The sequence below is a fragment of the Sinohyriopsis cumingii genome, chromosome 7 (genome assembly GCF_028554795.1).
Source record: "Sinohyriopsis cumingii isolate HCF-2022 chromosome 7, ASM2855479v2, whole genome shotgun sequence".
Classification (NCBI taxonomy): Eukaryota; Metazoa; Mollusca; class Bivalvia; order Unionida; family Unionidae; genus Sinohyriopsis; species Sinohyriopsis cumingii.
The window spans coordinates 106,772,202-106,833,149 of NC_142967.1; the positions used below are offsets into that span (position 1 = coordinate 106,772,202).

A 60,948-nucleotide genomic window follows, 5' to 3' on the forward strand; every position below is an offset into this window, starting at 1 on the left:
TTATGGAGAGGTAAAAAGAAAGATCAAAGAGGGAAAATGGTTGAAAAATGGATAACTGAGAACAATCTGGTCATCTTAAATGACGGGTCGAACACTAGATTAAACCCTGAGGATGGCACTCTCTCAGCCATAGACCTAACCATCACTACCCCAAAATTGGCTCAAATCACAAATTGGTGGGTGGATCAGGAAGATACGTTAGGAAGTGACCATTTTCCCATCACAATCAATATTCAAACAAAAACTCAACACACTCCAAACGAAACCCCACCTAGATGGAGGTACCAACATGCAGACTGGGACCAATTCCAATTATTACTAGCTAGAGTAAATCCAGATAACTTAGAAAGCCCAGGTATTGACATGCATTACGATAACATAACATACACAATTATAGAAGCAGCTAACCGACGCATACCAAAGACAACTAATATCCAAAATAAAAACCCTGTACCATGGTGGACTAAACAGTGCACTATAGCACATAAAGACAAAAAAAGGGCCTTAAATAAATATAAACGCACCAAAAATTCTATCTACTTCCAGCAATATAAAGATAAAGAAAAAGCACTAAAACAAACTATAAAAACTGCTAAAATTAATCTATGGCAAACCTTTTGTTCTAAACTGAGTCTAAAATCAAACTCAAAACAAATATGGGACAAGATAAAAGCCATCAAAGGGAAAGCAACTACCTCAGCCCCAAAAATTAAAAATGCCATAACAAATAAAGATAAGGCAGACCTCCTAGCGAAGCATTTTTCGAACATGAGTAGTTACATTATCTACAAAAAACTACCTATCAATATAACAATAGCCATAATCAAACTCTTTAATAGGATATGGGATAAAGGCCAACTACCCACCAATTGGAAACAGGCCATAGTAATACCAATCCCCAAGCTAGGTAAAGATCCCAACAACATAAATTCGTACCGACCCATCTCCCTTACAAACAGTATTTGCAAAATAATGGAGACAATAATAGCAAATAGGTATAAACACCACCTAGAAACCAATAACCTACTCTCCATAAATCAATGTGGCTTTCAGAACAAACGGTCCACCACTGACCAACTTCTCAGATTGGAAACAGACATCAAACTCGCTTTTAACGCACATAGGAAAACCGATCGCAACCTCATAGCGGTTTTTTTAGACCTAGAAAAAGCGTTCGACCGAGTATGGACCAATGGACTAATGGCCAAATTAAACTAATTTGGAATAACTGGACGCTTGTTCAACTGGATTGGCGATTTCCTCACAGGCCGGAAAATTACCACAAGAATAGGCAACACTCATTCGGAAGAATTTTCACTTGAAAATGGAACACCGCAAGGCAGTGTAATAAGTCCCTTACTATTTAATCTAATGGTAAACGACCTTGACCTCAATGCAGCCTCCGCAAAAATAAACTTGTCACAATTTGCAGATGATAGTGGCATGTGGAGGAATGGAAATCCTGCCAATAACACAGTAGTTAAAGAAATCCAGCAGAGCCTAGACAACATAGGGAGATGGGCGGACAAATGGGGTTTCAAAATATCTCATGAAAAAGTTGTGGCAATCATATTCACCCCCAAACGAAATAACAACCTAGTCTATCCAAACTTCTATATACAAAATCAATTAATCAAATACGTAACAGTAGTAAAATTCCTAGGAATGTTCTTTGACAACCACCTCACATGGAAACAGCACATTGAACAACTCACCCAGAATTGTAACAAAGATCTCAATTTACTCAGGAACATCACAGGGACTGACTGGGGATCCAACCAGGAAACCCTCCTCACGATATATGAAAGCCTAATTAGGTCAAAACTGGATTACGGTTGCCAAGCATATAACTAGGCTAAGCAACCTGAACGACAAAAACTTGACACTATCCAGAGAAAAGCCTTACTATTATGCACAGGAACACTCCCCTCAACATCATTAGAAGAACTACAAACACTAACAGTAGAACTACCCTTAAAATTAAGTAGGCAAGAACTGCTTCTCCGATACTCCATTCGATTAGATACCCACCCAGACAACCATCCCACCAAAATAGCTATAAATAAGTGTAAAGTTGTCTTCAAACCCAAAATCATACCCATCACACCAAGTGGCAAAGTAATCCTTGAACTAAGAGAAAAGATACTACTACTAAAAAAACAGGTAACAAACAATACAGACCAGAACAAATCACCATGGTTACAAAAACCACCAAGGATTAACATTGAAGCTACCAAATTTAGGCAATAAAGAAGGACAAGAAAACTTACTAAAACCTGTACTGGTAAACGAAATCAACCAAAAATACACGGACTATGTTAAAATATATACCGATGGATCAAAAGCAAACAACCCACCAAGAACAGCAGCAGCAATAGTCATCCCTGAATTCAATATACAAACGGGATCCAGATTACCTGACTATTGCTCCATTTACACCACTGAATTCTGGGCTATACTTGAATCACTACAATGGATCAAAGACAACCAAATACCCAAAGCAGTCATTATAAGCGATTCCCTAAGCGTTATCAAATCGATCCAAAATCGCAATACACACTCTAGGGAACAATTCCTCGACAGAGCATGCCAATTAATCGACGATATCACCACAGCACATCAATTAGTCGAGCTCATGTGGATACCGTCGCACATTGGAATCTCTGGCAACGAAACAGCAGACAAAGTTGCAAAAACCAAACTAGGAGATCAAAACTCTATCAATCTTAACTATAGCTCTACAGAAGCAATAAGCTTCGCACAAACATATATAGACCAAACATGGCAAGATTTTTGGAACTCCTCCACAAAAGGTAAAAAGCACCATGAAACCCCAAAAAACGTAGATAGGAACATACAGCTACCTAAGGGTACCTATTTAGAACAGAAAACCATAAACAGGATAATAACTGGAAAAACTAAACTAGCAAGCAGTTTTGGAAGGTTTATAGGACCCAAACCAGCAACCATTAACTACTTTAACTGCCACACCACCGAAGATCTACACCACGTATTCAATATATGCCCAAAATATCAACCCGCTCGGAAAATATTTATCAAAAACCAAATAGAGATTGGATCACAACACACATACCCAGAGTTACTTATGGACTCTAAAAAAAATAAACAATCAGAATATAAAAATATAAATCAATTCATAGACTCAGCAGGACTTAGGAACAAAATATAATTACTATCCCCACAAAACCAAAAGACCCATTAACTAGCTAAATAATTTAGAAGCCACCACATAAAAACTAATAACATATCTTTCAATTTTACAAAAGTATTAATAAATAATTCACTTACAAAGCACCTATAAAAAACTAAGGAAACCGCAAAATCGGATGTCCTAGATGTCCTTAACGAACCGTGTAATCGGCTAGGACTCCGGTCTCTTGCTAAATAAAGTATAAATAACATTCAATCTCTAAATACATTAATCAATAAATAACTTAAAGAGGTAATATCTAAAAACTTATAAATAACATAACGTAGGAAACACACCCTAAACACCTCGACTAGTAATACCATAATAACCTTGAAAATCTCTCTTCATACATGATTTCTACTAAGAACCTCTATAAACAGCATAAAACACCCCCCTCCTTTTAGAACATTTGAAGAAGAAAAGAAAAAAAAAAAGAAAACAAATTTCAATCGTGACCACAACCCTTCGCTCGATTCGACTTTTTTTCATGCTTCTTTTATCGCTTCAGAATCGCAAGAAGACTGAAAAACTACACATATACATTCAAAAGACAGTAACGCACCAACGCATATCTCTTAAATGACCATGTCCTGAATCCAATCCGGCGAATTAACCTTTATTTTCACCACTACGGTCAAATCCCTTTCTAGCAAAATCGGCTAGACGGAAGTAGCACATTCTACCAGTTTCTACCCTGCAGTAAATATGCTGAATAACATGATGAAAGTAATTTCACAAGACAAAATGTTTATCTTGCTTTGTATTTCAGATTGTATCATTTTATAATTGTATTTAAATTTTCAGAACAGAAATATGTAGTCAAAGTTATGATAGTAGAAATAACGGTTGATGACGTCTTCAACCGTCATAAATTTCCCTGATATTCAAAGATAACACAGATTCTGCGCCGTGTTCGGTACAATTATTAGACCCTAAAGCATATTTACTGCAGGATAGAAACTGGTAGAATGTGCTACTTCCGTCTAGCCGATTTTGTTAGGGTTGCGGTCACGCTTGCACTCCTTGTGTTTATTTATATTACCAATAAGGGTATTTCATATTGTCAGAGATTTTGCCGTACTTTATTGATAAAACGTCAGACTACTCTGATATATGATTGATGGTTACTTCATGCCAATGACAACCTCTCAACAAGCAATTAAGTGTATATATAGTGTTGATGTGCTAATACTCTTGGTGTATCACAGTGATATAATCTAAAATGTTTCTAAATGAACTGAAAATAATCACAAAACAGTAACTTAATACGAAACATATTAATGAGTACATTCTAATTCCAACGGAAAACTTAAATAAATTCTCTCGAATTAAAACAGAAGATAGGATTGTTATAGTTCTAATGCAAACAACGTCGATTAGGATCAAATGTTCATATCTAGAACATTCTAATTTGTCAACAAGATCAGGTCTATTACTATAAGTTTTGTAAATAGCATGGCAAATATCAGGTACACCAGGAATTCCCGAGGGGAAAACCAACGTTCTGAACTCAAATCCAAATAAACATGTTTACATACAGGTAAATATTATCTTAATATATTGTAAAAAAAATTATATATATATATATATATATATATATATATATATATATATATATATATATATATATATATATATATATATGAAATCACAGGCAAAAAATGGATATGTAATATATTATTTACAAGTACAAAAGAAGTCATTAGCCAAGTAGGCCCAGTTCCGTTTCAACAACCGTTCATTAAACACAGGCAAGCCCACGGTATAATTGTCTACAAAATGAATGTGAGTATTGCATGCATTCTGAATGTTTCACCTTTGACCCTGATCTCGAAGACGCCTCCCTTTTAAGAAAAGACAGCATTATGAAGCTTTCTGATAAATGACACTACGAGCCTGAAATATCACTTGGAATAAATTATATAAAAATGTAACTTTGGTGTTGGTAAAATTGGAATTTATGGTCATATTAATAATGTAATCTTCACCAATGGCATCCTGTGAGTGAACAGCGCCACCATAAAGAGTAGCCATAAGAAATAGCCTTTTCAAATCCATCATGATGTTGTCATCAACAACATTTTGTTAAACATCTGGCCAATCCTACTGGCATTTGCTGTTCTCCATTAGTTATTTTGAAGATTTCGAGTGGTTTCTCCTTATACTTTGGACTCCAAGTCTCATATGTGGAAATATTCTATTATTGAATTTTTTTACGTGGCCGCTTGCATCCTGGTATATTCTACAAAGATATAGACTGCTTTTTAAGGTATAACCGTACCAATTGAGCAAGTCCAGGTGGGCGGAGCTTAAGGTGTAGGAACATTGTATTTCGAAATAAACAACAAAACTAGCTGTGATTGGTGCATTATGTAAGAGTTGTACTTTCTGTTAGGCTTAAAAAAGTTGTGCCTCCTGGCAACATGTGAGATTATGTTAATTCCTATCTAGATGATATTTTGTTTTTGTTTTTTGATGATTTTTTAAAATGTGGTACGCATGTCTGAAACTTTGTCTGTTGTGACTAGATAACTCTAACCCCTGTCTAGTTCCAGCAGAGTTATCTCTCTTAAATGCAATCGAGTACCTGGTTTTGTCCTTGTCAAATTGACAATCTAACACAGCTCTCTAGAAAAGTGTGTGACATGCACGCTAAAGTAGTAAGGTAGAAAATATATTTATTTCCCCAAACATTAACATTAAGGTCTATGGAAAAACAACTGGTACCGTGATACCTTAACCCTCTGTCTATTGACAGTAGAAAGAACAATATATGGCAATTAGGCAACATGTTACTGACACCGCTTTTGTAGATCAAAACCTGGATATGCCCGTTGCTGTAAACACGCTGCTCTACTGGCGGTATTACTGAACTACACTGTCTGTGTTCAAAGTATTACAGACGTTCAGCTCGGCGTCGAGAATGATCTCAGCGTTGTAGCTTAGTGAACTTTTACATGAGCGCCTTGAAATGTACATAAATTTCCCTAATTCATTTCATGATCGAATGATTTCAACAATATTTGTATCGAAATACAAAGCAACAACACTTACTCGATAAATGCTGAAAAAGGGTGGTGTCTATACATGTAATCCACCATGTTGGTTCCGGAGTTTAGATGCATGTCTCCGAATTCATAGTGACACTGGATGACGCAATAATGCCCAGAAATAAAACAAAGATGTCATTCATTGATATTGGAATATATCAGTGAGGGACTCAGTTGTACCACGTTTTCGTACTGGATTGATACTTAAATATCCATGATCAGTATAACTTTGAAACGTAGATACAGAAAAATGTTACGATATAGTTAAACATTATTTGAATTAAGTTAACACATTTCGTTTCTTGCCCGTGACATTTTTCCGTTTAAGGTCTTTTACCTAAACATCTCTCTCTCTCTCTCTCTCTCTCTCTATATATATATATATATATATATATATATATATATATATATATATATATATATATATATATATATATATATTAAGTACTTCATAATTCAGAGGATAGTACTTAAACGTTTACGACTATGAATTGTACGAAACTTTTTCCACCTAAGAAGGTAATTTTAATCGCACATCAGGTTCTGCTCAATCAACTGGCTCATCCTCCCTATCCTAACCAAACAGTTAAGCTACCAACTCAGATTCAATTTCCTTCAAGTGTAGTTCTGGCCAAAGTACATATAAACCTTTGTAAAATCGTACCATGTTTTCTGCGTTGATATCACCTTCGCTAACCAAGGTTCCGATGAGTTAACCCTATCTACACCTTGGTGGATCGTACAGATATTTCAGAGCTTTGTCTGAGTGACTTCTATTGGTTTTCATGAGTTGTCCCCCTTAGTATGTAACGTCAGTAGTGAATGGGGCCACCCTAGGGACAATGGGAATTAGCATTAAAAACACCCCTGGGCCACTCTAGGGACAATGGAAATTTAACATGGAGAAAATTGCTGGGCCACTCTAGGGACAAGGGGAATTAGCATTACATGGGAATAGAGTTTGGGCTTGTCTAGGGACAAGGGAAATTTAACAGGGGAATAGATCGTGGGACTGTCTAGGGACAAGGGGAAATTGAACATGGGAATAAATCGTTGGACTGTCTAGCGTCAAGGGGAATTTAACATATAGAAATTGAACATGGTGGGTCTATATAGCGTCAAGGGGAATTGAACATGGTGGGATTGTCTAGGGAAAATGATGGTAGAGGGTCAAACACAACAGAGACAGAGACATACATACACTAGTACAAGCGTGAGATTTATATATAAAGCATTACCAAGACCTGAAATCTTGCTGGGGTGTTCAAAAATTTGCATAATTGTAATGATGCTATAAATAGCTATAATCAAGGAAATGCTCAACGACAATATGGATGTGACTAAAAGTAACGCTAAAATGACGAAATTGTCCCAGAATTTAAAGGAAAATAAACATATCCCCGAAAATTAAGTTACAATGGTTTAGACTAAAATGGATAAAATTAGTAACTACTTACAATATCAACTTCTGTGACGATCGTGGATAAATACCTATGTATATATAATCAGCTGAAATTCCTATGAAATCCCACTATCTATTTATAGCTCCAACTTGTGGGTTATTCCTTTGGAAAATCCCACTATCTTTTTATAGCCTCAGCTTGAGTGACGTTCCTGTTTATGAATTCTAGTATATATGTATAGCTACAAAATGTGGAAATCCCCAAGTCGATATTTATAGTCTCAAAATTTCCAGCGTCAGTGACGTCACTGTACTGAACACTAGGGGATAAATGGCAACAGTGTTGCAAGTGGCTGACCTGAATACGCGCTACTGTAGGTAGGTAGGTAGAGTGTATCTGATAGGGATAAAGTGAGTTTTATAGGGACAAACAGAGACCAATACACACACACACACACACACACACACACACATACACACACACACACACACAACATACGCGCGCAGACACACGCACACACACACACAGAGAGGGAAGAGGAAAAAACAAACCCCAAATATACTAACAACACAGAGGGGAGATAATAAAAACCCCAAATAAACTATCCACACAAACGTACGCGAACGCATACAAACCCCAAATATACTATCCACACAAGGTCGCTAACGCATACAAACCCCAAATATACAATCCACACTCGGGAGGAAGAAAAAAAAAAAACAACCAAATATACGATCTACACAACTTACGCTAACACACACACACACACACACACACACACACACGCACACCACAGAGGGAAGAAGAAAACCATTATACACTATCCACACGGAGTGAAGAAATAACCCTTTATATATATATATATATACATATATATATATATATATATATATATATATATATATATATATATATATATATATATATATATATATATATATATATATATATATATATATATATGCTATCAACAGAGAGTGAAGAAAATAACCCATTATATTCCATCAACACAGAGTGAAGAAGAAAAAGTTTTTTAAAAGCACCTAAGCCCTCACCTGCAATGACCAACTCTGCCAAACACCTACACCCCACCCCACCCCCACTCCCAACACTACAAAACCCATTTAACCCGTTATTTTATGGCATCAGTGTGTGCTTTAGGAAACATCAAGACACAAAATGATGGATGAATAGACTGACTATTGTTTACGGACTTGCATGCCTAAAGAGCGTGCGTTAAGGAAAACATCCTTCCATTTCAATTCTAACTAAAACATGATCCAGAGGGATAGAGAGAGGTGAAAGAGCACAATTTCATAAAGTGTGAGTAAAAACAAAACACGCCATCCTTATTATACAATGTCAAGACCAAGAGACACTTACGTTTTCTTTCTGGTCTATTCTCTTTTAGAAGGTAGCATGAAATTTCACATCAGGGCCAACGCATCGGCTCACATTGTCAATTTTTCCATTTCCATGTCTTTACTGGCACAAGTTCTTCATCATCTTCAATTTCTTCTTCTTCTTCTTCTTCTTCTGAATCCCTCTTCTCTGTTTCGTCTTGTTTCTGTTTCTTCTCTTTTCTCGTAGGGCACTCTGAATTCCAGTGTCCTTTCTCCTGACAACGATATTAGGTATCTTGACTTTTGTCTCTCTTTCTTAGACGAAGCAGGTATTTTGGAGACAAATACCCATTTACCTTTGCAGATATAGCAAACTTCATTAGCACACACTTTCGTATGACTCTCATCAAATCAACGACCAAAAGAGTAAGTTTTGTTGCCACTTTCGCCTGTGAATTATGCTTTCGTATGACTTTTAGCAAATATTTGACCAGCAGGTCGATCTGTGCTGACTCTTCCATCTTCTTGATCGTTTGAGAGTGGGATGAATACTCTGACGCTAAGACACTCTCCTTATATACAGGGACCTGCTGCGTATGAAACCTAGTCAAATGTAATTTTGCAATAAGATGAAACGATTTCATTGAGGAAGTAAAAGGCAATGATGTACCGTATCGCCTCACACAAAACCTGAAGTGTTAGCTCAGATCCGTGTCAGCGATTTCGAAGACGACATAACTGAGCTTTCATCAATGCTCTCCATTTATGCAACAAAACCACGAGTCCTGATTCACGCCAAAAGAAATTTCGTTCGGTCCATAAAAAACAGTATCACGTCTGAGAAACGCAAAAACGAACTTCCAGAAAACTGAGAACGACGGCTTACACCTACAATGTGAAATGTATGAGTTCAAGTAGTGCGTAAAACTTAGTCAAATTAAATTTTTATAGTCAAGACGAAACGATCTCTTTTCGAAGAAGAAAGCAGACACCAAGCGACAATGGCGATCTGTGTCACACAACACTTTTCAAAATGTATATGATCAGAGGTTTGTTCTAGCGATCTGCACGGTTAAATTAAATGTTGATGTATTTTGTAATTATGCTATAGTCTTGACAGAAAAAAATTAAGGAATTGATCAAGAAAGATTGCTATGGATGTCATAACGATCATCCCAGTGAAATTCAACACGATAAATGCCTGATGCTGAGTCAAGAAGAAAAATTGGACGAATATCTGGACGAAGCTTGGAGTCTCATCTCGGAAGAAGACGTGTTACAACAGTGGTATAAAGGCTTGCATGAACATTATTGTCCTCCATTAACAACTCAAGAGATCCATCGCATCGAAGCTCTGTTGGATCAGAGTTGGGAGACAAGGCGAAGAAACGGTTACTTGTCAGACATTTTCAAGCAAAAAAGTCAGGATCGAATTGATCACTTATCATTACCTGTGAAGAAGAAAAAAAAAAATGGATACCTGAGAACTTTATTACCTTTTGAACCACAGTTTGTACACTGCTTCTTGGAATCCTGTCGTCTGTGCTAAAGATGAACTCCCTCATTGCACACCTCAAAACCATCAAGCTTATGTGATCAACACGGACGACAGTCATCTCCCAGGAACTCACTGGGTAGCCGTCTACTTTCCTCAAGAAGGATGTGTGGAATATGTTGATTCCTATGGACTGCCCCCTTTGGAAGACGATATCATTGACTTTATAAGAAGAAATGCTCAGACCACACGATTCAATAATGTGAAATAACAAGGCACATATTCCTTGGTGTGTGGACAGTACTGTGTGTATTTTCTGCATCATTGCAGCCTGGGCTATTCTTTAGAACATTTAGTGACTCATTTTGATCCTCGTCATTCTTCTAGAAACGATGTGAAAGTACATCGATGGTTTTGTGACCATTATGCTTATCTTTTGTCTCAAGCTAGGAAACGTAGTGTCCATCAATGGCCTAATGATTTCCAACAGTGGAAATCACAATTTCATTCACAACGTTGTCAGCCCTGTTTAAAGTAGACTGTAAATTGAGAAAAAATGTTTGATGTTATAATGTTGGATTATTGTTTAAAATATGTTAGAGTTGTTGTTTAGTGTTAAGTGATTATTGAATAAAAAATGTTGTGTTTTGAAAAAAATGCCTTTGTCTTTTGTTTAGCCATAAGAATGTTGGATTCATGCTCTTTAATTTCTTACTATCCCTCTCATGACACTCATTGAACGTTGCGACTCGAAAACCGTGTGGGGAAGTTTTCCTTCACGTCCGCGCTTTGACTTTAAGAACCGGGGTTGTTTCCAGTCTAACCATCCATTGTCGACTCATCCTCCTACGAAGATGTGCTCCAAACTAGCTAAGCTAAACGAAGCCTACGTGAATTTGCATAGGGTCAGACACAGTCTGATACCGAAGCCAAAAGAAATAGAGAATGTGAGAATGCTAAAAGTCACTGAAGACCTGATAGAAGAGCTCTTCAGAGAAGAAGTGAACAGGGAGAAAGAAGAATGGACAGAGAAGTACAGACTTCAGAGACAGCAGCAACAGCAACAGCAGCAACAACAACAGCAGCAGCAACCTGAACCTGACAGAGGCTTTGTCGATTGCCGTATCGACACCAAAGAGTTCTTCTTCTCTTTCCGAAGAAGCAGACCTATCGCCAGAAAGTCTATCCTCAGAGGACATCGCATTCTTAGAAACTAAAAGATTGCCATAGCAAACAAAAAAACCCCAAAAAAAGCCCTTTTCAGGGCTACCCCAATACTCAAGAAAAGAAATAGCGATCAATTTGCCAATGTGTGTAGGCAGAGTAGTGTGAATATAAACACTAACTCTTTTTTAATAGTACGAGTGTATGTGTTTGTGTATAAAATTGTGTGTTTGTAAGTGCTCACGTACGTTGGTATGGATAGTAGATTAATATGATGTTTGGTTTTTTTGGCTGTTTGAGGTGTAGATTTGAGGTTGGATTGGATTGCTTTGCGTATGTGGATAGTGTATTGAAGTGAGTAATGAAAATTTTTTAAGAATAGGAATGGGTAGCATAAAAAAGTGAGTGAGTGTTTCTCTTAGGTCCGCGCGTTGTTTTTTTGGTCATGATCTAGGTAAGATCAATTTTATGTTTTTTAGGGGGATGTTTTCCTTCACGTCCGCGCTTTCACTATAAATTGAAACTCGCTGGACAGTCTAGCTACCCTGTTCATTCGTTGACAAAACAATGAATACCAGAATTGTGAAACTGCTAGAACTCCAGATGCACCTGGAATATGCCAGGCGCATACTAAATGAACTGGCCGCGGAGGCCATTGTCGAAGAAGCAAGAATGAAAGAGGAGGAGGAGGAAAGAAGAAGAAAAGAAGAGGAGGAGAGAAGAAACAAAGAAGAGGAGAGAGGAAATTTCAGAATCCCAGAGACAGAAAATTGGGATTCTGAAGCCACATATCCCGCCTCTGCACTCCCAAGAAGAAAGGTGAAAGGAGACTGGGGAAGAAGATGCGTGTGTGCGCCAGGCCAGGAAGGTGCCATCATTAGATAGGTGCATTTGGAGTTCAAAAAAAAACCAACAGCCCTTTTCAGGGCTACCCAATACTCTAGAAAAGAAATAACTATACATTTGCCAATGTGTGTGTAGGTAGAGTAGTGTGAATATAAACACTAACTCTTTTTTTCATAGTGAGAGTGTATGTGTTTGTGTGTTTGTGTTTGTGTTTGTAACTGCTCACGTAAGTTTGTGTGAATAGTAGATTATGGGTTTCTTTATTGTTTCTTAGCGTATGTGGAGAGTATAGTTTGGGTTTTATTATATGAAATGAGAAAAGTGGGGGATGTTTTCCTTCACGTCCGCGCGTTGTTTGGTCATGATCTAGGTAAGATCAATTTTATGTTTTAGGGGATGTTTTCCTTCACGTCCGCGCTTTTCGTATAAGGACCCACAGTATTCATCGTTCAAACCATTCTACAAAGAAGATGGCTTCGAACCACCTTGACAAAATGCAAAAATTACAAGACGTTTTAGACAATTTAGGAATGATGGAGCAGATGTTAGTGAGACTCAATGAAGACCATTATTCCTATAGTCCCCATTGTGTAAAGATGGAGATAAACAATTTAAGGAAAGTAAAGGACGTAATAAGTGGTGTCATGAAAGAGATAAAGGAGGAAAAGGAGGATGAAGAGGAAAGGATAAGGATGCGAAAATAGAATGAAAAAATTGAAAAAGAAGAAGAAAATGAGAAGAGGAAGAAAGAAGAGGAGGAAGAGAAGAAGAAAGAAGAGGAGGAGAAACAAAGAAAAGAAGAGAAAGAATGTAGGAGAGAAAATAAGAAGTTGGTGGAGAAAAAGAAGAAATTAGAAGCAGAAGAAGAAGAAGAAAAACCAAAGGCCCTTTTCAGGGCCACCCACATTTCTCGAAAAGAGAATGACTTTTCAATTGCCAACCCCTTTTTTTAAAAAACAATTTAAAAAAAAAAAAAAAAAAGGATAACATGCCCCTCAGTACTGTAACACGTCTGTTCTAACTCTACCGATGTGAGTGTGAGTGTTTATGTTAAAATGTTTCAGTGAGATATAAAACAATGGTCAGCTTGAAAACGCGAACCAATACTGTGACGCTCAGTATTTTGATGTGGTAAGAAGAAATGGTACAACACACACAAAGAGGGCTTGTAAGTTCACATTTCAGTCTGTCTGCACTGTAATGGTAACAACGCAAGAACATAGGGATTATTATGCCACAGTCCTAGAACAAAACAATGCATCACCCGTTGTAAGCCATTTCATTGGCTATACTTATTTTCTTACCGCGTTCACTTCGAATTGACTTGAGTAGCTATTCACACAGTGACGAGAATGGCCATGCTTTACTGGGTCTATCCTATAGGCGATTTATATAAAAAAAATATTTTAAAAAATTAAACTAATGCACGAACAATGGTTCCATGGGCGATCCCATGGAAATTGTGTCCGTCTTATTACAAAATACATCAACATTTAATTTAACCGTGCAGATCGCTAGAACAAACCTCTGATCATATACATTTTGAAAAGTGTTGTGTGACACAGATCGCCATTGTCGCTTGGTGTCTGCTTTCTTCTTCGAAAAGAGATCGTTTCGTCTTGACTATAAAAATTTAATTTGACTAAGTTTTACGCACTACTTGAACTCATACATTTCACATTGTAGGTGTAAGCCGTCGTTCTCAGTTTTCTGGAAGTTCGTTTTTGCGTTTCTCAGACGTGATACTGTTTTTTATGGACCGAACGAAATTTCTTTTGGCGTGAATCAGGACTCGTGGTTTTGTTGCATAAATGGAGAGCATTGATGAAAGCTCAGTTATGTCGTCTTCGAAATCGCTGACACGGATCTGAGCTAACACTTCAGGTTTTGTATGAGGCGATACGGTACATCATTGCCTTTTACTTCCTCAATGAAATCGTTTCATCTTATTGCAAAATTACATTTGACTAGGTTTCATACGCAGCAGGTCCCTGTATATAAGGAGAGTGTCTTAGCGTCAGAGTATTCATCCCACTCTCAAACGATCAAGAAGATGGAAGAGTCAGCACAGATCGACCTGCTGGTCAAATATTTGCTAAAAGTCATACGAAAGCATAATTCACAGGCGAAAGTGGCAACAAAACTTACTCTTTTGGTCGTTGATTTGATGAGAGTCATACGAAAGTGTGTGCTAATGAAGTTTGCTATATCTGCAAAGGTAAATGGGTATTTGTCTCCAAAATACCTGCTTCGTCTAAGAAAGAGAGACAAAAGTCAAGATACCTAATATCGTTGTCAGGAGAAAGGACACTGGAATTCAGAGTGCCCTACGAGAAAAGAGAAGAAACAGAAACAAGACGAAACAGAGAAGAGGGATTCAGAAGAAGAAGAAGAAGAAGAAGAAATTGAAGATGATGAAGAACTTGTGCCAGTAAAGACATGGAAATGGAAAAATTGACAATGTGAGCCGATGCGTTGGCCCTGATGTGAAATTTCATGCTACCTTCTAAAAGAGAATAGACCAGAAAGAAAACGTAAGTGTCTCTTGGTCTTGACATTGTATAATAAGGATGGCGTGTTTTGTTTTTACTCACACTTTATGAAATTGTGCTCTTTCACCTCTCTCTATCCCTCTGGATCATGTTTTAGTTAGAATTGAAATGGAAGGATGTTTTCCTTAACGCACGCTCTTTAGGCATGCAAGTCCGTAAACAATAGTCAGTCTATTCATCCATCATTTTGTGTCTTGATGTTTCCTAAAGCACACACTGATGCCATAAAATAACGGGTTAAATGGGTTTTGTAGTGTTGGGAGTGGGGGTGGGGTGGGGTGTAGGTGTTTGGCAGAGTTGGTCATTGCAGGTGAGGGCTTAGGTGCTTTTAAAAAACTTTTTCTTCTTCACTCTGTGTTGATGGAATATAATGGGTTATTTTCTTCACTCTCTGTTGATAGCATATATATATATATATATATATATATATATATATATATATATATATATATATATATATATATATATATATATATATATATATATATATATGTATATATATATATATATAAAGGGTTATTTCTTCACTCCGTGTGGATAGTGTATAATGGTTTTCTTCTTCCCTCTGTGGTGTGCGTGTGTGTGTGTGTGTGTGTGTGTGTGTGTGTTAGCGTAAGTTGTGTAGATCGTATATTTGGTTGTTTTTTTTTTTTCTTCCTCCCGAGTGTGGATAGTATATTTGGGGTTTGTATGCGTTCGCGTACGTTTGTGTGGATAGTTTATTTGGGGTTTTTATTATCTCCCCTCTGTGTTGTTAGTATATTTGGGGTTTGTTTTTTCCTCTTCCCTCTGTGTGTGTGTGTGTGCGTGTGTCTGCGCGCGTATGTTGTGTGTGTGTATGTGTGTGTGTGTGTGTGTGTGTGTGTGTGTGTGTGTGTATTGGTCTCTGTTTGTCCCTATAAAACTCACTTTATCCCTATCAGATACACTCTACCTACCTACCTACAGTAGCGCGTATTCAGGTCAGCCACTTGCAACACTGTTGCCATTTATCCCCTAGTGTTCAGTACAGTGACGTCACTGACGCTGGAAATTTTGAGACTATAAATATCGACTTGGGGATTTCCACATTTTGTAGCTATACATATATACTAGAATTCATAAACAGGAACGTCACTCAAGCTGAGGCTATAAAAAGATAGTGGGATTTTCCAAAGGAATAACCCACAAGTTGGAGCTATAAATAGATAGTGGGATTTCATAGGAATTTCAGCTGATTATATATACATAGGTATTTATCCACGATCGTCACAGAAGTTGATATTGTAAGTAGTTACTAATTTTATCCATTTTAGTCTAAACCATTGTAACTTAATTTTCGGGGATATGTTTATTTTCCTTTAAATTCTGGGACAATTTCGTCATTTTAGCGTTACTTTTAGTCACATCCATATTGTCGTTGAGCATTTCCTTGATTATAGCTATTTATAGCATCATTACAATTATGCAAATTTTTGAACACCCCAGCAAGATTTCAGGTCTTGGTAATGCTTTATATATAAATCTCACGCTTGTACTAGTGTATGTATGTCTCTGTCTCTGTTGTGTTTGACCCTCTACCATCATTTTCCCTAGACAATCCCACCATGTTCAATTCCCCTTGACGCTATATAGACCCACCATGTTCAATTTCTATATGTTAAATTCCCCTTGACGCTAGACAGTCCAACGATTTATTCCCATGTTCAATTTCCCCTTGTCCCTAGACAGTCCCACGATCTATTCCCCTGTTAAATTTCCCTTGTCCCTAGACAAGCCCAAACTCTATTCCCATGTAATGCTAATTCCCCTTGTCCCTAGAGTGGCCCAGCAATTTTCTCCATGTTAAATTTCCATTGTTCCTAGAGTGGCCCAGGGGTGTTTTTAATGCTAATTCCCATTGTCCCTAGGGTGGCCCCATTCACTACTAACGTCAACTATATCCAGTAGCGTGTAACAGCGGCGCGTTGTACATCGGCCGAAAATGGTGGAGACAATTTATTTCAAAAGGATACTTTGTAAGTTTAACATCGAAAGTATGTCTATAAACCAGAGGGAAATAATTGCAGGTGTATTTGAGTGAAAGGTATTTCTGCAAACACGCACCGGCAGTGAAAAATTCCTTATATATCAGTCCATTCAAGTTGTGTGCTCTTCTTATCTCGATCATGCAGGAACAGTGTTCAAATTTGAACAACTTGATTTTGTTTGGATGCGGTGGTTTGCCGTCGCATCGAATGAAATTCACAGACCTAAAATACCGAAATATCTGAACGATCTGTCGAGATGTAGATAGGGTTAACATATCAGAACTTTTGCTAGCGAAGACGCGTTGACATTATATAATCTGAAACATTTTGTACTAAATATACACATAGTATACGATGCTGATTCTTTTGATTATAAGTATAACATTTGTGTGACAGTGGCAGAGATTTTGTGGGGATATTCTATTAGGCAATCACTGGGGTATTGTATGTAATATACTCGGTGATTGTTTAATATAATATATTCCCACACAATCTCTGCCACTGCCACACAAATTTAATCAGTATAAAATTGTATACATAATATTGTGATAAAGAACTGTTTAATTACGAGTCAAAGTTCAAACGCATGTGTTTCATGAAATACCGTTTTCCACGTTTTCACGATCATCTCAGTTCAGACTTTACATAAAGTCTGGAACGGAAACGAAATTAACGCACAGACAATATTTATTATTTATCTGAATATGAGTCACGTCATAGGTGTTCTGTGCATTCTTTCTTGTGAGTATTACCTATAAGACTGAAGTAATACGTATCATATGACTAACTGAATATGGTCTAACTGTTACACATGTGATCAGACTACACATATGTTCGGAAGCATAGAGTGCAATGAAAAACTACATATTCTGAAAACATGCTAATCTGTGTGATTTCAGTTCAAGATTTTAAACTGTGAAGATCTCGTGCGATTTTCAGACTTTTATACCCAAGGTATTACCAGACCAACGAGATAGGCAAATATTTACGAAAGATGACCAACAATCAGTGTTTTTAAAAAGTGGCCTAATTTTTCCAACTTTTTCTACATGTTGCTACATATTTGTCATAATCCCAGCTTTTCCCTACTTGGCCCTACCATCAAAACGTTTTGCAATTTAATTTCAAATTCGATTACACACTGTTGGAAAGGCTGTTGGGAAGCGAATTCAGTTAGGGTCTCTGTGATAAAGGCAACCTGGCCAAAGAGACAACTAGTATGTATGTGCATGTTTTTGCTCAAGAATATGAATGCAAGTCAAATAAGGGTTTTATTTTTTCAGTAATTTTTATAAACTTCATACTATATTTCTGCATTAAATATCCCTATTTTCCCGAACTTTTTCTCTAATTTTTTTTATATTGGCTCTCCCTGGTCCTGTTTAATATAGGGTAAATCAGCAAGTGAATATATACCTTTTTAAGTTCAACCGCAGCCAATTACTTACCCTGGTGCAGTGATCGAAAAAGCGTAATACCTTTTCGAGGGTTTCCTCCCCTTATATTTTCTCGCTGTTACGAATAGGGATTAAACTCAAGTAACAAGACAAAATAAAACCAACAAGCATTCAATTTTCCAAAATACAAATTTATTTAAGCAAAATGTATAATCAAATAAAGTGAAATAATTCCAAATAACTTATTGTGTATAAATTTCTAGAATATTATCCTAAATTGTACTGTTAATTTCTCACTAATCCAGAAACTGTCCAAAGGTATTCCGAATGAAGGTTCTAATGTGTTTGTGTGCTACCGTGCTAGCACCACTGAAGAATCACAGTTCTAAATCTAAATGATTTTGCTTCAATATAATCCCATGTACGTTGAGCATTAGTGAAGTTCTTGAATGTTTCACATAATCCGATAGAATTATTTAAATATTTAAGTCCTTGAATAAATTCACATAATTCAAAAGGTATTGACTGTTTAAATTAAAGATTTTCCACTCTGCTAAATCCAACAAATAAACAAATTACTATTTCTTCTCAACAACTTATATCAAATTGGCATAGATTGAAGAATAGCCTACGTGGAGCACATAGTCTCATTATATAGTCTTAATATACGCACCAGATCAACATAATGTGATCCACTAAAACAATTCTGGAACAACTGAATCGTATGATTTTAAAAAAAAAAACTCAGTCATATTCTGACCTCATACTATTGAACCAATTAATAGCCAAGGCGTGCATGATAGCTGTACAGATCGAACGCGTTCCTAGTTTCATGTGATATTTTATGTGGCCGCCATTCGAATTAAATTGTTGTGTATTTGACCTAAATAGTTGTTGACTTGACCTTATTACGCCTCTGTTGTCTTAAATAAGTAATACAAAAGAGTGAGAAACATCAAGCTTTGTAAAATTCAACAATAAATTTATTTCCTTAATTTCTATAGAACATAAATTGAAAAAGTTAAAAAAAGAACTTACGGTATTGCGAGTTAAATCCAAATTAATCCTATAATTACAGACACAAGTCCTAAAATTATTGATCAACTTTAGTGGAAATCCAAATTAAATCCAACGCTGGAAGTGTTGATGTGCCTGTGGTGGCCAGTATAATGCTGATGTGCCACAGACTTTTGATGTATCGGAATAATACAATCCAAGAATATATCATTATTTGAAGTTTCAGTATAAATTCAAACACTGTTTCAATGAATGTTATTTTGAAGAGGACTTTATATTTCCAGATAAGAATCACTTGAATTAAATAATTTGAATAAATGAAATTCCAGCTCATATGAATTTCCGGACACAATAATATTACACTATAATTCCAGCGAATGATACTAAATTAAATAAATGAATAAATCCTCTCAAAAACTCTTACAAGAGCAGTAATCCTTTTACATAGAAAGATAATATGCTGTAAAGAAAATGCAATACTGTGGTTTTGAATGAATACCTGGTATTTCTAACTACTCATTGCAGTAAACAAATCAAACGTATGAACGAAACAGCAGACGCGCTTGATACATGACACATCGTAGAGTACAAAAACATTCATGTGATTTTAACACTAAAAATGAAATGAACTATTTGACCCTTACAAAAACTGTTATTATAAAAATAATGCACATAATTTAGATATAAATAACATCTCTCTTCATAAAGAAAAAGAAAAATGTATGCCATCAAGAATTTTTAGCATATTAGTCAAACAGGCATATAATTAATATTTCATAGGAATATGAATGATATAATATGTATACAGAATAATGAAATATAGTACTTTTATATACACAAAATTACGTCTCCCAATCAAGTTTTCCTTTCCCTTGTGCCTAACATCAATATTATATGAATTGTCTCATCAAACTCCAGCTTAACAATGATGATTCTTGTTTTTCATTGTGCTAATGAAGGTAAGGGGGTTTTGTTTACTGAAGATTAACATGACCCAATTATTAATATTTTACCATTCAGGAGCATTAATGATGTAATTAAGTCACTTATTTCTTTTCTAACTTTACAAGGACCATAATGTTTAATCTGAGTCGGATATTGAACTTATTCGCTAACAGAAAATAACAACAAAGGGACAGTCCCAAACCTTTCCTGTAATCCCGCAAACGCAAAGGGTGAACACCCATACTAAAGCTATTACTATAATCCTGCTTTTTACATTCCTCAAAGGAATAGCTTCTGGAAATCTTGTTGAAGCACACATAACAAAAAGTATTCGTTGCCTAACTTGGTCTTAGGTAAAGGGCCGACACAATCTACCATTATTCTACTAAATGGTTGGTCAAACAGAGGGGTAGGTTGCAGATGAGCCTTAAGTGTCATCTGACTTGGTTTTTCTACCATTTGACAAACATGACAAGATCTACAATATTTACAATCATTACCTTTAATTGTCAGCAAATACAAATGTCTTAGATCTTGTGATAAGTTTTACTGACTCCTGAATGACCCGACAACGGAGTTTCGTGGTTTACACTAAGGATTGTCTGTCGATATAACATATGAACAATATAGTTTACTGACAACTCATTTCCAGCGGGTACCTGAGATAACCTCCATTTACTCATAAAGACCACATTGTTCACAAATATCAAGTTTATTATCATGTGGCTTCAGTTTCGCTCATAGCCAACTGACATAAACAGGATATCTCAGGATCATGTTCCTGTCAGACAATTAGTGATTGTCTTAATTCACCCTGATTAGAATTAAGACAATAAGTAGCCATAAGAATGTCGCTGTGATCAATAACTCTTGATTGATCCAAGATAGGATCAAAAGTAACCTCAATAGAAAGAATGATCATAAGACAGCTACAAGAATGATATCCTGATCAATATCACTCTCAAAAGCTTTCTTTGCCATAGCTCTAGTAACTGCACAAACTGGATATAAACCAGGGATTTCAATTTCAATAGTATCAGCTTTATGTTCCCTTAAAGGCTTGTCAGTTACAAGTGGATTAACCACTACCTTATCTCCAGCTAGGTCATTTCCTAGTAACAAAATGAACACCCTCAATGAGTCATGACCGTGACCTTGTGCTTATAGGAAGTAGAGCATTTGGAACAGCTCTGTCTTTATTATGTTGCCTAAATTTCAACCCAAAGCAAATTAGAAATAACTTGCCGGTTCTTCTTACAATAATTCAAGTTTGATTATTTACAACTGTACTAGTGTGAGACTTGGAAGTACTCGTATGAGAATGAAAAGGTAAAAACCTGTGAAAGGAAGATTTATTTACAAAAAATGAAACCTTGTGAGTCAAATAATAGTCATCAGCTGTACCAGCTGCCTTCTCTAAAGCTTCAATCAATACGAGTTTCTTAAGGTTATCATGTTTGCCAACCTTCTTGGCTGTACACTATCTATTCAACAATCGTTCTTTTCCCCATGCAAATGCAAATTCAAGAGGAATCTGAGTAGTTTCTTTTCTACAATGTATAAAAGCATTGATGACTGGCCTCAGGCACCAACTCATATGCCTTCAAAATATTTCCTTTTACCACATCATAATCACCACTTTATTCTGATGATAGCGATGTGTAGACTTTATAAGCTTTGACAATAAACACACTTTGCAGAAATACATTTCAATGTTCTCTCGGCCATTTCGAATTTTCAGCTACCTTTACCCTAAAAGTGGGTACCAATAGAATATGTTTGGCAGCATCAAAACCTGAACATGTGTGTATATGAGAAGAGTGTGCTTTATTTGTTCTATTTATTTTAATTTAAATTACATTTCCCTCTCTTCCTTCGGCATTGGCATAGTTTATTTCTGCATTTGTATCTCTCTCTCTCTCTCTCTCTCTCTCTCTCTCTTTTACATTTGGGTTACCGCTTGCTGAAGCTGAAGCTTTCTTAACTCATCTTCAAGCTTGTTTTGTAACAGCAAATCCCTTAATTTCCTGTACAAACCAGACGGAAACGTCTTAATCAAACCTGAAAACACTTTTGTCAAGAATGTTCTTTTTCACCAAGAATCTATCAAAATATCATGATATCTGCATTCGCTTCAGAAATATAATTATGATTGGGAAGCTTAATTAACTCTTCCTTTTTTAAGATTCTGACCCCTACCGGGTAGAATCTGCAATAAGGTTCCCAGTTTTAGATGTCATGGTGAAAGCTTGCTGGTTTCGCTATAAATTTCCCGAATATGTGAAATTAAAACACTAGAGAATAACAAAATTTTAATCTAAAAAACAACTGTAATCCTCTGGAATATTAATATCTCGGTATATTAAATCTCTGCAATATTAAAATCTCAAAAAATATTTAAAAGCAATTCAAATCTCTGAAGAATTATCATGAAATTAAATCGAAAACGAGCACCCCAATTTCTTTGTGATGACTCAAGGGTATTCAACTATGTAACAAGAAAGGGCAAAACAAACAGGTGGAAAATATAACTTTATTTCCCTAAAACACAAAGTGAAAGAAATTAGAAATAACTTACAGTATGATGAATGAATTCCTGTAATCCTAAATGTTTTATCTATTCCATTAGTTCAAAGTAATCCAAATAATTCCCAAAGGCATTAATAATGATGTCAATACTGTACAGATGTGCCATCAATACAAACGAATAACTATGTTATAAATCCAAATGTCTTTCAATGAATTAATGGTAATCCCAATATAGTTATAAATCCAAATGTCCTTGGATGTTTTTTGATTATTTCGATACAGCTATTATAAATCCAAATAGTCTTTAAATGAATGTCACAGCATTATAATTCCAGCGAATTATATTAAATTGAAATGAATGAATCAATCAATCCTCTCAGTAACTCTTGCAAGACCAGTAAAACTATTTACAATAAATTATTTATCGTACTAATTAAAGATCGTTGTATATAGAAAGGGAATATGCTGTAGAGAAAATGCAATACTGGTGCTTTGAACGAATCAACTGGTATTTCGAAATACCCATTCCTGTAACAAATCACCTCTTTCAGTTCTAAGCCAGTCAGGAAATCGGTCCGTATGACCTTTTCTCAAAATTAACGTCCTCATTTGATCACGTGATGCTTCCTTGGACTGTTACAGTACATTTCAACCTTGAAATATATGAATTAAACATCGTTCTCACTTGACTTATCTTACTGTACCAACACATACATACATACATACATACATACATACATACATACATACATACATACATGCATACATGTATACCACTAATGAAACTAACACATTACAACTCGTCGCTCATACATAACGGCAAAAGAGTGCTTACTAGTGCAGGTGATACAGAGACCGTTCATTTAATACTTGTCGTCACCATAGCCTTCTCCCCAGCAGTTGTGAATGCTTTAGGTGAAAAGGAGTCTTTTGCGGAGAGTGGACTTTATGACTGGCATTTGCTTGAAAGTTACGCCATCAATTACAACTTCCAATTTACTCACTTCATCGTTTACTTTTGTCAGTATTTTCAAGAGGCTCATCCTGCAAATGGAAGAGCATAGTATCGGTTTAGTTATAAACTTCGTATTCTCTGAAAGTACAAAAACTAAGTTATACTAGTCAACTAGATAATGCCGAGAATTTAATTTCCTAACTTGCTGAAGTCGTTATAGAGGAAGACACGTTTTGCAAAACTGGTTCAGTTTTTGGAAAACAGGTGACCTATACATTGAGCACAAAAATGTACAGAAGCGAGCATGGAAGTCTTGAGTATATTCTAGAAGTAGAGTTATGGCAGACTTCCTTCGAATAAATGCACTGCAGTCCGTATTAATATCGTAATCTCCAGTTTGACAGAGAGCAGAATACATACAAAAACCAATGATGTGAATTACTTCTGAGTGCGAATTATAGAACGGTACTCTGTCCACACCATGCTCCTAATTTCATGTCAAAAACTGGCACAGGAACGTGAAGCATATTGTCACTATTTAGCTGATAACAAACTACAAGATCACCTGAGCAAAATATGGTATATTGCAATGGTATCGTCTATAAGTCAAGTTAAGTATAAATATTTACTGTCTTACATTGGATCAATATTTATCTGGAGACACATCAGCAAACGGTATTGTGTGTGGTGGGTGGTGGTGGGTGTTTAGATTTTTAATTTAGCTTTAAAAAAATTTCAGTCATATCACAATGATGTCTGCAGTGCGACAATTTACATTGACGTCTAGCACTGGGGCATCATGCCGCAGACATGTAGCATCATGTCCTTACCAGTCACATTATCCTGACACCAGGCCAACTAGTCCTAACACTAACCTCTTAATGCTGAGCGCCTAGCAAGGCAGTTCCTACTACCATTTTTATAAGTCTTTGGTAACTCTGCCAGGGTTTAAACCCGCGACCTCCCGCATCCGAGGCGGCCGCTCTAACCACTAGGCCACCGGACTGGTCTCAATGCCATTTGAATTATACTTGTTCCACGTGGGTTTTTTCGTAAGCCAGGACATATATGACTTATGAATGAACGTGGCCTTCAAGACATCTCAAGCTTCCAACAATCCAACATGTTGGCGAAACATGTGTCCGTTGAAAAAAAAACGAAGAATCACAAAAGCCATATCGAAAGCAATGACAACGCGAAACTCGCCAACAATTTCAACGCAGTCTGACACTGTGTTTCCATTACAAGTGCGAAATATTTCCTATATATACTAACAAGAAATATATATCCTCTCAATATTTACATTTTGCTAACGCATAGGCCCCTGGTTATGTTGGTGTTATGTATGTGTGTGTGTGTGTGTGTGTGTGTGGTGTGATCTACTTGTATTAATTTGATTTAGTAATATGAAATGATTGATAAACATGTGTTTACTTGCAAACACTTTGCCACAGAGAGAGAGAGAGAGAGAGAGAGAGAGAGAGATGCTTATAATACTGCACCATGCTTGATATGAGTTATAATTCTTTTAAATTTTATCTACAGTAAAGGGCATCAAGGGAGATTATTTGCACTGAAATAATTCAAGTCTAAATGAATACATTCTTATCTTCTTCTTCTTCTTCTTCTTCTTCTTATTATTATTATTATTATTATTATTATTATTTGTATAAAAAAATGATTTGAGTCACATTACCTTTCATGATATTTCTCCAGTATCTCCACTAATTTGTCTATATACCAGGTTCCTTTAATTGTATGTCGGAAGGATACATAGCCGGGTACCGTTGAGTAACCCAAGAGGAAATCTGCTTCGTCGGGAATTAATTGTTTGCTTTTATTATCAGTCACCGCATCTTCCTCTGTCAAAGACACCTCTACTTCTATCTCGGTACCTAGAAGATTAATGTAAATTGTGTTGTTTCGTTTGGTTCTTGAATTATAACCAAGAATGTCTCATAGAATTATGATTTATAGGATTTATAACCAAGACTGTCTCACAGTATCATGATTTATAGGAATTATAACCAAGAATATCTCATAGTATCATGATTTATAGGAATTATAACCAAGAATGTCTCACAGTATCATGATTTATAGGAATTATAACCAAGAATGTCTCATAGTATCATGATTTATAGGAATTATGACCAAGAATGTCTCATAGTATCATGATTTATAGGAATTATAACCAAGAATGTCTAATAGTATCATGATTTATAGGAATTATGACCAAGAATGTCTCACAGTATCATGATTTATAGGAATTCAGATACATATCCATATTTTACGAATTTCAGTACAAACATCCTATTCAAATAAACCGCTCGATGGACTAGTGGTTAAAGCGGCCGCCCGGATGCGGGAGTTCGCGGGTTCGAATCCCGGCCGGGTCATACCAGAGACTTATAAAAATGGTTCGAACAGCTACCTCGCTAGGCGCTCAGCATTAAGAGATTAGTGTTAGGACTAGTCGGCCTGGTGTCAGGATAATGTGACTGGATGGGATGGGATGCTACATGTCTGCGGCTCGATGCCTCAGTGCTAGACATCACTAAAAACTGCCACATTGCAGACATCGTAGCGATATGAATGAAAATTTTGTAAACACACACACGCACACACACACACACACCTATTCAAGTATTTAGGTACAGTAGCACATATGAAATGATACATAAAATGTAGCAAGTGCAAACAAATACTTGATGCCAAATATATATGTATTTATATAATTAGAAGAAAAATCCTAAACTAATTAACTCGTCAAACTACTGAAAAGTAATTCAAGCCCGAATATGTTGTTTCCACTCTCTACCATGTACTAACCCTCCTGTTTGTGACATCCTTGACACGCCTGTATGAAAAATAGTTTGGGTTTGCCTCCTAGACTAGGGCACGTGTTTGGTTGTACCATCGAGGTTAGCTGTCTGATTTCGACTGATTTGTTATTACTTCCGTACACTTGGCCTTCGGCTCCATGAGAAAGAATGCAACAGACAAAACAGTCGTACTCTGTGTGATTTCTGTTTATTGCTATATCTGCAAGCTCACGAGTCATTTCATGGTCCGTTAAATTTTCTTTCGTGGTAACCATGAAGTCCAGTTTTGTAAAGATAGCTTCCAGGCTTTCTAACATAAGAATAAAAATGGACAATAAGTAAATTTGGCATATATAATACATGCATATAGGTATGCGAGTGTATTATTGACTGGTATGCAATTGGTTTTAAACACTTTGTCCTGTACTCCAGGAGAAAGAATCCAAGAAGTAAAACAGTTGCACACGGTGATTTTTGCGTGTGGAAATATCCAAGAGTTATATTGTCATTCAAAAGACCATTAAATTTTCTTTAAATTTTATAAAAAGAGTTATATTGTGAAAGTATCTTCCAGTTTTTGTAAAGAAAGAGGACAATTATCCATCCATCCATCCATCCATCTATCCATCCATACATACCAAGTTTCGTTACACCGATATATGCCTTTTTTACCGATAAAATTAGCTTATGTACCGGAAAAAATGAGGCTGCCGGTATTCATGTACCGACAAACTGTGAAACGTGTTTTAAGTCTTGAAAGTTAACTGTATCAACATCTCTCTCTCTCTCTCTCTCTCTCTCTCTCTCTCTCTATATATATATATATATATATATATATATATATATATATATATATATATATATATGACTTTTCCAAACATTTTAAATATTTATTCACATAAATGTTTCCAAACATTTTAAATATTTATTCACATAAATGTGTTTGGATATAGCAGCAGGACTGATATATTTAATTCGTTGCTAGGTTAAATTAATATAATTCTCGTACACGATTTAATGGTTCTCTTGTGTTCAAGTGCAAGTGTTCATTAACGGTTTAGCGAGTGAGAATTCTTGTAAAGTTGATTGTATAAAATAAGTATGCGTTAAGTACACATTTTTTGATCGGTCACATGATTTTGGCATGGTAATTACCGTTATTTTCCATTTGATTATTTATGAGTTGCTGGAGTTGCCTACCTTCTACACGATGCTGTGCTGAGTGACTCGCCACATTTTTGTGCTTATTTACTATAATGAAAAGCTGCACTTGGAACTGCGGACACTTTTCCTTATTCTTGGAGTTGGATACTCAGTACTAACATTTACTGAACATATTATACGTTTGTGCAGAATTTTAGAAAGCCCTCATCTCTAATATTCTTCTTTTATTCTTTCTTTCTACCTTTTAAATGTTATATACAATCACAACATATCGTTCCTTGCTGTTCTTTCATGATTCCAGCGCAAGCATGTGGCTCCTTTACTTTGTTTAATGTAACTACTTCTTAACATCGATAGAATCTATGTCTTGATCGTAATTTGAACTAAGTAACATTCTGCGTAAAAATGTATATGCGTAAAATTGCCTACGCTCAACTCAGTGTAATTTCATGTAATGCTAGGTACATTCTGTATCGATCAACGTGGATTTAGCAAACTCTCTCTCTCTCTCTCTCTCTCATTAACTGAGAGAGAGAAAACATGTAAAACAGACTGGATTCTGATGAAAATGAATACTACTTAGAAGAATAAAAATTAAAGTAGTGAAAATGAACTATTTTCTCGTTTGTGCTCATTTACTGGGTTAAGTGGCAGTAATTTACTATTAAGACCGTAACCATTTCGTCCATGTCCAAATTATATTGTGATATATCAATAGTATAGCTTTGCTATAATATATACTGGTGTGAATTATTATTACAAAAAAAATCGGTATGTGTGTTTTATAATTAATTATAACACGATGGAAATGTGTTACTAATGTTGGTCACTTCGAGTTCTTATATATACAGTTGTTACTGCTTTTTGTGGTTTTTGTTCATATTATTATTATTATTATTGTTTTTGTTATTAAAGAAAAAATGAATTAAAGAAAAAATGAATTATCCTAGATGTAATCAATGGTAAACATTTTTACATTAGGAAAATAGACGGCGCTTTTGCTCTTCTTGGTCAATACAAACAAAGCGCGATATCTTCAATTTTCAAACAAATTGGGCGTCAGGTAACGCTTTGTAAATTCAACGCTTTCTTTTTTGTTCATTGTTTGATATTATTATATGTACATGTTTAATAATTAATCATGATATGATGCTAAGGTAGCACTATTATTTATCAATCTGAGTTTTAAAGCTTTTTAAGACTTATTTGTAAGCATCGTCTACCTGTATCTCTTTCTGTGCCGTGTCTGGTGCTTAGATTAATTCCTTCTGCATCACTGAGGCGATTGTCGAACACACGGTTGTTGATGATCAGGCAAATGCCTGCAATAAACGAGCTTTATAAACACAAAAGTAAAACCGGTCAACATTAAAGAATGAAAATAGATTCAACCTTATATCTTGATGTGACGAAACGAAATTTTGCGGGCTCATCACTACACACATTTTAGATGTTCAACAAAAATGCTATACGCTGCTATTTTGTTTCGCAGGTGCATTCGCCGCGCGAATTATGCGAAATAAATAGCAAGTCGATAGACTTAGTTTCAAGGTAGAACTATCCAATTTTCTCATTTATTTGTTGTTGTTGTTATAGGGTTTAACGCCATTTTTCAGCACACGATAGGCCATACATAGCGGTCTGTATTAATGGCGGAGGAAGAACCCGGGAAAACCCCGGAAAGAACACCGACCCACGAGAAGCTACTGGCAAGCTTTCTCACATACCCACATTAGCCGAATCCGAGACTCAAACCCACGCAGACAGAGGTAAGATGGCAGTGATCCGTAACGGAGAGCGCTTTAGACCACTCGGCCACTCGGGGCCCCTATTTTTCGCATTAATATTTTCGTATTAAAGTGAAAGCGAAATAGCATGAATTAATGATGATATTAATAGTCATCTTTCATAAGTATCATTGAAAATGACGTAGTATTTTATACAATTAATGCTTTTTAAAAAAGAAATGGAATGAATTGCAACGGAAACAGTTGTTTTCAGTGTACTAGTCCTCTTAGATCAACACTTTGTCAAGTTCCAAAATGAATCCGTTAAAACAAGCATTGTGTATAGATTATTTTAACTTACAGCTAAAATAAAAGATAATGATTAATGTTGCTACTGTTAAATAGGGTCATAGAATCGATTGTGCATGTATTGATGGAATAAAGCAACACAAATCACCAGTATCTGAAACTGTGTTTGGATTAAAATGTCAAAATAATAACAGTGTTCGATGACATTTTATAATGGAAAGAGCGAATTTTACAAAATTTACTTCCTCGTATAGTTAAGTAAGTATGTAGCTCAAAAAGATTTGCAAGACGTTTTGATTTCAAACCCTTATCTAAAGTTTGACTGATGCGCGTATTTTAAAATCCAGAAGTACAAAAATAATGCGAATTAAAAGTTAAGCACGGAATATATATTTCAGGATATTTTTGTATATGTAACTGATAAACAAATTTCCCATACAAGTGTTTCATATTTATAATTTCGCGATCTAATAAATGCATGGTCTTCTCTTTTTTAACATATAAAAATAAAAAGATGTTTGGAATTGATTTTCCTGCTTCTTATTTATGTCATCTACGTAAACTGTGTCTTTCTGCATAGTAATTTCCTCTGGTATCATATGCTTTTTTGCACATTTGCGTGAAAAATATTGTTTCTTCTGATTCTTTTTATCTGACTTTATTTTCACAGCAATAAACGTCAACAAGTCATCAACATAATAACTACAGAGTAAAAACTTATAGACTTCTCTAATGTCTGGAAAAATATTTATGTTAACTATCTCACCCCGTGGTCTGGCATCCATTTTGTAACGGGGAAACTCTTCAGTTTCCGAAAATCCAGTTTCCTGAATAGGAATACGCGGTTCCGGATTAGTTTGATTAGGTTGTGTCATCAACTGTTGCTGAATCCTCGCTGATAAATGTTTGTTATCAACGGGGACTGAGAGAAATTGGGCTTGTATGGCACTTTCATGAGGCTCTCTTTCACGGCCAGTGCCAAATCTGTCCAGACCATGTGTACGATAGTGTTGAAGGCTCGCTGATAAAGGTCTGCTTCTAGAAGTAACCAACACAGACTGACCACACTCGTATCCATCTCTAGGTGTCTTGTCGACGCTCGCCTGATAGACAGTCGTTCCCAGTATAACCTGGTCATAACGATGCGTTCTGATATCACGCTCGCATGTCTTAAAACTTGGCTCAGTGTTGTTCTCACGAGGTGGTGCTGACAAAGGGATGCTATCAGAAGACAACTTAATCGGTGGGACTTGTCCAGACTTCTTAAATATTCTGTTCTGTCCTGTTTTTCGATGACACAGCGCCCTCTCTTTTAAATGTTTGTTTTTAGAAGGCGCTGAGGGAAATGGGACCTGTCTGGTCGTATTTCGAAGTGTACTTCCCTTGCCTTCCTGAAAATGTGTCCGTTGAAATGTACCGTGGTGAGGTTTTTCATTGAGTGGCGTCCTGGTTTCTCGATGATTCGTGGATGGTAAAGGTTTGCTATTAAAAGAATCCATCCGAGATAGGATGTATCTGGGCCGAACCTGAAGTTGACTTTCCTGACCAGTCTGACAGATTGCTCTTTCTGAACAATCCGGATCAAGCGGTTGATAATGTAGAATTCTACTCGTTTCCTGGTGTCTCGATAATAAAGGTCTGGAAGCAGTACGGATATCTGGAGATGTCTCTTGTTCAGTTTTTTTTCGAGAAAGTCTTTTGCGGTCAGTCCGGGGACCTATAGATTTTAAGCTGTCCTGCCTAGCCTCATCATTAATTGATGTGGTCGTCGCTTGCGGGGCGCTCTTGGATAATTGTCTGCAGCTCGAACTGATTAAAGGAGGCAGAATTCGGTTGGAGGTAACCCAAGAAGTATCCCTTGTCCCTTCCAATCTTGTCCGGCTGCTTGAGGTTTCTAAAAAGGTTAGAAATAAAGACGATTCGTCATTATGTAAATCATGTAATCCGTTTAAATGAAAACAAAGTCAAGAGAAAACGAAATAATGAAAAGAGTTTAGATTTACAACTTCTCTATAGGCATACCAAAGGAATGAAGACTTTCTTGAACGCTGTTTTGTCAGATTTTGTTCATTTGTAATAGGAAAATCGTGGAGTTGGATAACATGTTCTGTAGCTATTACTCGAAAAATTATTGACAGATGTTAAGAAAGAAGTGTCTAATGGATGTAACATTTGTTATATGGGATCGATTCTAATTAAACTGAATCATTATGGGCAGAACATGTGTTTTGAATTCAGTTTTTGTGTCAAGCTAGACAGAACTTAACAACGGTTTCATGTTGGTGTATTTGACATCTGCAATTTAAATCAAGATTGCTTTCGAGGTCAAATACTATTATTTAAATAATACGGAGCTAGTATATACATTGACAAATATTAAATTAAGAACAATTAGCCAAAATAATAAATAACACATGTACATGTTTCTTTTTTAATTTCCTCAATGCATAATTTTCTGATATTTTTAAAACCATGAAGCGAGACAGCAATAGTAAAAAAATTAAATACCTCTTTTGGATGGAAAACTAGATTCCGTCTCCAGGTCCTCACAAGCTCCTTTAATAGCTAACAGAATGTCTGTGCTTGTGTCCACAAAATGGATATCAGTGATGATGTGTGAGGGATTCTGTTCATTGTATTCTACGATGGATTGGACGTATACCCCTGCATGTATGTTAAAATCCGTTGACTCAGTATTATCTGAAAAAGAATAAGCCATTGATAGAACTATCATAGTTGAAAATTACAAGACCAGTCAGACTAAAGTGCAAGGCATTCACTGATGTCTACCAGGATTTTCCAGATGAATGGTATATATACCCTTAGGTTTTGTCTCCTTGCCAGACCAGCCTGTGAAACAGTTCATGTAAGTCATTTTTGAATGATATATTGATTGTTTCGGGGTACACAAAAATTAATATCATACCACGCCATTTAGCAAGACTGTGAAATTCTATTAGATTATAATGTAATACAGATATTCAGTATACCTTTGTAAAATATTTCACAATATACTCCACAGTCATAAAAGGAAGAAACAATGTTGCGGCAACTAATTTAAAATCTTTTAAAAATAAAGCCTACACTTTTGGTTTTCATATATAAAAAAATGGGTACAAACGCCTAATGTATATTATATTATCAGTAATACCACAGACGACCGGAAAAGATATTTTATATTTTGTAAACAACTCAAACAATTAATTAGGACAATTAGAAGTAAAAAAGGGCAAAAAATATTTATTTATATCTTCTTTGTCTAAAGCACTACAGAAAAATGATTTCCGTGCTTAAAATATATTTGACAAAAATACGTATTTAAATTAAGCACATGCCATTGAATTAACGATGATAAGAACACTAGGTAAATTATAATCTTTATTATTTTAGCGCACATGCAATTTCTCATCGATTCATGAAGTTAAAAATTAGCATGCCATTGTGTTGATTGGTCCTTAGTATTAGTTCAGATTACCTGGCTTGTGAAACTATGGTGCACCTTAAATCTCTGGAAACTGTATTTCTATGCCTACGGTTGATGCCATGTAAGAAACCCGCGGTGTCAAAACCCAGTTCAGGGTAAAACAGAGCAATGAATCCTGTCCTTGGGAACGGTCACATACATACAAACACCAGTCATGACTGCAACAAGTGATTGGAGGAACAGATACAGACAGACAGAGATCGCACAGATGGTCTTTTGCTGAAAGCGACCAAGAATTGCTAACCAATTATAGCAGCCAAGCACATCCCGTCGGGGTTTTATTTATCCATAAAAGATATAACCTAATAGTTTACTGCAAAACCAGTGTATGTAGAATAAAGAGGCAAAGATGCAAAACCTGTCATTTTTACAAATAAAGATGGAAAACATTTTAGCTCAACAATCATATGTTACATATGTGAGTAAACAATAATCGAAAATAAAGTTATTAATTGAAAACAAGGTTATTAATGCCGAAGGCAATGTGTTCTTTTCGTATAATCACCTGAGAATCAAAGGGGTATTAAGGTCATGTTAAATGTTTGCTTCTTTTCTCAGCTTCATTGACTCGGTTATTTCTGCTGTCATTTTGTCCTGAATAGAATAACACGATTCAAGCAGTTTCCATTGTCCCCACCCCTTATTTTTATTTTCTCTGATATATATATATATGATTACAGAGTTGTACATTTCGTATAACCACTTATACCGATACTTCAAAATGTTAACCGCCAAATGCAAGTTTGGTTATGATGGTTGGTTCCATTTTACATCATCAAGATTGCCACAGTTATGAAACATAGATATGGACCATGGCGGGACAGTGGTTATTGTTTTGTTGTTGTTGTTGTTCTAGGGTTTAACGCCATTTTTCAGCACAAGATAGGCCATATATGGCGGCCAGTATAACTGGTGGAGGAAGAACCCTGGAAAACCCAGGAAAGAACCACCGACCCACGAGAAGCTACTGGCAGGCTTTCCCACGTACCCACGCTAGCCGAGCCTTGGACTCGAACATACGCAGACAGAGGTGAGATGGCAGTGATCCGGAACGGTGAGCGCTTTAGACCACTAGGGGTTACTGTGTATGACTCGCGACCGGGGGAGTACTCGTTCGAATCATACCATAGGATCAGCTCTCTGTGTGCATCTGTGTAAGGCATTTTACACCAATTACCTTGGTTCTACATAACATTCGTTTGATGATGTGCCGTAACACATAAAAACAAACCAAATTATACATAAATAATGTTCTGGTTCCTTAGTTAACATCTCCCGACCGCGGGATAATGTCTGGTGTGATGGTTTAGGAGGAGAAGCAGATAACAATAAAGGTTTTGGATCATGGATGCAGCCCTCGGACTGGCAGCCATTTTGTATTAAAGTTCTAATTTGTATACGCCATATGGAATCTTCCTTTGTAATCTAAACTCAATTCATACTGGTTATGTGTCATCACATTGGTTATAATGTTTAACGATAAGAAGTAAATGAGAACGAATGTTTTAAATCATGAGTACAGCCCTGGAGATGATAAGAAGAAGGAAACGGATGGCGGCAAAAGTTTTAAATATGCGGATATTGGTGATTGCTTGTATCAGAAGTTAAATCTTGGGCGAAACAAATCGCATCACCATCACGTGGTCTTAGTCAGGGATAGCATGGTTCAACACCCTTTCTTAATAACCAAAGATTTAATCATCTCGGCTAATGGCACTCGCATTTAGCTGTGCCAAAGCAACGAGTATACATTGTTAACGTGACCGCAAATAATACACAGAGTCTGTACATTTCATACCTGTGTTTAACAAACTTCTGCTACCATGGCAAAAATGCTTGAACAAGGTTTTATACAGTAAAAATGTGCCCCGTACAAAGCCTACCCATTTATATCCCAAACTGGAAAGAGACGGAGTTGCGTAAACCCCGCGTAAGGCACACTTTCCTATAATAACCCATATTTATCCCGGCTCTGGATGGCTCTATGGGCCATTTTGGTTGCATAAAAACGTTGCTAATCATAAATAACTTTATATAGCTTTGCTGGACATATAATATTTATGCAATTACTTACCTACACCGATTGCTGGTGTGGCTACTTTACAGAACCCACGGGCTTCAGCAACGCGGAGAATGTTCAAAATGGTCTTGTTTAGTTCCAGGAAGTATTCGCCCTTTTCGGAATAAGGTCTTCGGCTTGGTACCACACAATGGATAATGCCTTTATACGGCAAATTGCCTGCCGACGTGAACAAAGTCTCACATTCCTTTAGCTGTCCATGTTCATTTACATGATTTCTGAACTCTTCAATCACACCCTCTCCAGCTCTTACCGAGGAAATAGATTCTGTTCCTTCGGTGTATTTAAGGTCACTCCTAATTGCATTCACAATAGCGTCAACGCCTTCCTCGTCTACCACAGAGCCTCGAGAAACATGTATTGTGATTCTGTCACATTTGAAACGGTAAACTACGCTCATACCTGGATTTACCTCCCATTTCCATTTTTCGCATGATGTCTTAATAGCAGATAGAACGTGTTTATCTGTTCCCACAAAGAAAACGTCAGTGACATCTGTTGATAAATTTTGTCTTTCATAGTCTGTGATTGTTTTGATAAATATGTCTGCACACATACTGATATCGGCTTGAACTATATCATCTGAAAAAGATTTTAATTTTGAAAATAAAAATCAAGGCTTAATGTAAATTACATTTCATTCTATTGAAAGGTTGACAATATCATGATCTTGAAGTTTTTATTAGAAGTATATTCTATGTACCAACACTGGATCTGATTTTAAATAATGAAAATGGTGCAGCTTCATATCTATCTATCTATCTATCTCTCTCTCTCTGACTATCAATCTGTCTATTAATCTATCTATCTATCTATCTATCTGTCTGTCTGTCTGTCTATCTATCTATCTGTCTATATAATTATCAATATATCTGTCTATTTATCTATCAATCTATCTATCTATCTATCTATCTATCTATCTATCTATATATATATATATATATATATATATATATATATATATATATATATATATATATATATATATATATATATCTGTGTGTGTGTGTGTGTGTCTTTGGAATGTATTAAAAGAAGGAAAGGTCGTTCTGACAAATAAGAGATATGTTAATGTGCACTTTCTTCTGTCCCGTTTACTGATGTACTGACCTGCACGAATAACTACTTCTGAGATCTTTTCTCTTCCGGCTGCGTTGAGATTATTTAAGATGGTCTCGTAAAGCGTTTCAGCATACTTGTCTTTCAGGCGATATGGATCGTATTTTGGGTACATAGAATATATGATGCCTTTGTGTGGTAATGTTCCAGTCGAAGTATCCAAGTTTTTATTCACTCTTAATTTTCCATGTCTTTTCAACGATTTTTTTCTATGTCTTTTCGCATATTTGCTAGACACTTGATTCCTTTTTATCTGTGCTTTACGGGATAAGGTGGTGGTTTCATTAAAATCCAACTTTTTGTTCTTTCTGGCCTCGCGCACGATGACAAAAGCATCTGTGACACTACGGAGTGACCCCTTAACGACATGAATTTGAATACGCTGAAATTTAGTGTGGTAGAGTAAATCACCCATTGATCCGTGATTAGCATGAACTGAATATTTCTATCTTGCTTTCTTGTATCAAAATCGTCATATACTAGACAGGCTTGATTCCGATTGCATAATTAAGATTCTTCTTAAAATGTTGTCCCGTGTGCTGGACTCTTGACTCCCACATAATACCATGTCAGATGGAACATTAATATGCATCCCTTCAAAATACTCCCTAGGTCATCAGTATCGTGAAGGATGTCGTCTCTGGTTCAGGAACTTCACTGAAAAATAGACAAAGTGTCTTGGTAATGGCCTTCGGTAAATTAGTTTGTAGGGAAAAGACAAGAGCTGCAAAACGTATTGCGGCTTTTTCGCACATTGTCTTAATGATGTTTTCTGAAGAAAAAAAGTTCTTGACTTACACAATGAATTTTAAAAAAGATTAGAATTAGAAAATATTTTTTTCTGATTTTTTTGTTACTCCTGTGCTGAATAACTTTGAAAGCGAGGTAACTAATATAAAAATAAATAATACATTAGAGATAAAGGGTCTAATTGCATTATGTGTGTGTCCTTGTGTTTGTTTTTCTGTGTTGCTCTTGTTTGGAATTGTCCTTGTTATGTGGCTCTAAACACACATCAATGAGACTGAAATCGAAACACCTTAAAACGTACCCCTAAGCTGAGATCTCAGATTCAAAAGCGGTAACCTGAAATAACTTTGTCAGTCAACAGCTGTTGATGATGATGGTAATGCATGTGAAAAAAAAAAACAAGTAAGGGTACTAGGAAATTACTCATTTTAAAGGAAAAGCAAGAAATTATCTCCATTAAAACAATCAATCAATTTGTCATTTTCTTTTTTACATTGGATTGCCGTTGGCTCTATTTGGTTACTATGTTGAGTAATGACATTACATCTGCGTTATGCCATTACAAAATTTAAATATATGAACTTCCTATTCGTGTAGCAGTATTCCACATTCAAAATTTTCTCTTATCTTCAAGTAATCCTAATATTTCTCATTTTTCATTTTATATCTACTTGCACTTAAAGTATTTTATTTTGCATACAATGGCTCTCTCTCTCTCTCTCTCTCTCTGTCTCTCTCTGTCTCTCTCTCTCTCCAATACTACCTACCAGTATCATGTACCTTGCGCACGCTCCCTGCAAAATGATTTAGGAACATATTTTATGTTTATAAGATATATCACACGCTCTAGAATTCTAATGTAATTCGATAAAATTATTTTTCACTTCTCTCTAATAGACTCTTCACTTCCTAGTTAGTCGCGGTGACTCAGTTGTTGGCGTGTCGTACTGATCATCTTCGAATGGGCCTGGTTTCAAATCGTACCGTCGGACCAGCCTGAGTCAGCGACGGTGGTGTGTCCTTGGGCAAGGCACTTTACCCAGATTCACTCGGGAGTAGTAACGTGTTGCTCTTAAGAGAGGTAACCCTGTTAGGAGTTAGTGAAAACGGGAAAAGACTAGTTTTGTAGCTTATTCACTATCGGCAAGGTAACTATATACCACGCATTATCACACGATATCGACATTCCTAGGTGTAGGATGTACTATTTAATGTTGACAAGGCCTTCAGAATAGCAAAGTGTTTTATGTCGCTCACCTGAGACAAGATTGCAAGCTGATACGTTGGTAAGTCTTTAGCGAAAAGTAAAGGCAACATTATTGATATCGAGGACTACTATGGTAATTAATTTGAAGCATGTAATCTCTTTGGCGATAATAACTGCAATCACCCACTCCATATCCAACTCTTTACATGAAAGTTTTGGAAGAGAGCTTTAAATATATTTGAAAATTCAGTTAACCTTATGCATACATTTCAGTAGGTAATACTAAACGTTTTCTGTTTATAAGAAGAATCAATTAAACGTGCATCACTGAGAATTTATGAGTGAAAATGTTTTTAAGAAATTAAAGTTTTTTTTAAAAAGGAAAATCATATGTTAGTGATCGATAACACCATAAAGTCTGATACGTATACAGTATAACCTTCATTCAACGACAATTTCTGTACCTCACTAAATTGGGCGATACATCGAGACTTACGTCATAACAAGGTATGACGACTAGTACGAGGGTTGTTGTCATTTACAAAAATATAGGCTTTTGTTTCTTATATATGCTGTGTAAGTCAGCATTATTCATTTTAATGAAGTAAACGAAATCAAGAAGTACATACCAAAGACGAACCATACAAGTCTTTCAATTTGATTTTTTTTAACAAAAAACAACTCATCACGATAGAGGTATGCAAAGAAACGAATGCCGCTCGGATATGTTGTAATAAATTTGAAGTATGCGCTCCGTTTTAAGGAATTCTTCGATTTTTGTGATTACTTGTTTTATTATGGGTTGTTTTATTATGGGAACTCGGTCCCGTGGAAATATTCCTCAGCCCGAAATAATTAGCCAATTGCTAGCAGCAAACGTCGCGGAGTGAAGTGTTAGTGAGTTTCCATGATACCATGGTTTACTTTTGGTAGATCCAGGTTTGAGCCGCATGAGTGTCCCTGTCGTTCAATAGTCTCTGTTAAAATCTAGTTGTGTTCATTGGTAGTGCGACTCCAGGTGCAGTATTTAATATTGGAAACTGGTAAATAACACAATGGAATAAACGAGAAGGGACTCTTCCGTCGTCGGCAGGCACCATTTATGTTGTTATGGTGGCAAATGTGATGCAGAGTTACAGGCGAAGTGTGGCTTAAAACCATGATTTGACTGGCCTTAGGTGGCGTAATAAAAATAGTTCCCTGTATTATGGGGGAGTTGTACAGTTTTACGTTGTTAAATGCTGACGGTACGGAAAGTTAATGAAGAAAAACTATGCAGATGTGCGGTTGATAAATAATTGGGAAGTTGTGAGATCTGTGGTCTTGTATTAACTAGAGTAAAACTAAGAGCATACTGAGACCAAAAAAATGGCAATATTGAAATAAAAAATGTAAAGCAGACATTAAAGATTGCTCTGAAACATCAAGAGTAAGTGATATATCCATAACATATTGAGAAAGAACATTAGGACACCTGCCTTGCTAATGTGTAGTTTTGAATCTGCATCTTCTGCATAATTCATGCTCTAGCACGAGTCTTTAAACAGAGGAGACCTGTAAATTACAGAAATAATGCTAAGTATATTTGGTCTAGGTTTGATAGTGCCGAGGTAATCTATTCCAGCTGCAATACATAAATGGTTGAAACAGCTACCTAGGTTCCTTACAGATAGGCAAAATCGCACTTCATGATAAAATACAGAGGGAAAGCTTGACTAAAGATGTGAATGAAACCATTTTTCACCAGAATTTCTGAGTGATAAATTTATATGGCGAAATACGTATGTGATTTTAGCAATGTTTCCAAAATATATTAGACAATGTTTATATACATGAGTTGGAGGACACATTGACAGTCAAATACTTACAGGATCATCATTCCCCCTCATCTGCACAAAAGGATGTTACAAATTCGAATAAAAAGACGCATGTGCACGGAAACCTACTCATTACCACATACAAAACAACAGGAATTCTATTCATAAATGGAAGGTATACACTTGATAGTATTACTAAACCCTGACACCTGTATAATAGACATACATGAAGGCACTAATGCCTGGGTCACACATCTGTTTGTATGGATACGTGATTGCAGGAAATCAACGCAAATATACTAACGCGAACATAATCAAACGAGTTAGAGAGTTATAATTCATTCCAGGCGCCTATAATGTGAGTCGCTTTGCAAAAGAACATTGAACCATACTTGCTACAGTGGTATATGTAAGTACCCTGAAATGTTTAATGTTACTAAACAATCAAAGAACAATTAGAGTAGCTTTGATATATTTATCGTTTTCTTATTATATTATCAATGTGGGCAATGTAACAGAACAGAACAGAATACGCAGCTTATTTGGCTTTAAAATGCAATAGCAATTTATGGCTGCAGACGTGAGGATGCAAACATGTGAAATTAATAAAGAATAAGGATAGGTATCATAGTTACGTTGTGTATTAGTTATAATATTGATTTAATATGGTAAATATGTTTTATATTATATATAAATGTTGGTCTCTATCACCTGTTGACAGGTTTTGCACTTTTTATCACGACGGGGACCAAATATGTCAGTATGGCTTTGGCTTATGGGTATCGTTAGCTTTGCCCTGGCTAGGATGCCTTCGATGTTGTTGTTGTTTTTTTTTTTTGGGGGGGGGGTTTGGGGGGGGCCTACGATAGGCTAGTACTTGACTCCTCTAAAGTCTAGAGGTTTAACTTCAGTGTGTTGTCATATGATTCTACAATAGGCCAGTGTTTCTGGATGATTCGGCCTACTTTTGAATTGTCTGGATGATAGTTCATGATAAATGGTACCCATTCAACCTTTTCATTTTCTCTGTTATGGCGGTTAATTTGTAAGACGTGACATGTAAGAAAACAAACATTGTATCTGGCAGCAGTGGTTCATTTGCATTGCTTTTTATGAGATAATATGTCGTGTCCTGAGGATAAGATTGTAATATGTAGATATATGGTGAAATAATTCAAATATTGTAATAAACTTTCAGTGAGATGTCCGTTACCTGAAATTATAGGTCTACCCGGGTTTAATGGTTTGTGACTTTTAGGTAGAAGATAAAATCTTCCCGCTGTTTCAAATTGCCTTTAGCCTGCTGGTCTATGTGTATGGTTTGGTACACTTATTCGGTAATGTTTATAGTGCAGTGTACATTTACCCACTTAGTAATTACATTAGAGAGTATACTATATTTGGCTGCCAAAGATCCGTGAACACAGACAAAGGTAAAATTGATGTTTTGCGCTATTCAGAGTCTTCTCGTACAGAAACGAATCTACATGTATTTAGAATCAATTAGGTTGATATAAAGTATAGGTGGTCGGAGGTATCCTGATACCGTTTTACCGTGGTATTTTTTCCTTGTGGAACGTAACACATTGTTTGTTTTCACCGTACTTCGGTAGTTTCCGTCAGTAGGGAATCGACGGAAATTCCCGAGCAATCATGTTACGAATTTAATGATATTAACAGCATACTTAAAGTTATTATTATTCTTTATACAAAACAGTTGTATGTGTCACAAATTAATTTTGAATATTGCAAATATAATTATAGTTTCAATCCTTTAATCCCATGTTTGACACGTGTCACGTATGTCAACGTGATGGACAAACGAAACGTTTTGAAGGATATTCGGGCCAAATCAATCTTTTCGAAATATTTCGGATTTTAAAAGAAAGTGTCATATGTATGTATATACACATCAAATGCTGTGTATGAACACCCAAGTGATTAACTACATACTTCGAAAGTACATTAGGTTTAAGGCAAGTTTTGTGTTTTGAACCCTATCATGTTTTTCCTTTATATTAATGATTTGATTTCACAGGTACAGCTCGAATGCAATAGAGGTGTATTTATCTCAGAAGATATTGATGATATTTTACAATACTTTATGCTAATTGCGCTGATACAGTAATGTTCCATTAGAACCAAATAAATGTTATCGGACGTTTCTGTGATAAAACTAGTATAATGGCCAAACTCGATAAAACTAAAATTATTGTTTTCAAAATTGGGGAATATCCTAAGCAAAATAGAGGTTAGGTTTTTCAAAGAAAAACGTAGTGAGTGTGTGCCTTACTTTAAGTATATGGGTCTATTTTTAACCCCAAAGTTGGTTTGGACAAAAGCTCAGTAGATACTAGCGGCAACCGAAAGCAACTACAAAGACTTTGATTTTTCATAAAAGATTTGGATATTTTAAAGTAATGGATAATTTTAACATTTTTAATTCTGTTATAAAACCAATTGCTTGTTAGGGGACAGAAATTTGGAGATATCAATATAATATATATATTGAAACTGTGAAACACAAATTTTGCAAACAGTATTTAGGTGTCCCTAAATCCACCAATAATGCACTGGTGATAAGGGAGTGCAGAAGATACACACTTTGTACCTTGTATTTTTACTGGTGATAGGGGAGTACAGAAGATACACACTTTGTACCTTGTATTTTTCGATGTAAATATTCTTTTACGGTTGTAAGAAAGCCTTCAGCTCGCTACCCACACCAATGTTATTCAATGTTGAAAAGATTAAATGAAACCAACATTCTCAACTGAGCTACTAAAGTTTAAAACATGATATTTCCCTTCGGTTTTGGGTATGTCTGGCTAAGTCAAAATGCTGGAGGCGAAAAACAATTTTGCTCGCAAAATTTGCAAAGAATCAAGGATTCGGCATTCCAGAACTGGCAAAGTGATATTGAAAATTCACATAAATGTGTGTATTATAGTATGTATAAAACTGAATTAGAACATGAAAAATACCTATAATGTGGATTATCCTTTCATTTAGGAAGTTACTTGCTACATTTAGGTGCTCAGATCATGCGCTGAAAACAAACTGGTAGGCATTATTCGATTGAGAAAAATAATAGGTAATCTTAATTATGCCGGGAAAATAATGCTTATTCGGTAGAAGATGAATTCCATTTCATTTGTGTTTGTAGCGCTGATGACCATTTAAGACAGAATTACTTGAATACAGTTTTATCATTGTCTGTCTGTAGAAAAATGTGTATCTCTCATGAGTCATAGTAATATACTAATTATGTAATATACTACTTATAAGAAAGCATTCCACAAAATCAATTTGGCTTTTCGTCTTAGACAATATTTAATAAATATACTACTTATAAGAAAGCATTCCACAAAATCAATTTGGCTTTTCGTCTTAGACAATATTTAATAAATATATTACTAATAAGAAAGCATTCCACAAAATCAATTTGGCTTTTCGTCTTAGACAATATTTAATAAATATATTACTAATAAGAAAGCATTAAACAAGATCGATTTGGCTTTTCGTCTTAGACAATATTTGATAAATATATTACTTATAAGAAAGAATTTCACTAAATCATTTGGCTTTTCGTCTTAGACAATATTTGATAAATATATTACTTATAAGAAAGCATTCCTCTAAATCAATTTGGCTATTCGTTTCAGACAATATTTGATAACTCATACGAATGGTGAGTATATGCTTTGTGGCAATAACAGCTTTATACCATTATGTACTAATTATTTATAGGAGATTATGTATGCATACTGTATGCATACTGTAGATATACTCATGTTGAACACCACATGTTATTTCTATACACCATGGCGCAGACTATATTTACTTGATAAGATAGTTCCCGAATGACGTCATCAGCCGCCAAATTTGTGGTCAGATGGCACATTGGCAGTTGACTTTAAATGGTGTTTGGAAGTTGAAATAAATTCATCGAATCTCTCGATTCTTTTACGAAAATTACATACATAAACATAACGCAAATCAAACTTCCTGTTAGTATCTATATTTGTGATTTATAAGATGGCTTTCCTTCAGTGTGTCTTATTAAAAATGATAAATTATGGTGATCGCATACAGGAGAAGCAGCCAGGTAAAATGGGCAGAATATCGTCTGCAAGTGACCTTATCTGGAAGCATCTATTATATTTGTAATATGGGCCGGTATCCTACATTACTAAGTATCTTACCCAATTGCTGCCACCGCACTCAAATTTTCTCCGTCTATTATACCAATACTTTATATATCAAGTAAATGTAGGCTTTCAGTGTCAACGGATTCCATTTTTTATCACCAAGCCATCTACATACAGTACGTTGTCTTTCACGGAGTCATCCCACTTTGGTTGAAGTTTGAAGATTACAACTGTAACTCCCCCCCCCCAAAAAAAATAAAAAAAATAAAGGGAGTTAAATTCTATTTATAGCGGTCGGATATAGAACCCGATTCGTCTGCCTCATATTCGGGTACCTATACCTCTAGACTACTAGACTATACCTCTAGACTACTAGACTATACGATCCAGACCAGCTAGGCTGTTTAGTAAGTGGCCTCATATCCTAGACCGCTACACAATTTATACAACTTTATATATAAGGATTCTATGTCCCTCTAAAGCAATTACACCATATATTAGATTAATTAGACTGCGATGATTGCAATTCCGGATTCAGTAAATTACAAACAACAGTAAAATCATCATTCTGTGTATGTATTATTCCCATTAGCCGTTTATCAGACCTATTAAATACATACGAGTTAGGTCATTACATGAATTGCATTTTAAAACGTAATTAGTTCATATCAAATCATGAAATCAAAGTTTATTTTGCTTTTATTATTAATAAACAACTACAAAATAATTTCTGCATAAAACAGCTATATATATATACGGTGTGTCGCGTAAATACGACATCAGGCACTTGACACTCAAATTTTCTGTCACAAGGTTCATTCACAGCTTTGTTAAACGCCAATTCTAGACAGATTTGTTCACCGGAAACAATGTTGTGTAATGGGAAAATTAGGGGAATTAATAAGTCAAGAGACATAACAACCGTTACCGAACAGGTCTTATAAATGAGTATACTGTAATTTGGGTAACGATGCGTTCAACAGTTCGTATTGCTAAAAGATTGATTTGCGGTTAAATTTTTAATTCATTGTTACCATACTCTAACGTACAACAGTTATCAGGAATTGAATAAATTTTTAATCTAGTCGTATTTATCGTACAGGAAATTGTAATGCAACATTAGCTTTGTGCAATTTTAAAGGACCTTTTGAACACGGAAGTACTCAGGGTACGTAATCGTAAATGCTTTGGATTACTCGTCTGTTTTGTTTCCTTACACAGCAACCCCCTCACACGTAATGGCTACAGTGGCCATTTGTTGGTGAATAAATTGTCATAATCATTCACATAAGCTATCAGTAAATGTCAACGCAGGATTCGTCCATTTTATTTTATCACGACATAGGCAATTCAGGGTATATACTATTGAGCGTATTAAAATATAAGTGTTCGATATAATTGACGTTTCATAAATAATTTTAGGAACTATGCTCACCTTTCCCGTTTCCACAAGTAAGTGTATTTCAATTTTCATCTGAGTTTTGTTCGATTCTTGGCTCCCGGGCTGGCAGAAGAGGTTAAATCAGTTTTTATCCTCGGAGGAATACAAATATCTCCTTCAAAGTATTCCAAGAATTGTTAAGTTACGTCACAGCTATATTTAGACCTTACCATTACTAAGAAATATCAATACCAACTTAGATATTACAAATTGACACTGTCTTAAAGAATCTATGAAGTATACCTTTGTAAATGTATACCTTTGACACCTGTACGCAGAGCTGAAGAGTGCTAGTTATAAATAAATAAATAAATAAATAAATATATATATATATATATATATATATATATATATATATATATATATATATATATATATATATATATATATATATATATATATATATATATATATATATATATTGTAACGTGCTCCACCCCGGGGGTTACTTTCCCGGCGCAAGTCCCCTTATATTTAGAGAATTTCTTCCTGTTTCGATGGTTCGGCAATCCTCAAACTGAGACTTTGAATTGGTTGCAATAGTATAATGTACTGGTAGTACATAGTACGTCGTCTGATAACAGACGAAATATCTGTAGAAATAATGGCTTCTTATACTAGCTACTTATCCGTGAGGAAATTATTTATCTAAGTATATAAACAACATAAAATCTGAATGAGAAAAATAGAGGATTTATTTTAGTCTTAACATGTCAATAAACACTTCAATATAACAGAATTCACATATTCTCTTCCTAGTCAATAAATAAATTAGTATAACAGAACGTACATATACTTATAACCAGCAGTCTCAACAGTTAGTATTAAATAATAATATTGATCAAATATAATTTACTGTAATACTTTTATAATGTTTATAGGGGTACCATTAAAATCCCAATACAAACGAATTCAAATGAATAGAATTAACAGGCGAAACGGGTGACCATTTCTTTTACGATAAAAATATAAAGTCATACAAATGTACTGAAATAGCGTTATGGAGGCCCTGTATCCCTACGTAAGAGTATTCAACACTTTATCTTTGGCTTTGATTTTCCTTAGTACATAAATTTATTATTAAATTTTTATATTGCATAAATGAATGTATATTTTCTAATATTATTATTTCTACTTAGAGAATGATATCATTCCCTATCACTTTTGGAAGCTGATATTGTAGTTGTATACGAACCCGATGCCGGTTGAAGGGAAACTGACTGGTTTGCGCGACACCCATATTTATAACCTTCGGTTGCACTACACAGTGTAACACTCCGCCAAAATAGTACATATTGTTAACAAGTATTTAAGACTCAATAAATACTAAATATCGTTAAATTATTGAGATACAAAACAAACATTAAATGCTAATTATATTATTACAATCTTAATCGCAAACGTATGGTCAAACACTAAAATCCTTGTGTCACACGTGTAAATAGTAAACATTGGCCTCCAAACAAGTTGGTGGTGCGGGAAAATTAGAACATGCACCATCCTAATACGTTATCCTCGCAGGTGAAGGTAAGTGCATTATTTTCTTGTTGAGCATAACATATTCTACGTAAAAACTAGTTATATCAAATGTTTATTGCTGTTCAATAATGACTGCATATACCGCGTAGTGGAAATCTGAGGTGCCTCCAATACGTAAAATTGCCTCCAAAACAAAGATGGCGGACATCGTGAAATACATTGAACGTTGTACATAATGTGAATGATACAGAACATTTGTTTTGTAATACATGGAACTTAACATAGTCTCAGAATATCCAATTGCATATGAAACTAGTATATGTGTGATTTACAACATTGAAACAATGTAAACCAATGATATGACACATTGGAGGTGCCTCCAGTACATAAAGTGCCTCCAAAACAAAGATGGCGGACATCGTGAAATACATTGAACGTTGTACATAATATCAATCATACAGAACAGTTGTTTTGTAATACATCGAACTTAACATAGTCTCAGAATATCCATCTGCATATGAAACTAGCATATTTGTATTCATGTAAAATTCGTAACAATATATATATATATATATATATATATATATATATATATATATATATATATATATATATATATATATATATATATATATATATATATTACACAACATTGTTTCTGGTGTACAAATCTGTCTAGAATTGGCCTTTAACAAAGCTGTGAATGAACCTTGAGACAGAAAATTTGAGTGTCAAGTGCCTCAAGTCGTATTTACGCGACACACCGTGTATATATAGCTGTTTTATGCAGAAAAACATATATATATATATATATATATATATATATATATATATATATAGTGAATGGGGATGATTTGGGGACTATGGGACTTTAATGTTAAAATAGCGAATTTGCCCTTTGGGGATAAAATTTATAAGGACAATGGGAATTAGCATTACAGACAGGGTCCCGGCACTATAGGGACAAAAAACATTTTAACATGGGTGGGACTGTCTAGAGACAAGGGGAATTTAACATAGAAATGTATAGCGACAATGTATTGGGGCTGTCTAGGGACAATATAAATTGAACATGGGTGACGTTACGGTACTGGACACTAGGGAAACAATGGCAAAAATGTGGCAAGAGGCTTACCTCAGTTGGGCGGATCAGTGAGAAACAGTGTTGCAAGTGGCTGACCTGAATACGCGCTATTCTAGAGACAAGGGATAAATAGAGACCTAGACATAGAGACAAGGTTAGAGACATTGACAGAGACAGACATCGATTTATGGATATAAATAGATTTATGGATATAAATCTATCACCCCAAATATCGACTAAAAATTATTTTAGTCAAGAGAGAACATGCATCTTTTCGAGACAATGTAGTGGCCCTGAAAAGGTCTTCTTTTTTCTTTTTGTTTTGTTTTTTATAGTTAACACCACTCAATTAACATAGGAAACATCGCACAGCTCTTCTTCTCTTCCTCAAACTTCGTCTTGACATCGGGACCGAAGATTAAGACTCGCTTCAGACAACCTTGCCTCTTCACATAGATTCTTCGTTTCCAAAGGACCGTCTCTGTAATCTCGGCGGTAGCCCATTATCATCTGACATACATGGGATAGTCCGGGTGAAACAGCATTGACGATAGAAGGGTAGACGATTCTACGTCAATCCACATCTTGTGACGAGAACAGGTGAATGGAATGAGGTGAACCGCGGTTATTTATAGTGGAAGAGCGGATCGAAACGGATTGAGTTCTTTCACCAATCCTAACAGGTATTACAAAATTTAGTCACAGTGACGTCATATTTCCTATATGGGTGCGCTGCGTCTGTGCGCAGTGAATCGATGTGACATTGTTAGAACATGCAGGAAACTACGAAGACGATGAGTTGGGGTGCACCGGCCGTGGAGACGAGGAGTCATGGCATAGCAGCGAACACTAAAACAACCACAGTCCTACTTCCAGAAGAGAACGATTTTAATTGGGATTTAGCGAATTTTCTCACTTCACAAGAATTCGTTCCGGTACCAGCATCATCTCTGCTTTCTCCTTCCTTACCCTACGTCAAGGATTTTAAACAGAGGCAGAAAGAAGAATTGGAGAAATTTTTGCAACAGCAGAAAGGAGCAGAACAAGCCTTTCTAATTCAACAGCAACAGCGTGAAGAAGGAAGAAGAAAACGACAGGAAGAAGAAGAAGCAGAAAAGAAACAAGGTCTAGTAGAGAAGGAGGACAGTGAAAGTCAAATGGTGACGGTACTCTTAGACATTTTGGTATAGTTAAGGAGTCTGAATGAAATGTATCAGACTTCTTTAATATGACCCAAGAGAAAAAGACGTTCACGAGCAAAACACTCCAATCCCGTCCACACTCCCACTACGACTGAGATACCAACGCTAGTGATTTCTACCAAATCATCGACAGTAGCAGGTTCAGAAAAATGCCTTGGCCGTGGCAAACGGATAAAGCACTTAAAGCTCATTAGTTCCCGTTCCTGAGTTTCTTTATAAACAAAAACAAAAAACAGAAACACTCAATGGTCATTTGCAGGGCCACCCATCGCTCTCTAAAAGAGACTATTCAGTGTTTGCAGAAATCAAGAAAACTCAAACCCTTTTACCCATGATATACATGTGTGAGTGCGTGAGTGTAGGTCCTTATGATTATAACAATCAAAACCAAGAGACATTTACGTTTTTCTTTCTGATATATTCTCTGTAAAAATTTACAATCCAATTTCACAACACAGCACTTTAAAAAGTGATTAGACTTTTTTTTTTTTTCACTCTTTCCGTTTTTTGAATTTCTTAATTGGCACAGGTTTTTCCTCTTCTTCCTCACTGTCTTCTCGTCTTATTCTCTTCTTTTCCTGGACATGTCTGGGTTCTTCCTTTTGGGAGAGTACCTCTTCTTCCTGTTCCGAACCCCTCTATCTTCTGCTCCTGTTGTTTCTTAGGGCAGTCTGAAGACCAATGTCCTTTTTTTTTTTTTACTAAGATAACAAGTATCTTGACCTTTGTCTCTCTTAACGCCTGTCTTGCTTTGACGTTGTGGACATTCATAAGACCAATTCCCTTTCTTCTGACAGATATAGCAAGTACCTGGACTTTTATCTCGAAAGGAGGGGGAGTAGTCCGCCGGCTTCTCTGAAGAAAACCTTATTATGACACCTCTCAAAACTCTGATCAGAAGTTCTCTCTGTGTTGGCTCTCCATCTTCCTGTAGGATTGAGAGTGAAATGGATACTTTGAGAGGGAAGACATTGGCCTTTTATATAATGAAGACACTCACCTTACCTTTATTTATAGGGGACCATGTCGTTTAAAATGTAGTAATTTGACATTTTGCAATAAAGATAAAAGGATCGCACAACCTCGTGAAGAAAGGAGAAGAAAGTAAAAGACAGAAACGTGACCTATTGCCTCGCACAGTAGCTGAAGTCTTGGCTCATATCCATGCCAGCGATTTTGAAGACGACATGAGTAAGGCAGAATCCAGAATTTTTGTTTCCACGCTACACCTTGAAAGTGCACCCTCAAGAAGTGCGTAGACCTCTGTTGTTTCTAGGCAAAAATTTCAAAATCGGAAAATACATTCACGTCTATTATCACGATGAACAGTTTGATGCCATTACCAGTATCACCGAATTCCTGGGATATGGTTATTATTGAGAGAAATGAGACAATGGTTATAACAATCGAGAGCAACACAAGCATTGTGGATCGAAATGTGAATGATGTTTGGCCTCTAAGTCCTGTCTTGGCGAAGGACAAGAACGAGTACATTGTCCAGCTTGTCAGCGAATTTTTGTCAGCCCTACCTGTTACCAACAATATCTAAAGACGCAAGCTTCACAGCAGAAAAGTGCTTGTCAGCTCCTGGGATTGTTCACTACTTGTGAACATGGCGTACGTACCAATAGTACCAAGGCTCACGTATGTTCAGGAAAGAAACGATGTCACATTTGTCACCAAATCGTGGCTTTGGAACACAAATGCTACATTCAAAAATACCAACCCCAACAGGAAGAGGAAGAAGATGAAAACAAGAAGAAAGTCAATTTCATCTTTTTCGATTTCGAATGCATGCAAGAGACTGGCATTCACATTCCTAATTTCTGCGTGGCTCATCCAGCGTGCGAGAAGTGCATCCAAGAACCGATCTTTTGTCAATGTCCTCGCTGTTACAAGATTCCTTGAGGACGTGAAAAAAATTTTCGATGGCCTAACACGTTGACCCATTTTTCGCGATAGATCTTAAACCTATTGACGAGACGTGGAGTCACGAGGAAATCGAACGTTACGGAGATTGTCGACGCTATGTCACGGTGATGGCTCACAGTTTCTCGAGATACGATGGACCATTCCTTCTTAAACACTATTTGGAACAAAGACCCGAGTGTTCTAACGAGACTTTGAACGGGACCAAAATCATTTATATGCAAGTGGGACAAATGCAGTTTAAAGATTCGATGAGTTACTTGGCCATGCCTTTGAGTCGAATGTTAAAACATTTGGAATGACAGAAATGGTCAAAGGTTATTTTCCGTACTTTTCAATACCGAAGCCAATCAACATGCCGTTTTACCTCATTTGCCTGATCCTCACAACTACAACCCCGATAACATGCGTACAATACAACGATAAGCTTTCTACGATTTGGACCAAACTCACGCTTCGGACCCCTTCGACTTTCAGGAAGAAATTTTAAAATATTTTCGTTCCAACTTGGATATTTTACAACGATGCTGTGGAAAATTTCGAGAATTGTTCATGGAGCACGGAGGGATCGATCCTTTTGAAAATAGCCTGCACCATTGCCAAAGCGTGTTCCTTGGTGTACCGCAAACGACTCGTGCCTGAGAAGACCCTGGCTGTCATCCGCCCTCAAACGACCAATTTTGTCAAACGTCATCACTCGATCAAAGCTCTACGCTGGCTACATTACGCGTGTGACAAGGAAGACAAATGGATCCAACACGCCCAAAACGGAGGACTTGAAAATACCATCGTAACGTATTCGGTGGATGGCTGGGACGTAGAAAACACTAAGATCGTGTACGAATTTAACGGATGCTTATTTCACGGATGTCCGATCTGTTACCTCAACGGTACACCCAAAATTAATTTCTACAACGTACCATGGAAGACTTATACGAGGACACCTGTCAACGGCGCTTTAAGTTAGAACAGCAAGTATACCAAGTGATGGAAACATGGGAACACGAGCACGATCACCGTTTGAAAACCGATCCCGAGTTTAAACGCATAGCAGAAAGTTACAAGTTGGTGGACCATCTGAACTCGCGGGACAGTTTGTGTGGAGGGCGAACGAATGGCACTTGTTTGCTGCACCACGCCGGCGAGGAGAAAGGAGAAGAAATCAAATACTTGGACGTGTCTTCACTGTATCCTTACGTTTGCAAATATTGTCACTTTTCCGCAGGGCACCCACAATTGCTGACGGGAGACATTGACGTGAACAACATTCGACAGGATTGATTAAATGTAAAGTCTTGCCTCCCACAAACTGTACCATTCCGTTTTACCTCACCATTGCCAAGGAAAACTGATGTTTGATGACAGGAAAAAGGGTCAGCGTGGAATTGTTTAAAGCTCTTGACCTGGGATACCAATTGTTAGAAGTGTACGACATTTTCCCCTTTCCTAAGACAGAACAATACCACAAGAGCGACGAGACTCAGAAAGGCATTTTCGCAGACTACGTGGATGCCTTTTTGAAACTGAAAAAAGAAGCCAACGGCTAACCTTCCAGGTGCCAGACACCCGAAGACCAAAGGAAATTCAAAGAGAAATACTGGGAGCAGGAAGGCATCACTTTAGGTCACATCGAGAAAAACGAAGGTCGACGATCGTTTGCCAAAGTGATGTTGAATTGTTTGTGGGGCAAAATGGCAGAACGACCGTGTTTACCCAAGAATGAGTATTTGATAGAACCTTCTCGTTACTTCCAGATGATTCACGACAAAATTAAATACATGAAACATGTGGACGTCCTTCGCGAAGACTTGATCTTGGTCAGTTACAAATAACTGGACTTTATAGAGGCCAATGAAATTGGAAATGTCATCATTACAGCCCGTGTGACATCCCATGCTCGCTTAAAGTTGTACGAAGACTTAGAGAACTGTTAGGAGATAATGTGCTGTACATTGATCGCCTTGGTCACCGTCACCCCGACATCGGTGAAGACCGTTTAGGAGCCTGGACGGACGAGCACCCCGACAACAAGATTCTAAGTTTTGCTAGTGGCGGTCCTAAAAATTACAGCTACGAATATCGAGACCCATAATGAGAAGTGCCCGCTGAGTGTAAAGTGAAAAGATTGACTCTCAAGTATCGCACCAGTGAAGTGAACTTTGGGTATTAAAAGAAGCCTTGCAGTCTGAAGAGGATCAACGCATTAAAGTGATCACCTACGAACCTCACAAAATTGTACTTCAAGCCACACACCAAATCGTCAGTCGACCATTAGAAAAACTGTATCAGATTGTGTACCAGAAGCGAGTATGGCTTCCCAACCACTTCACTTTATCGTACAGACACGCTGATATTGGTCAGAATATATAAAGGGATAGCATCCAAGGCCGATAGTTCATTGTAACTACCAACACCAAGCGAGAAAGATGAATCCTTTCAAACAGACACAATTCAAGTTTGGTGATTCTCAAGTGGAGTGAGATGCTGTGCCTTGCGATTGCAGGGATGATGTACGCTGTGACCTCAGTGATTCAGCACATCATGAGGACGTCGCTATGACTACTACTACTACAATACCTACCGAGGAAGGTGATGCTATGCATGTCAAACTTGACGGATGCAAAAGTGATGCCAATTGTTATTGTGGACTCTTTACTGGTTTTCATTGTCGATGTCATCCTCAACGTGAAACCATCCAGCTACCACCCTATGGATGTCATCCATTCCTAAACAAACTACCTCTGGTTTCACCGTACCCTCATCGAAATGAACCTGTGAAAGAAGAATGATCGTTCCCTGTGCCTTTGTCTGAATACTATGACTTTGAAAGTAGTTTCCAACCCTTTCAAGGAAAGCGGCCTAAATATCTGGGAGGACCTACCCATGAATAATTAGCCAGAGCCGGATTTATCGACGTGGGCAAAAGTGATAAAGTCAAGTGCTTCAGTTGCGGTGTGTCACTTGACGAGTGGGAGAAGAATGACTCAGCTTACCTGGAACATGCTCGATGGTTTCCGCACTGTTACTACCTACCTTTAGTGGGACCCCATTAACCTCTTCATGGATACTTTACAAAAGAGAATTCGTAGTTTGCCTGTGGAGTTGAGAGAACACATTTACCGAGAGTTTGTTAAAGTACAAGTGCAACGCAAGAAACAATTGCATCCTTTACATCATCAATATTTTAACCACTGGTACCTGAACTCTGTGAGAGGACTGATTCATTTGAAAGTGGTCCAATGGTCAGACATTGATCAACTACTCATGAACCAGAATATTTTGGTTGCTACTCATTCTACTTGCAAGGTGACCATACTACAAAGAATTCTAAAGGAAAACTTAGAGGATTACCAAAATCTTTTACACGAACAAATATTGTCAGTAGAGGAAAATTCTGTGCGGTGTGTGTTGTGTGATCTAGTGAGTAAACAATTTGGATACGCCACTGGAGTACGATCAGTTCTGTGCAAAAGGAACATCTATTACCTGCGAAAAGAAATACATTGCTGTGAATGTCTAGTTTAGAAGAGTACATTCAGAATCTACCTCTGGAACTGAGAGAACGCATTTACCAAGAGTTTGTCAACATACAAGTCAAACGTAAAGAACAATTGCATTCTTTACATCACCGATGTTGGAACCAGTGGTACCTGAATGGTATCAGAGGATTAATTCATTTTAAAGTGTTCCAGTGGTCAGACATCGATGTATCACGCGAGATACATAAAGTTTTCGATGCCACGCATTCTACTTACAAGGTGACCATAATACACCAAACTGCAGCGGAAGAGTTAGAGGATTACCAACATCTTTTACACGAACAAATCTTGGTTCAAGAGGGAACTTCTGTGAGTTAGTGACTAAACAATTTTGGTACGGTACTCAAATAAAACCGCTTCTGATCAAAACGTACACCTATTACCTTCAACAAAAGAGAATATAAAAACTTGCTGCCACGCCACGACATTTATCATTAGTCATAAAAGAATTGCCGTGGAAGGATATCAATGACAATATTCAGACGGTGGAGGATTACCAACGCTTTTTACGAGAACTGAGTCCAATGAATTTGTTCCGTCGTGTGGTATGCATCTTAGTAACTTTCTTTCTGGGATTTCGTTTACCAGCCGATTCCTTGTGGGCTCTTTGCGATCTTTACCTCCTAGTACCACCAAAAACATGACGGTGGCACCTTTAAACGTACACGAGAGACTCATACTGTTAAAAGACTTGCGCTTTCATTTCGATACTTCACTACTTCTACGGGAAACAAAGATTCGTCACCTTTTAGTCACTGAAGATGTTTACGAAGATATGTGTGTAGCTTGTGACTTATACCCTAAATGGCAAGATGTACGTGACTGGAAAGGTTTTGGTTTCGAGGCTTGGACAAAAGAAGTACCAAACTATGTCAAAGATTTGTGATCATGACTTCTATCGTTCATTGAAAAATGTAACTTTTAAACCTCTGTTATCCACAGTGTCAGAAGAAGAACCCGACACAGAGAAAAACCACTTCATTCATGTCAGTACCGTCATTGACTTCGAAACCCCGAAAGGTCATTCCGGGAGGACACCTGTGAGAAAGTACCAAGTGGTGTAGAGACTCTAAGAACGTTACCCAGTGTCCCTTGGACACCACATATTCGTCATAAAAAATATTGTACAGTGACTTCTTTGTATTCCACTTTGATCGTTTTGATATGTATATTATCGATGTACTTAACCATTTGACTTTATGTATTTTTGTCTTTCGTGTTCAGTTTTAAAGACTTTGTAATGAACGTGTCCTGAAAAGTGTAAAAACTCTTGGATTGCCTGTGTTCGTTTCAAAAGTGACATCCCCTTCACTACGGCTACCTCTACTGTCTTTTCGATCTCTTTCTCCACTTTCAAAGTCATCGATGAAAACTTAGATTGTGCTAGTTGGGAGGCTTTGTATCTTTGCCATCCCTTTAACATGTTAATTGCTGGACTGAGTAGTTCAGGCAAAACTGAATTTGTCAAACGTTTGATCGAAAATAAAAATCACTTGTCCACCTCAACGCAACATGTGGTGTTACAATACGTGGCAATCGGCGTACAGCCTTCTGCAAGAAAGTCGAGGAGATTCAGTAATGTTTGTAGAAGGCATTCCTGTCGAAGATGACGGGATCGTGTCTGACCCCAGTCAAACCGTTCTGGTCATCTTTGACGACATGTTAGGAAAAGACGAAGAAGAAAGTAAACTGTGGTTTACCTTTCAAAGGGCATCATCGTAATGCCAGTGTCATTTACATTACCCAAAATTTCTTTCAACAAAGTAAAGCCCATCGCACCATTAGTCTCAATGCTCATTACGTGGTCTTGTTTAAAAGTCCTAGAGATAAATCGTAAGTGCAAGTGTTAGCCGAACAGTTAGGAACTCCTTGGCTGACTCATGCGTACGACGATGCCACTCAAACCCCTCACGCCTATTTACTCGTGGATTTAAAACCCACTAACCCCGATTATTTGCGATTTCGAACCCATATGTTTTACCACTGTTGCCAAGATGGAGGTCCTGTCGTGTACACGTCTCCGTCGACTTAAAAAAATCGATAAAACCTCGGACACCTTTTGTCTGTCTCATACATCGTCAACATGACGTCCCTTCAATCTCATCTTTCCGTCGAATTTCTTCGTGCCTTGTACGGTATCAGTTCCGAAAATATTCCAGAAATACGTACTAAATCTTACGGTGGTTTACGGTGACAGCAAGTCAATTACTTCAAGGTATCATTCACATTCCTCATCAAACCAAGCGCTTTTTGATAGAAACAAAGTAGCCTTGACGCAACTAGCAGATCTCTGCATCGGCACTCAAACCAAAAAGCAAATCATTTCGAAGCCTGGAGGTAGTGGTTTCTCTAGGACGTGTCATTATTTCCTCCGTCTTAAAATGGAATCCCAATGCACAAAAGTCATCCCCAAGAAAAAAAGCCACTCCCTGACCCAAACGTACCAAGAAGAAAAAGAGCAGTGGTGTCAAGACCATGAAACAGCCCCAGAAAAAGAGAAGTCCCAAAAATAAACCTCAGAAAACAGCTTCAATCCGTAAGAGAGGCACTGCAGCCAGGCTTCAACCGATCATTTCCAATCTGCGACCTGCAGGACGGTGACCGCATCTCCAGTAGCCTCAGCCTTAATGATGAATGACTTGAATGAGAAAATAATTATGATTAATACGCGCGTGTATAAGGACCAAATATTGGACAAATTAACATAATTAGCACGAACCTAATAATGCAGCAAATGAAAATACAAATAAATGACTTGAAATAGCACAAGGACAAAGGTGAATGATTCACAGTATTTTCACACGACGAAAAGAATATGTGTTTTACTCAAATAACACAAATAAATTCACTCAGATAGTGACAAATGAGATATTTTACTCAAATAGTAAAATGATGAAAACAAAGGGACATATATAATATTTTATTTACAGTCCCAAAACACTGGTTATTACAAACCCCAAAATTAGCCCACGGCTAAAAGATTACATGTATGGAGTTACACACTCCGTCACCAGCACACTTGGTTACCAGTCACAATGATCAGTCAAGCAGTCAGTATTCCAGGTAGTCGCCGACCACCATTCAATTCCTTCGTCAATCAAGCAATCAGCGCCCACCAATCGGTCAGTAACGCCCGATTACCTGCTACTCGACCAGCAACACTGTTCACTCAGCTCTACGAATGCTATGATTCAGCTTTACAGCTGCTATTGTCAACTTATATGGATATCTCTACAGCTGGTACCACATCGACTCCGATCAGCTGAAAATACATCTAACACCGTGTACTATGCATGACACGGGCATATCGATAAAACGTAATGACGTTATATACGGTAAGCTAAACAGATTACATTATCGGCACGATCATTACAAAACAATAACCAGGTTCAAAAGTGAACCTACCAGTGCCCGTTAAGAATCCTACGGTACTAAACGCTTCTTAAAAATGCAACTTTATATTGCTAATATAAATCTCTTGCTAAGTCACAATTAAGAATAGAAAATATTTGCATTATACTACGTAAGCCGAAGCTACATAGAAAATATACAAAAATGAACGTGGGAGTACAATAGTTATAACTTGTACACAAGAAATTAATAAATAACGCACATACCTTTACAACTGAAGATGTGCAAGTCCTTAAGTAGACCGCTCACTGACAAGAGGTTCCGTAATGTGAAGATTTAGTCTTACTGTGAGGCATTTATACACAGACGATGTAGTCATACATCATCTATGCGCTGGAAGTATTAGGTTTTTCCCATCGAAAGCACTTCGCACGTGCGGCTTAGGATGAACCGAACTCACTGTTTCGAAATATTGTACAATATACATAAATCCACCTCGGGTACCGTTGTACACAAAAATCGAAACCCGAGTGCATGTATCTAATAAATAAAGGGATTTATACAATTCCATGACAATACCTCCCCCCTTAAAAAGTGGTAACACTTTTTATTTAAAATCACGGAATGTGAACAATAACAATTATTAAAATCCTCAATTTTAAATACTGTACGAAAATTATCTACTAATTACACCCTACACCCACATTTTCCAACCCTAGAATCAACTCGATCGGAACTATACGGCTGCAAAGACAACGACCAACGCATCATTCTTGCGTTGGCAACCTTTGCTTTGTTCAAGTATAAGAGCGGATAGGACTGGCCAAAATCACCCAATAGTGTTATGGAACCCTTTCATATGAATGGTTCATAATTCTCCATAATAAAATCAGACTGGGGTTTATTAAACCAAACAAATGTATTTCTTTCAATACATGACCGTGACCTTGACCTCTTAGAAATAAGAACATTTGGAATAGATCTGTCTTGATATTTATGCCTATTTTTCAATTTGTACCAATCAGAAATAACGTGTCTTTTCTTCTTACATTAGGTACACGTAGGAAGAGACAAGGATCTTGAGTCAAACTTATCTAAAGCTTGACATTTAGAAGTTGTGCCAGTTTAAGATTTAGAAGAGTTTATATAAGGCTGAAATACTTTTCTGCCAAAAGGCTGATGATTGGAAGTCTTGCCTAGAAAAGAAACCTTATCAGCTAAAGCATACTCATCAGCGGCACGAGCAGCGTTTTCCAAGGTTTCGATCTTATGCTCGTCAAGATAAATCCCAATGTCACTATGGACACAGTTCGTGAACTCTTCACCCAATATGAATTGTCTGAGACTTTCGTAATCTTTATTAACCTTTTAGAAGAGCACCACCTATCAAACTGTCGTTCTTGTCCCAATGCAAATTCGACATAGGTCTGGTCAGCTTCCTTTTTAAAGGTTCTGAATTTTTGCCGATAAGCCTCAGGGACTAATTCATAACCCATCAAGATATAGTCCTTAACTAAATCATAGCCAGCACTCTGCTCTATTGACAGTGAAATGTAAATATCACGAGCTCTACCAGTGAGTACACATTGCAATAACAGAGTCCAGTACTTTCTTGGCCACTTCATACTCTCATCAATTGTTTTCAAAATAAGGAAAATATCTGTATACTTCTTCCAGAAAATGAGATACTAACTTGATATTTCGTAAAACATTAAAAGTAGTCGAGTGTTTTCCCTCTGCCAGTTCTAATTCTTTTAGCCTAATCTGAAATTCACTTTCATCCTTCTCTCTTTGCATCTGTCTCTTTCTCTTTCTTCCTTTTGCAACTGCATTTGTCTTTCTCTCTCCTCACTTTTGCAACTCCATGCGTCTTACCTCCATCTTTTTCTGAAACTGCGTTTGTCTTTCTTCTCTCTCTTTCTGAAACTACATTCGTCTTACTTTTATCTTTCTTTCCATTTGTATATGTTCTATCTTAAACTGAACCTGTCTTACCTCTAGTTTTAACTTTTTTAGCTGTACTTCCATTTTCAAAATTTCCAACCACTCATGAGTAAAAAAATAATCTACTTTCGATGATATTTTAGAAAAAGCTTTCCGATTTCACTAAAGATTTAAAAAAAAACATGGGGAATTAAAATTTCAAGAAACAAAGTTTTTTGAAATATTTTAGCCAAAATTCAAAACAATCCCGGACGAGCCCCCAATTCTTGTGTTACGTATTTAGGCTCAAATAAACAGTAACAAAAGAAAGAGTGAAAACAACAAGCTTTGAAAATTTAAAAAATAATTTATTTCCTTGGAAAAATACTGTAAAAATAAAAATACAAAACCTACGGTTTTAAGAATCAAATCCGAAAATCATCCAAGAATACTC

The 60,948-nt window shown here is 36.5% G+C and overlaps 1 protein-coding gene across 1 annotated transcript; it reads right to left on the reverse strand.

The window, feature by feature from the left end:
* Positions 1 to 18,640: 18,640 nt before the first annotated feature.
* LOC149795895 (uncharacterized) lies at positions 18,641 to 46,128 on the reverse strand. The gene is made up of 9 exons (XM_089965813.1): positions 45,982 to 46,128; positions 36,613 to 37,278; positions 35,497 to 36,084; positions 32,447 to 32,638; positions 30,705 to 31,832; positions 29,126 to 29,224; positions 26,746 to 27,048; positions 25,613 to 25,811; positions 18,641 to 24,005 (listed from the first exon to the last, which is right to left on the reverse strand). The coding sequence occupies exons 2-9, from the start codon at positions 37,034 to 37,036 to the stop codon at positions 23,873 to 23,875; spliced, it is 3,066 nt and encodes a 1,021-aa protein (XP_089821939.1). The 5' UTR covers positions 37,037 to 37,278; positions 45,982 to 46,128; the 3' UTR covers positions 18,641 to 23,872.
* Positions 46,129 to 60,948: the final 14,820 nt, after the last annotated feature.

Bases quoted from the DNA above. Each gene is read 5' to 3' on its own strand.
- LOC149795895 (XM_089965813.1), bottom strand. From the start codon at position 37,036: ATGGGTGATTTACTCTACCACACTAAATTTCAGCGTATTCAAATTCAT. The intron at 29,225-30,704 runs GTGAGATAGTTA...CGTTTATTGCAG, and splicing joins AATGGATGCCAGACCACGGG to GCATTTGCCTGATCATCAAC. The intron at 27,049-29,125 runs GTAGACGATGCT...TTCTTATGTTAG, and splicing joins CGGCACAGAAAGAGATACAG to AAAGCCTGGAAGCTATCTTT.